This window comes from Chiroxiphia lanceolata, chromosome 11 (genome assembly GCF_009829145.1).
Source record: "Chiroxiphia lanceolata isolate bChiLan1 chromosome 11, bChiLan1.pri, whole genome shotgun sequence".
Lineage (NCBI taxonomy): Eukaryota > Metazoa > Chordata > Aves > Passeriformes > Pipridae > Chiroxiphia > Chiroxiphia lanceolata.
Genome location: NC_045647.1, coordinates 1833078 through 1905166, shown reverse-complemented (window position 1 = coordinate 1905166; position 72089 = coordinate 1833078). Strand labels below are relative to the sequence as shown.

General features: G+C 47.3%; 1 protein-coding gene across 1 annotated transcript; it reads left to right on the top strand.

Moving 5' to 3' along the window:
- Window positions 1–38895: 38895 nt before the first annotated feature.
- Window positions 38896–58214, top strand: LRRN1 (leucine rich repeat neuronal 1). The gene is made up of 2 exons (XM_032699262.1): window positions 38896–39045; window positions 54362–58214. Exon 2 carries the CDS (start codon window positions 54593–54595, stop codon window positions 56741–56743), a length of 2151 nt encoding a protein of 716 aa, XP_032555153.1. The 5' UTR covers window positions 38896–39045; window positions 54362–54592; the 3' UTR covers window positions 56744–58214.
- The last annotated feature ends 13875 nt before the right edge of the window (window positions 58215–72089 follow it).

The following is a 72089-nucleotide window of genomic DNA, read 5'->3' as shown; positions in this document are numbered from 1 at the left end:
ATATAATATAGTTTCTGCAGTCAGGTGCTTTCTGGAGCTGCACAAGTTTGACTCAGTGTCGTAATTAAAATGTTCTGTAACAGTGGTAATTATCCCATCAGGTAAAGCACAATGGATGGCAGCACAAGCCTCCAATATAATCATTATTTTAAAGCTTCATTTCAATTTTTGTGGCTTTTTAAGCACCTCCCTCCTGCCTGGGAACAAGGATTTTTACTGTGGTCCAAGCCCCTGCGTGGGACAGAGTGGGATTTTTGTTACCTTTTTCTCTCCCTCCACTCCACACCAACTGTAATTGTTATCAACTTCAGCCTTTTGAAGAGAATTAATTCTAATAAAATTAGATTAAATTAAAATGAGATTAGTTAAATTAAAATCCAATTAACCTGGGCGCACCTTGACAGCTCAGAGTGAGGTGAGAGGCACAGCCCTCCCACACCACAGAGCATCTCTGCCCTCAGGAACACATACGCCCTGGAAACTTCTGGAACCAAACCCAAGACACCCCAAAACACCACAGGAATGACAAAACCCCTTCCCTTTGCCAACAGTTCTGAGGGATAGTGACCTGAGGGGTGCTAAAATTCAGCTTTTTGGGAGACAAGTGAGGTTTTAAGATCTATATTGAACCAAAATAACAAAGCACCAGCTGATTGCTGCAGTTCTGTGCTTTGGAGCCTTTGCAGGGCATTGCCAGTGCCACAGGAGGATGAGTTATCTCCCCTTTCTTCTCTGAAACCCTGATGCCATGGGTGGAAAAGCACTAAACCCCCTCAATTATCTCCATCTTCCCAGCTTCTCTCAGACCTTTGCAAACTCTTCCAGCGACAAAATAGCCCCTTTCACTTTGGAAAGGGGCAGTAAAGATGATGGATGCTTTTTGGAGTTTATTTTTGCTGTGTCCATAAACATTCCCCTAATAGCTCATCACAGCTGACGAGGAGCCTGGCAAAGCCAACTGCTGTTGACTGAAAATATCTGACAATTTTTTTCCTGGGCAAGCTGTACAGCAGGAATTATTTAGATTTGAAGAGCACTCTCCTGTGATCATCAAATATACATATTTGTCATAGTTAAGGCAGCCACACAGGCTCTGTTAATGAGCTTTTATTAAGAAATCCTATTTTAGTCCCTCTCACTCCAGTCCCTTCCTCCAGAGAGGTCGTGGGGAGTCCAAGATATTTATCTGGCACATTTTATTTTCCCTTATACACCAAGATAATTAAATCATGGAACCAAATTCAAGGCAGGAACTGAGGCATCATTCCCTGGATTTCCTTTTTTACCCCGAGGATGTTGGAAAGGCAAAATAAAATCACAGAATCCCAGCAGAGTTTGGGTTGGAAGGGACCTTAAAGCTCATCCTTGGGCAGGGTCGCCTTCCACTAGCCCAGGTTTTTCAGCCCTGAATTCCTCCTCTCCTTGCCAGAGGAGCACAGGAATGATGCCAAATGGTTTGAACAAGGGTCTACTTGGAAACCTGCTTTTAGATAAGTTTCTTTTTAATTATTATATGTTTTAAATGTGCATTGATATCTTTCTACCCCTAAGGAAAATCACACTAGAGAAAGAAGATGAGACCTACCCAAATTTTGGTGTTCATGAGACACTTTAGAGGGAGGAACAAGTGCAGCATTTTAAAATGCCTTCATTTCTAGGGATACCTGGATTTCTGGGAGCGAAGCAAAAGGGGAAACCAGCAGTAGGACACAGAAAAGTATCTTGGAGCAACTTCCACCACAAGCTACATATCCAGAGGGAACAGAAGGGCACAGAGTGATAAAAGTGGGATGTCCCAGCTCTCCTCTCTGGAACATCCCCCATTGGAAGGGCCTGTCAGCACATGGAGCTCTGAAGGGCTCCACCTCCCCTTCCTCCCTCGATGCTCTCTGTTCTTTAGATGAGCCAAAACGTGCATTTATTTCTCACAAGAATGATGTAGTTAATTCCTGGCCCCCTGGTCGTTATCCTGACTTTAACAATCCCTTGCCTTGCTCTTGGAGCTGGGTGAGGTAAGGAATGCACAAGGCAAGCCCAGTGCTGTCACTTAGCAACCTGGAACGGGCTTTGGAACAAAGATCTTTATTTCTGGAGCCATTTACCAGCGGTGGCTGAGCAGGGCTGGGTGTTTGGGAGGGCACAGGCACAGCCCCTCCTGCTGCTGCTCCTCTCCCAGGGCTGTCACTGGCTGCAGCTTTTTACCCTCGCCTGAACATCCTCAACTTTAAGACAATTTTAATGAAGAAATGACACTTGGCATTATGTTGTGACTGTTTTAGCCAGTTCACACCAGTCTGCTCAGAGAGCAGCTCACCTCAGACACAAAGCCATTACAGACACACAGGTCCCAGCAGCTGCTCTGCCTTCCCAGAATATCCTGCAGCCTCCCCAGCTCTCTACTCTTGTGGCAGTGCCAAGCACAGAGCAGAAGATCCTGCAGCCTCCCCAGGTCTCTGCTCTCGTGGCAGTGACAAGCGCAGAGCAGAAGATCCTGCTGAGCACCTGGAGGTGGAGGAGCCTGCAGCCCTACCTGAGGCTGCCAGGGGCAGGATTTTGGGGGACCTCCTGCTTCATATTCCAACTCCTGGATGAAAACCAAACACAGCCAGGACAAAAGCAACTGAGTGGTGTGACAGCTGAGTGCTCTGAGGCAGAAGGGCAGTTCCATGACCCTGCACTGAGGCAGGAATCAGCTCCCACCAGGTCCCACCCCACCCACCAAGGGGGGAGAGCCCAGAGCTCTGCTGATGGCACTGGATTTCCTCTTGCCTCAGCTAATTACTGCCAGCTTTAATTACTGTCCCAGCTTCCCAAAGGGCTCTCAACCTCTTGCTTCTCTCATCTTACCCCTCCCAGTTCCCTGTTGCTGCAGGAGCTCCTGGACACCTCTGGGATGGAACAGAAAGAACTGGGAATTCCCATTAAAGGGAATGAAGATGAACCTCTTTAACCTGGAGATTTGGGTGTGCTGCCTGCTCAGTACCACAGATAAAACTGCTTTAACAGGCACTATAAAATCAAGCATCCACCAGCAATTTGTTGTTGATCATGTACTAGAAACAAATGGTGACACACACTGCTCACCTTTGCTGTTTGAATCCTCACCACATAATGGGGTGAACTTGTTCAGGCTCTGGTATGTCCCTGGTAAAAAATTAACATAGGCAAGAGTATGAAACACAGAGAGAAAAGTGAAAGGGGAACTTAAAGAATCTACAACAATTTAACACCTAAAAAATCAGATTTACCTCCTGAATATTCCTCTTCAAGGAGGAATATTGTCAAGATGACTTAACCATTAAATCCCATTAACCAAACTCAAAGAGCAAGGAGAGAATGTAAAATAAATGCCATGATGTGGTAGAGCAGACACTGTGAGTCCTTACTGCAAGGTACTGCCTCTAATCAAAGCCTAATATTCTAATTCAAACTATTATTATTTCAGCCAAATTCCTCCTGCTGTCTTGGAAAAACAATTTCTGTGAGGGACAATCAAAGAAATGTCACATGTGATCAATATTTACCAAAAATGAGCTTAAATTTAGGAGCTTGTACTTAAAATCATGTCACTAGTAAACATTAGTTCACTGCATTTTGTCAAGTCACAATAAAGGTGAATTTTAAGATAAAGTTTCCCCACACATATCTAGATACACTTCACAGGGAATAAAAGAAATATTGATTGTTGGCCTCATTTTATAATGAAACAGTCAGAAATGAGCTCCCCAAAACACAGAGCTCTGACAGCAATTTATAGGCTTTATATGCAAGTCTAGTTAATCCTCTAAGGAGACTCCAATTCCTGCAGGAGACGGGAATTAGGTGGCATTTGAGTTCATGTGAGAAATTCAGAGCTGTCTGGCTTCACCATGAGTAAAGGCAGGAAGTTTTAGGGCGAGACAGATGAAGTGCATTAACCATCTCCTGGACAAATCCAGCTGGGACACGACATCCAGCAGCTTTGGTGGTGGCTGAATCATGGCAGTGTCATCCTGGGAACAGACAGGATTTCATCAGCCACAATGGAAAAACCTGCCTGATTATCAGCTCCACCAAACCACTTTGTAGCCCAAGTGTTAATGTTCATTTTTGGCAGCCAAGACCTACAGAGAACAACCCCTCTTGGAAGATCTCCACTATCAACCTGTCAAGGTTTCAGCTTTGCCTCCAGTCCAGTGGGACTGGAAATGGCACTTGTGAAACTCAGGATTCAGAAGTTTCAATCTAAAAGCCAAACAGGAAAAAGGTTCTGAGTGAAGTGCTTGGAGCAGAACCTGCAAAGAGGCACCAAAGCAGGACAAGGCAACCACCACCCAACCCTGGAGCACAACACTACTGAGCAAAGGTTACTGCCAGAAACGTTAACACTCCAATCACAAATGTCATTTTGTTTTTGGAACCACATGACTGATTAGTGGAGGGTCAGATGGACAGAGGGTTTGGCCACCCCTGGAGCTGAGGTGCTCTGCCACACGTACAGGTGACCTCGTGCAAGGAGAGCTTTCCTGGGAATCAGCATTAATCACGGAGCAGAGCCATTTTTAAATGCACAGCAGGAAGCAGTTTCCCCTAGAACAACATCAGTCAGGCCATGGGCGAGTTGTCTTCAGTAAAGTTTTCATTAAATTAGATTCCAGCGTTCTGGAAATCAATAGGAGCCCTTGCATTGACTTTGGAGGGTGTGGGATGAAGCTGGTGCTGCTGCCACACCGAAACCCAGGGCAAAGGGAGCTTCATGGAGCCAATTTATAGTGCTTAAATTAATTTAACACACCACAAGTGAAGATCTGCAGAGAACTCCACTCCTTCCTGTCCTCTTTAAATCCTGTACACATCTTCCTGGGTTAAAACGTGTAAAACACTTCCCAGGCTCAGCCAAACCCCAGGCTGGCGACACCCTGCAAGTTCACTGATGGTCTCCTGGCACCACTGTTCAAAAACTCCCTGAACATAATGTGGGAAAGAAATCACAGGTCAGAACTTAGACAGCTCACAATTTATCCTCACCTCCTATTCACTTTTGCCCTTCAAAAGAACTCAGCCCTGGGGAGCTGACAAATAAAGATAAATTACCCCTCTGCAGCGTTCTCTCTAACTAAGCCATTGGAGTGATTAAATGAACCTTAGAAGCCAAATTCAGCTTTGATAGCTGGAATTGGGGGGGAATTTTTTGCCTTTTTACAAATACAAAGCTCACAGCTTCCTGAGAAAAACAGGCTGAACTTCAGAAGTTTTCCTGGCTTAGCATTTTGGGGCAGTTACATGTTCATCTTCAGGGACTCAGGTGTAGGAGGTGTCTAGATAATTTATGGGTGCATCTCTAAATATCATCAAGGATACATGGAAGTGCCCAAGGCCAGGTTGGACAATAGGTGATTATACACATATAATATACAACATAATATTGTACAGACACACAATATAATATATAGGAAGGAGAATTAAAAATTGACATCTGTATGCTTTATTTAGAAGAAAATGCAGTGAAGGTTTAAGAGCTGTGCAAGTAAAACATGGGGGTTCTTGTATTCCAGAAAATCAGAATTTTAGCCAAGCAGCGAGAAATAGGTGCTGCACTTGCAGTCTGAGGTTTGATAAAAGTCTGACTATCCTCCTTTTTAGCCTGAATTCTGTTGTGCTCAAGAGATCAAGGTACATAGCAAAAAATGTATATTAAAAAAAAGGATATTAAATCCCCCCACGCTCACTTTTGCCCATTCCAGTAACTCCTGTAACTCATTAGGGAAGCTCTGCTGCACTAGTAATTAGGTTCCAAGCTGGTGTCACTATTGTAATGGGTTATTGATCACTGAAGTTCTCAAAGAACTTCATGGTTCTGGGAGTTTGGGAAAAAAAAACCCTCCAAACCCCATGAATTGAGTGCTGGCCTTGCTAAATTTGATTTTCATTACATATTACAAGTCTTGTTCCACTTCCCAACCCGGAGCTTTCATTTCTCCCCAGCAACAGCTTTATTTCCAGCTTTCCCTGCCCAGACATCCCTGTTGGACATTTGGGTTGGGGATTAGATTGTTCCCCTGTCCCAGGATTACTGGGAAGAGCTATTTTTTATTTTCTCAGGGTTTTTTAAGAGAGAGAGCACATGCCTGGGGATGCAAAAATAGGCTGTGGGATGATGACTCTGCCAGAGCAGCTCTGGTGGTCTGCAGACAGGGGGACCACCCTGTTTATGCCATGTATATAGGTCTGATATATATATATATATGTGTAGCCATATATATGTTAATGCCATATGTCTGCTCCTCTCATGGCTTTGCTTTATTGACACTGATTTCAGGCCTGTGCAGGATTCCAGCAGCAGGAATTGTGTTTCTGTCTGCAGGACTCACAGCACTGACCAGCACAAGCACAACTGTGCCACAAGGCCACCACTGACCATGTCCCCAAGTGCCACATCCACACAGGTGTTAAACCCCTCCAGGGATGGGGACCCCAAACCTCCCTGGGCAGACCCTTCCAGTGCCTGACCACCCTTTCCAGGGAGAAATTCCTCCTGATGTCCCACCTGACCCTCCCCTTGGGGCCATTCCCTCTCCTCCTGTCCCTTGTTTCCTGGGAGCAGAGCCTGACCCCCCCCCCAGCTCCCCCCTCCTGTCAGGGGGTTGCAGAGCCAGAAGGTCCCCCCTGAGCCTCCTTTGCTCCAGGCTGAGCCCCCCCAGCTCCCTCAGCTGCTCCTGCTCCTCCAGCCCCTTCCCAGCTCCGTTCCCTTCCCTGGACATGCTCCAGCCCCTCAATGTGTCCTTCTTGTCATGAGGGGCCCAGCCCTGACCCCAGGATTGAAGGGGAGGCCCCACCAGTGCCCAGCACAGGGGGACCCCCCATGTCTCACCAGCCCCAGTCTCACCATTGCTCTTTAAAATGAGACATCCCAGTGACCTCATTCCCCAGGAATGGGCTGTGGACCCTCCACAGGGACCACCAATCCCTGCCCACCACAGCACACAGGTATTACTGCAGATTGCACTGGGGGGAAATGATCCCTATGTCTAATTCATGTATTAGAAACTGTCAATTAATTGTTCTTTGCATTTATCAAGCCACAGTTCTGCCACTGTGGAAACCCTACCAGGGCTTGATCCGGGCAATGGAAGAGGGCAAGACACCACCCTGATGCCCTTCAGGCCTGGAAGATGTTGTTGGAAGATGCAGTAATCAATTAAATGCTGAAGGAAGACCAGAATAAGCCCAATTAAGGAGAAAAAAAAAAACAATCCTCCACAAGATTCCTGAGCTGTTCCTTGCTCCCTGGCAAGCTGTAGGGGACACCTCACATCCAGGCTGGCATATGAGGGTGAGAGGAGCTGCTCCCCCTCAAGTGGAAGATTTTGGTTTCCCACTACAACAATTTAATATTGCTTTATTCTAATTGCATTCAAGTGTTCCTGCCAAAGCTGGGAGCTGCCAATGGAGTAACAACAGGAGGGAAGAGGAAGCTGTTTGTCATCAGATCCTGCCCGGCCGGGGAGCGCCAGCCCCGGGTAGGGGGAAGCTGTGCATTAAGCAAATTGGAATCTGTTATTTTTTGGGAGCTTAATGGAAAAGCCAAAGGGCTCTTTGCTCTTTAACACTGCTATGGCTGTTGCTGTATTTTGAAATGCTGTGTAATTCCATCAGTGAGCACATTTAATCTCTCACTTTGAACTGGGCCCAAGCTGGCGGGAAATTCTTCTGGTTTGTTCCCTTCATTTTAAACTAAAACAGCAGAGTTTTAGCTCAGATATCAGAAGGAATTCTTCCCAGTGAGGGTGGGGAGGCCCTGGCACAGGTCGCCCAGAGCAGCTGTGGCTGCCCCTGGATCCCTGGGAGTGTCCAAGGCCAGGTTGGACGGGGCTTGGAGCAACCTGGGCTAGTGGAAGGTGTCCCTGCCCATGGCAGGGGGTGGCACTGGATGGGCTTTGAAGTCCCTCCCAACCCAAACCACTCTGACTCTATTTTATTTCAAACAGAAGATTTTATGCATTTCCTGCAATGCTAAAAAGATCCTGAAGTTGTGGATCTTCTCTAGAAATATCTAATTGCAAGAAGTCAGAATTCACTTCTCTGAAGTTATCTAGGTAAGTATTTAAGAAGTGTGATTTAAAACACTCATTTACATTTGTTAATTCAAGGTTGTTCAAACTATTATAAAAATTTCAAAGAGGAATAAGAATTGAATAGCTTAAGAGCATCCTTTGAAAGCTGAGCTATTACTTGCCTGCAGGATTTTCTTCCCCTAATCAGCCCACATGGAAGAGTTGTCATTTCTATCTAGTTCACGAGCAGATATACTTTAGTTATTAAATATTAAACCAGAGAGAACAGAGATTCAATTCAGAAAAATATAGTTCAACCTGCCAAATTGCTGCTTTCATGAATTATGTTGTGAACATATTTTGATAAAAAGGGGGTTATTTAAAGATGCAACCAAGTGTGATGATAAATGAGACCCTGTTTCTGTTCACATCTGCAAGTTTTAACTCTATAAATATAAAAGAAATGAACCTTCACGGTGCCTTTTGCTTTCCTCTAATTTTTTTAAATTTTTATTTTTGCCTTATAGATAAATGTCTGCAATAAGGAATTGTGTTTACTGTACTTGCAGATTTTAATATAATAACCACAGAGGAAGCAACTCTCAGGCTGATTAGAGGAACACAGAAAAAGAGAAGATGTTATTGTAAATCTGTTCCTAACTAGGACTGAGTAAATAACTCTGTGAATAATTCAGTCAAGAAACAGAACCTCTTTTTTATGCTCACAAGCTAATTACAAACAATTTATAAACAAACTGTGATTTCCTTATTTCCTTTATAGTTATTTGACTCATGGACACCCCCGGGGCACCCCCAGGGACTGGCTGGAGGGAACCTGCACCTGCTTTCCTGCAGGATGTCACAGTTCTCTCCACAGAACTAACAGCCCTCACCCCAATAAAAGGGCACTTAACTTTCAGGTTTATGGGGGCTTTTTATGTGCATTATTGCAATCAAATTTAATTCACTCCCTGCTAGTTGAGCTGGCACTCATTTCAGGTTGAAGTGATATCAGATAATAGCCCCTTTCAGCTGAATTGCTGAATAGAAGCCCAAATGAGCTCCTGTCAAAGCAGCTTCCCTTGGACAGCACTCCATGGCCAGGGGAGGCCATCACACTCAGCCCTTGACAACACCATTAAACCTCAAATTGGTGGATTCATTTCACAATTTCATCACCAGAATGGAAGTGTCCATTTCTCATAATATTGTTTTAACTATCATTGCTGCCCCGTGACTTGGAGCCACACAGCAAACTTCAACTGCAAATGTCCTCCCTTAACTGGCCACTGCACTGATCATTTCATTTGCCTTTCAAGCCACAAGATAAGAGAGGCATCTCTAATGATTCCAGTTTATGTCAATAAACTGCATCAAAATGGTCTTGGCAAGACAAAAATAAATCTCTGCTTTGAGCCTATTTGCTATAATACATAAATGAAATCTTAATTTAACATTAATGGCAAAATTAATTAATTCTGTTTTAACTGCACATTTACCAAAAGCTTGGTGTCCAAAGCTCCAAAGCTTGAGATTACAACATTTCTACTATGCTTTGCAGAAAGGAAAGGGGCAGAGAAAGGGCTGCAAGAATAAATCCAGTGGGGATGGAAGATGAAAAGTGATGAGGAACTGGCAGAGAGACGAACAGACACAGATCCCACAAAGATGAGATGGTAACAGAGCTCATGCCATGACTGCACAGGAGGTGTGCTCTGCTTTCCTCCTTGAATGGCTTAGCAACCACCAAGTTATCATGGTCTTAAAGAAAAAAGTTTTTATTAAAAAAAAACCAAGTTATGAGTGATTATTACTCCAATTGCAGTGCAACAGCAGCAATGACATATTTCACTGTCCATTTGCCTCCAACCTCTCTCTCCTTCCTCTCCAGCACTGGGCAGAGCCCTGACCTGCAGCTGCCTCTTTCCTCTTTTTAAGAGGGAAGTATTCCCTGTGTCAGTCTCCAGTTACAGGGCAGCACCTCCAACAGATGTGGGTTCATTAACAATCCCCAGAATTGCACTTAAAATTCATAGGACAACTTTCAATAATCCACAGCAGGATTGCCTGGGCAAACAAAGTGGCCTATTAAGCACTCAAGGCCCTTCTCTTGCCTTGGGTGTCCTAATTCCCACAGCCCTGTGCTCATTTCCATGGAGCAGCTGATCATCCTCCTCATGCACAGCTTCATCCTCCTTAAGGAGCTCAGACAGTGTCCTCACTCCCCATGGAGGAGCACGGATAAGGAAAGATTGGGATTGTTCACCTGGAGCAGAGAAGGCTCCAGGGAGACCTGAGAGCCCCTTCCAGGGCCTAAAGGGGCTCCAGAAGAGCTGGAGAGGGACTGGGGACAAGGGATGGAGGGACAGGACACAGGGAATGGCTTCCCACTGCCAGAGAGCAGGAATAGATGGGATATTGGGAAGAAATGCTTCCCTGGGAGGGTGGGGAGGCCCTGGTACAGGTCACCCAGAGCAGCTGTGGCTGCCCCTGGATCTCTGGAAGTGTCCAAGGCCAGGTTGGACAGGGCTTGGAGCAACCTGGGCTAGTGGAAGGTGTCCCTGCCCATGGCAGGGGGTGGAACGAAATGCATTCCATCATTCTATGATATAGAGACAGGACAGCCATTAATATTGCACAACAGTCTAACTTGGCTTTCAAATTCAAGTGCAAACACGTGTGGGGAAGAAAGGGAACACAAACATCCAGACACCAAGTAACAGGGGGAACCCACCCCACAACCCCAGGGACAGCAGGAGCTTCCACTTGCTGCACCCACCAGCCACACATGGAATCTGCTGGTCCCCTGTTCCCATTGATCCCACACTGCAAATCATCTGTACTTGGAAAAACAAAGCAAAGGCTGAATTTCACACTTGAGAGTCCTTGAGCTGCTTCCCTGACAGAGCCAAATGAATAGAACCATATCAGCTGCAACCCCAGTGAACAACCAGACACGTGTGCAGGAAAATCTGGAAAACTCTTGACTTAACGATGCCACAGGTCAAAAACAAGTGCTATTTAATGTGCCTACTTTGAGACCATTTCTCACTGAAGCATTAACTTATCACATAAAACCCACGAGCAAAGAGGATTTGCAAAGGTCATAAAATGGAATATTTCTGACCTGAGCCATTATTCGATTTTCTGTGTTACTAAGGCAAGTCTGAGTGTTCAGCTACGAAAAAAAAAAAGTGGAAGTCAGCACAACAGCTGATAGCTGCAGAGAAAAGAGAGAAACAGTCAATAAAAATATTCCCTGGAGTCAAAACAACGTTGGCAAAAGCCCCACAGTGAGATCCCTGCACCTTTAAGCAGTTTCTCGAGGACGTGGCTGTGGAGGAAGCACCATATGGTGGGAATTCAGCTGGTAAAACCCGGCAAAGCCTGGACCAGAGTCATGGGTGAGGTCAGCTAAGGTAAGGCAGGCTTAGAGGGCAACCTGGGGGGCACAAATTGGGGGGTTGGAAGTGCTGCTTGGAGATCACAGGAGGGAGGGATTTAGAGGAGTTAATCTGCTGCAGATGGCTCGGGAGCCACAGGCATGGGCAGGACCATCAGGGAATAGCCTGAGCTGGGAGGACCCACAAGGATCAGTCCAACCCTTCAGTGAATGGCCCACACAGGGGGTTGAACTGTGCCCTTGGTGTTATTGGCACCAAGTTTAACTGAGTTGGTCTCAGCCCCAGAGCTGCAGCACTGTGACATCTCCACGGGGTGGGGTCCTGATGGGAAGTTCACTTGGAAGCAGCCAGTGCTGGGGAGCCCATCCAGCACCTGGAATGGGGCAGGACAGGCCCACAGTCCTGGGTTAATTGGGGAAATCATCTGATGCCCAGGGAAAAATCCATGCCAGCAGCACCAGGCCTGCCAGGGTACTGGTACTGGCTTCTCCACTTCTCTAACTGTTTGCAAAGGAACCAGACTGGGCTCATTCTTAGCACATCAAATGTTTCCCATTCCAGGCCCTTCCCCTCTCCCTACAGGGCCTGTGTTTTTACAGAACTGGAAGCACCAGGGGACGGGAATATCAACCCCCACATCTCAAGGGGATGCTCACACTGGTCCCAGCCCCTCTGTTTGCACAGACTAAAGAATTCCCATTCTCCCCATTCCCACAGCTGAGAACTGTGTGCACATCCACAAACTGCTGAATATTCATCCTCAGCCTCCAATATTCCACCCGAAAAACAACACCCAGGGCTGCACTGGGCATCCAAAGGTAAACAGCCAGGCTAAGCACAGGGAAGAGGGTTTTTTTAATTTCGATTTCTTCACTTCTAAATATTTCAACTGCATTCCTGCTGCCTGAAATGCAGATCTCCGTAAGTATTGACATCAGGTCTTATTTGGAGAGCTGGTATCAAAGGGCAGCTGGCGTGCCCTGGAAGCACTGGGAGCAGCTTATGGGATTTGAGTGGTTCCAAAGCAGCAGAAAGCACGAAAAAGATGTAGAAAACATGATCAAGACATTGGGAATTTAAACAACTCAGCACAGCCTTGGAGAGAGTGAAAAAAATCATTAAAAAAAAATCTTAACAGGAGAAATATTAAGTAATGGTCACTAAATTCCATAACTTCAATGTTTCCAGCTTTAATTAGGACCCAGGGAAATGAAATGTTAGAAGCCCATCTGCTTACAGGTTCCAGGAAGATGAAAACCTTCAAAAACTGACATAAATAATAAATCCCCAGGCTGGCAGTGTTTCCTTGAGCTCCTCCCCACAGATTCCAGCACATGCCAGGATCACAGGAATATGTTTGCAAACACTCTCTGCAGAAAGTTGGGTCAATTCATTTAATGATTTAGCACATTAGGGAAGGCTGATTATTTATTAAGAAAGGCACTGCCTGTTCTCATAAACAGAGATGGAACTATGATGGTACCACAGGGCCAGGAACAGGGTTTATTCAGAGTTGTCCTAAAACTGAGCATCCCTGGGAGTGTCCAAGGCCAGGTTGGACGGGCCTTGGAGCACCCTGGGCTGGTGGAAGGTGTCCCTGCCATGGCAGGGGGTGGCACTGGATGGGCTTTAAGATCCCTCCCAGCCCAAACCATTTGGGAATTCTATAAAAAACCACCCATTTAAAGCTTTTTGCCGTGGAAGAAAGAAGTTTCAAAGCACTACACCTGGGAATACCCCAGAGGCTGTTCCCACCGTTTCCTGAAACAAAATTTAATTAAATTCTAAAATATTGAGACTTAAGTTAATCCAGTGTTTTGTTAAGTCCCAACATGATTTTTCAAAGGACTCAACACTGGGGATATTTCTTCCTTTTTTTTATTAATTCTATTTTAATTCATTACTTTCACTTGAAAAGAAGAATGAGAAAGAGAAACCACCCACTTTCATTCAATATTATACCTCATTATATATATCATTGTTTAAACACTCCCAGAAATACATTGTGATCTGATAAAACTGACATTTCACTTCTTTTTCCATTCTGTGTTCACTCCACCACAAAAAGACTGACCTTATTTATTTGGGGTGAAGCTCAGCCTGCAATGGAAGGCATTTATTCCAAGCCTTTTACAGCTGCTCTTTCCCTCTCCACAGCCCCTCCCAGCATTCCCAGAGTGTCACTGGGATCATCCATTGGGAGACACTGAGTGTTCCACCTTGGTGCTGCCTTCTGCTCTGTGTGGGAATTGTCTTGGTTGGTGTTCCCTTACAGACCCAGAGGGTGGTTTGGGTTGGAGGGACCTTGAAGACCATCTCATTCCACCCCCTGCCATGGGCAGACACCAAATGACCATCCCATCTCTGTCCCTCTGGAATACAAGCTCTGCTTCCAAGGACAAAGGTCTGGTGGAGAGTGATCTCCAGAGTCAGATCCTGCTGCAAACAGGAACATTTCTCCTCCATGTATGGGGCTCTTGGCTTCTGCTTTCCAAGGAAGGCCCTGGGAAGAAGGTACATGTGGGAATTGTGTCCCCATGGACCCCGGTACAACCCCCCACACAGGTCAAAGCAGAGGGTGGCAAGTGCCAAACTTCCTGGCAGGAGTGCACATCCCATTATTTAACTTTCCCCTCAATACAGTCCACCTGCTGAAGGTTCATTGGAATTCTGCATTCCCTCCAGACCAGCCCTTCTTCAACCTGCACTCCAAAAAAATTAAAGGAAAACTTAAGGTGACTCCCAGCTCCAGCATGAGTTATGCTTTCAGATTTCCCTTCAAACACAAGAAAAATCACCTTTTCCTTCCTTCTGAAAGACTCTTGTGTTCAGCAAATATCTTGCTGAGAGAGGCTGGTGCCTCCCAGCCATCCAAGGGAATTCCCAGAGGCAGGAATGACTCATCCCTCGCGTGCCAAGTGCCAGCCCCCGGACCCAGGGCTGTGCAGGGATAACGAGCACTTGCCACCAGAGCAAGGTCAGATCCAGGTTTGGGCACTTAAACAACACAATTTCATGGAACAGAGAAAGGATTTTTTTTAAGAAAATTAAGATTCTTTAGTGACAGTTCCTAAATATTGACACATTCCCTGACCACCTTCCCTACCAGCCTGTGTTATCCAAATCCACAGAGCATCCTTGAGCAAACTGCTCTGCTGCTGCTAAACCAGCTGCACTTCGAAGTTCCTTATCCCTCATACATCACTGGGAGTTTTTCTCTGGTCTTTTTAACTGGATTTAATTAAATATTGAGTAAAGTGCCCCAGCAATTCATCCTGTGCTTTCGAAGGAGGAACCGGGTGATGCACAATTATTTTGTTCGCTGAGAAAAGGAAGAGTCAATATTTAATGTGCCATGAAGGATTTATAAAGAATATATCTCACAGGAGAAATAAATACAAGTAGACATCTTTATCTCTCTGGGTTGATTCACTGTCCATCTCTGCACATTTCAACTTCTTTAATTATGTAGAGAGAACAGAAGAGCTGAAAGAATGTCAGGGCTCTGTAGGAATATGCCGTGCCAGGACAAATTCCAAGTGTCTCCAAAACTCTCACAGGAACCACAATGGAAGCAAAGGAGTTAAGGCAGAGGGATGGTAAATCTGGTGTGAACTCTATTCCTGGTTTTAAATGGAAATATCACAGGAGAATCAGGAGTGGGAAAGGAAGGGTAGGATTTCTCAGTGCAAGTGAAATCAGATCCACCCAGAACCACGAGCAGAATGGAGGTTCATTAGTACCATTTAATTATATATCTAATAAATGAGTTTTTGTAATGAAACAGAATCAACAACCGTGTGCTTATAAAGGAAATTATAGGGAATTAATGTAAATCTGTTATTTGCTCAAGGGGTCTAAATACATCACAAGTTTGGAGAGAACAATTCCAGAGATTTAAGGGCAGCTCAAAGCCTCATGAGGGAGGTTCACTGTGGGTTCCCCAGTCACCCCTGGTGCTCATAGTTTACACAATAAACTAAGATTAATGAGTAATTCCATGGGTGGCAAGGAAACATGCTCACTTTGGGGTTTCTAATGATTTTCCCTCCCTTTGAACACATAGAAATGAGTGTGAGGAAATACCCTTTATGTTTTCAGAGCAGCTCCCAGGGGTTTGGCAGGGCTGGCAAAGCTCTCTGGGAATCCATTCCAGACCAGAAACAGCCTTTGTCCCTCAACAACTTCCCAATATCCCGATGAGCAGAGCTGCTCTGGACAAAGACAGCTGTCTCCAGACTAAAGAGCTGAATCAGCACCATTACACTGCCAGGAGAAGAGCCCTGTGCTAATAAATATATTGCATTTCAAAGCTGCAAACTGCAAATTAATGGTACCTGATGCTCAAAGGGACGCCCTGAGCCTGCAGTGGGACAGACTCAGGGTCACAAAGCTGCTTCCACATGACCATGTGCTGGAATAAACCTGCAGGGACACCTTCCACCAGGTTGCTCCAAGCCCCATCCAACCCAGCCTTGGACACTTCCAGGGATGGGGCAGCCACAGCTTCTCTGGGCAACCTGTGCCAGGGCCTCCCCACCCTCACAGGGAAGGATTCCTTCCCAGTATTCCATCTATTCCTATCCTCTGTCCCTCCATCCCTTGTCCCAAGTCCCTCTCCAGCTCTCCTGGAGCCCCTTTAGGCCCTGCAAGGGGCTCTCAGCTCTCCCTGGAGCCTTCTCTTCTCCAGGTGAACCCCCCAGGCTCTCCCAGCCTGGCTCCAGCCCTGGGAGCATCTCCATGGCCTCCTCTGGACTCCTCCAGCAGCCCCACATCCTTGTGCTCTTGGAGACCTCAGATCTGAACTCCAGTCAGCTGGTTTTGAACCATCAGCAGCTTTCAGCTGCCTGAGCATGACATGATCACCAAAGACACTCACTATGGACTTGTGGTTTATAAATTGGGTCCTGCAGCTCTATCCAGGATGGAAAAATAGGAGAGATGGGTTGTGGGGACAGCTCAGAGGCAACAAACAAACAGCAACGCCAGGATTTTAACAGCTACTATTTTTCTTTTTCTCAGTCTTTTTGAAAATTATCGTTATTTTTGCTGTGAGAAAAGTCAGCCCAGCTCTTAGACTTGGCATGGCACAGACATGCATTTGCAGGGCATCACCCAGAGGAGCTGATCTGCACCCTCACAGAGGCAGGAAGGCTGCTGGGCTGGATTCTGCACTCCAGGCTCATTGTCTAGTAAAAAATGGGATTTTTTTGTCCTGACTAAGCCTAGAAACACTAAACCTCCAGCATGTAACAATAATAACTTGGACCATATCTTTATATAGGTCACGTTCCAAAGGCAGCACAGCTCCCTGTGCGGTGAAAAATAGCACTTTTTGACACATTGCAACAACTTCTGAAGGCAAGAACAGAACATCCCCCTCCCCGCTCCCTCAGCCTGAGGCACCAATCCCAGAGCAGCTGCCACAGGGAAATCCCATTCCTTAAAAGCAACACTGCTTTTCTGTACTATTTCTGGAGGTAACCACCCCCAACAAGCAGGTTTGCAAAACTGTAACCAAACCCACCAGTCCGAGCACAGAAACCCTTCACTGGGTTACAGAACATGCTGGGATTGCATTTTATTTCTGCTCCTTCCTCTCAGCAACTCAAAATAATAAAAGTTATCTGTCCTTGTCTCCAATCAAAATCAAAGCGAGCTCACTCTACCCAGACCAAACTGGAAGGAAGAGCACAAAACTCAACAAAAAAATCAGCTCTTTAGGCTGAAGCTGCAACACCTGAGCACTCCCTGGGAAAGCAGAGCTCCCTGAGCCACAGGGGCCCCTCAATCCCAGGGAATTCCTCCTGCACACTCAGCACTGCTGAGAAGGGGATCTATTTTCACATCTTGGGAGAATATCAATATCTGTCCTTCCCCCCCCCAAAAAAGTGAGTGATAGCTCTTTGCCTGATGCCTGTGTGATGAATTTGTAACAAAAAGCCCTTCAAGGAGAAGGATTGGCCCCAAGTGGGTCATTAATATCAGAGCTGTGTCAGATGTTACAACATTTAAATGAATAGAATATCACTTTCTCCTCTTAACCCAAGTGATTATGTACACACAGAGCATGGAAGGTGCTGCACAGGGAGATCCCACACGTGGGCACAGCCCAGCCTGCCAGGACATGACCCCACTGCTCCCCAGGGCACTGTGCTGCCCAGGGGGGACACCCAGACCAAGGCACAGGCACCTGCAACACAGAGCTTTCCCCTAAAATTCAACCTGGGATCTTCAAACCCCTTCGAGGAGTTATTAAAGCAGAAAATTGTAATGATCTGACAATGTTACAGCAGAATAACCCTTCATTTGCATGAAACCCTTGGTAATAATGTACTTATCTTCCAGCCTAGCAGTGCACAGGTCCCTACAAGGTTCTGCACGGCAGCACAGATTTGATAACACTGGGCTATCTGTGGCTCCCTGACATCCTCTGGAGGGAGGGGAGGGAGCTCTGGGGATGTCTGGAGCACGTTATTAATAGTACAACAATTGAGAAGCTGCAAGGAGCACAGCAGATTCCCTGCAGCTATTTTTAATGTCTTTCCAGGCATCCCCTTCACCTCCAGCAAAAAGACAAACTCGGTTTGCTTATTATCAGCAGGATCACACAGTGGAATCACAGTGACCTTCAGCTGCTCCAAGCCTTACCTGAACTGCAGCAGCAGCTCCTGAAGGTCCAGCACCGAGCACACCAGGGCAAGGACAAAGGGGTTCGAGGTGCCTCTCAACAGATATTTAAGCCAAGCCCCCTCCAGACCCAGCTGAAGCTGCTGCTGAAGAAGTTTCAGGGGTTATAACGTCCCCCAGCTGGGCTCTGCTCTTCCAGGCAGTGGGGGAGTGGGGCTTTGCTTAATGCCAGCCAGGTGGGAGAAATAAAGAATCAGCCCAGCCCTCAGATCCTTTGGGGTTTCAGGATAAAAAACCCCTGGACTGTAATTGGAGCACCTGAGGAACCTCAGAGGCAGCAGCAAAGCAGGTGCCAGCAGGACCAGGTTTAAATTGCATTTAAACACACATGGGCTTATTAGAATCTAAAAGTCACTTGGAAACAGTCAGAAATAAGTTAATTTTCACAAGACACACGGCCATTGAAACTGCCTGAGAATCCTACATGTCTGACTCCCTCAGGGCTGGCCCTGCATTCCCAGGCAGGCACTGCCACGTCCTTGCTGCTCCTGAGCTGTTCCCAGGTGCACCCCAGGAGAGGCAGTGCCAGGGCAGCAGGGGATGCCCCTGGCTGGGTTGGTGGACACTCCCCCTGCAGAGCTGCCTCGCAGAGGCTCAGACACGTCTCAGAACTAAATCCATAATCCCTTTTGCTATGGACTGGGGCAGTGCCAGTGCCAGCTGGGACATTGCCATGGGGGTGTTTGGGGACAAACACGGACATGTGCAGTGTCACTGACCACTGGACACCTCACCTGTCCAGCACAGGGACACCCTCAGTGCCCCTCAGCCCAAGGGGACATTGGGGCAGGAGGTGGGGCTGGTCCCTCAGGAACACAGACACTGCCTGGGCTGGAGAGCACGATCTGGGCCAGGCTTCCAACAGACTGCTGGCACTTAATTCCATGCTAAAAGGACACCCTGGCACGTGCACAGGGCATTCCACCCCATCACCACAGGCACGGGATGTGTGCAGGTGTGGCAGTGTGTCCGTGGGGATGGCAGGGTGAGCCTGGATAACATCCACATCAGTGATGCTCCTGCTCATGATGGGGAAGTGTTTAATGACCCGTCACAGAATCATTTCTTGGAAAACTCTGAAGCATCAAATAGCCCATTCTGAGCTGCACAGCAAGAGCTGTGAGGCTTTATTTATTCCCTAAAAGGGAGGGGGGAGGTTAATGGGCTGGTAATCTTTCAAGCCTTTTGTTTAAAGGACAGAATATGAGAGATATTTTGCAGCTCTCCAATAATCACGGTTATTAACCACCCCATAAAGGACAGTGATATAAAATCCATGATTGCTCACGATGTTTTCCTCTGGAGCAGAACTCAGGAGATGAACTCAGCTCCGTTCCAGCCCTGCCAGTGGAGTGCATATTTTAATTAAGCCCAGTGCCACGTTGTGCCTGATAAAAGGAGCCTGCAAAGCAACCTTGAGCAAATGTCCTGGTCCTTGGGAAGCTGGGACAGGCTGTCATGGAGGGAGACACAGGACTGCCTGAGGAGTCACTGGAATTTTATTAGAATGCAAGTTTTACATCTTAAAATAAGGACACAAGAAACGTTCTGCTGGATTATTCCAGTGGCCCTCCCAGCACATTGCCCTGCCTTCAACAGTGGTGACAGGAGAGGCTGTTTTAGGGCAGCACGTGAGCCAGGCCCTTTATGAGAGACTCATGGAATTCCTGAGGTTGGAAGCAATTCCTTGAGACCATCGAGTCCAGGTGTTCCCCCAGCACAGCCAAGCCCAGCACTGACCCCTGTCCCCAAGTGCCACATCCACACGTGCTTTAAACACCCCCAGGAAGGGGGACTCCACCACCTCCTGACACACAAACCAACTCTCCAGATCATTAAAATATCAATCCCCCCAAGCCCCCAAGAGTATTTTGCTTTGAATCAAATCAAACTCGGGATAAACCAAATGAATGGAAGTTAGAGCTTGCTGGGTAAAAAAATCCCATTTACTTGAAAAGATGCTTTCAAAGCATGACCCCCCCCCAGCCACCCTGGCTGTGCCTCACCCCAGGCACCATCCCTGTCAGGGGTTTTCATGGTTGGTTCCCAGTGAAAGGGAATGGATATGCCATATTTGATATTCCTGAAGACGTAGATATTCAAGGAAAAATTGTAACAACAACTTATAACTCAGTAAAGAGACCTGGGGTCAAGGAAGCAACACAAAAATGCAATAAAATAGAGTGAGAATTAAATTACTGAAAGCAATTTCTACATCTCAAGAACTGATGTAATGACAAAATCATAGGCATGTACCAATATTACACGGAAGTTAAGGCTCTGATAATACATCTTCATCTTTAATTTCTCTTAGATTTACTCATCTAAATGAGTAAATGCTTGGAATTTGGCCCAGATCAGAATTTCAAGCCAAGAAAACCTCAGGCTGTGCAGATCAGTGGCTCTCAGCTGTGCATTTTGCATCCTTGAGGAGACCTGGAGGTTGGGAAAGATGAGAACACCCTGAAATTCCTTCTAGCCTTTGTTACCACCCAGCTTCCAGAAGCAGAAAAGGTAGGGGGTGAACTCTAAGGAGAAAACAGGCTTAAAATTGGGTTTGGGGCTTCAAGAAGAAAGAGTGGACGAGCTGGTTTTATTGGGTTTTATTGGGTAATATCTGAAAGCCTGCAGGGCTGTAGGGCTAAAATATGTGCTGCTCCTTTCCTTTCCTTGACAAATGGCTCATATTTTCTTCTATGTTGAGTTTCTGCCAACAGTTCCTGTACCAGAGGGTTAAACTTCAAAACAAAGAGCTGGGAAAAATGGTTTTCTGGTGGTTCCTTGAAGACCTATAAAACATGGGCCAAACTCTACCCATGAATCAAGTTCTTGAGCACTTTGTTCCTCTGAAAATTCATGTAATATCTGCACCAAACCTGGGCTTAAAAACAGCCCAGGGAGCCATGGCTATCATTTGATAACTGATGATAAGCCTTTTATCCCAGCAGGCATTTAGAGGATCAAGAGTAAAATGGGTTCCTGAGGATGTTAGTCTGAACCCTGACCCAAAACCTCACCTCAGCCCCGAGGAGAGCCCGGTGATTTACAGCTCACATAACACTCAGTGCAAGCCTTTTGTCTTTGAAGAGAAGAGATTTAATCTTAACTGAAGGTTCCATGAAACTGCTGCCTGAGCCCGGAGCTGTGCTGAGCACATCATCCCCCACAGCCACCCCCCAGAACAAGTGTGCCCCACATGGGAACCACCCCCTGCAGAAACTCCCAAATGAACCCCTGTGGCCCTGGAAAGAAGCACAGGGAACATCACCCATCCACAAGGGATCTCTCCAGAATGAAATGCATGGAAGTCACAGACGACTCTTCAACAAATGCTTTTGTGGTATTTTTATAACCTGCATCTCGAGTGCCTTTCTAGTGCATCATCCCATGTGGAATGAAGGAGTACCAGACAAGGATGTAACATTGGAACAGATGCTTCTACCACCCAAATGAATAATTTCAACGTTAATTCCAAAATCTCCCGAGCAGTCAGATGCCAACATGCAGGGGATTGTCAGCCAAGGGAAGAGAAATGTAACGTGTGCAGGTAAAGGCAGATTTGTTTTTCATGAGCACCACAGGCTAAACTGAGTTCCTACAGGTCTGATCTATAGCAGGTATTTCTCATTACGGGCATGTTAGGGGTTCTATGTCATGCATAGGTTTTGACATTTAAAGCTAAATCCTGTAAATGCCATTTAGTGCCTTAACCAAAGTAATCTGAGTTCAAATTCAGTAATCAAACCTTTTTAGTCAGATGCTGAGAGCTAAATAGGTAATCAAGTGTCATAGCTGAGCTGACTCAGAGGGATGTGAAACCATGAAGGATGGAGCCCCTGCAGACAAGCTGGTGCCTCTCGGAGGAGCTCCCCTGGCTGAGCTGGAAATCTCTCAGCCAACACATCCAGGAAGGCCAGGACTGATCCCCTTCCAGACTTCCAGACGGCTGCTTCTGCCTCACTCTGATTTCCAAGGAGATTATCACACTCAGATTTCCCTGCACTCATCTCCTGTTCATTCCCCAGATCAGATAAACAGCCCAGACAGCGATCCAGGGAACGGATGTGCTGCTTCCAAAGGATGCAATCTTTCTTCTCCTTCTCACCCTTCCCCAGACAAGTACAAACTATTAATTGCCCTTTATCCCAGTAGAAATTCAGGGAAAGAATTACTGCCAGGTGCTTCAATGTGCTCACATTGGACCCCAGGGAGAAAGGGTTCATTCAACCAAAGGGATGGATTTTGGTTGCACTGGTGGTGTTTTGGCCAAAGGTGCAGCCCTTCCATTGCCATCCCAGCTCTTCCCCCCAGTGCCAGCTTTCCTCATCCCAGCAAACTGGCACTCTGAGGAATGGCCCAAGTGCCAGAGAGGAGTGTGAAGCACAAGGACACTCCCTGTCCTTGGGGTTTGATGGGATCAGAACTACAAACCTGCTTTTGATTACTGGTTGCTGTCAGTCAACGACAGCCCCAATTATAACGACACCAAAGACAGCACGTGGCCACTAATAAAAATTACAAGGATTGATTTTTACACACCAGCACAGCAATAACTGCAATACACAGCTCCTATTCAAGGAGACCTTATTAACCAGGTAGTCTATGCAGCACTAAAACATGAAATTGCACTGAACAGGAATGTAATCCCCACGGACCTTCTCCTTCCCCACAAAATTCTAGTTCAACATCGATTTTTTTATGTTGAACAAACACATCATGAGGCTGAAATGAGATAGGTGGATTCATTTTGAGCCTTTTTCTGCTAAAAAAATTGTCTAGGAACAAGGTGAGAGAGCCCTGTAATTACTGCTCCGGGATTCATTTCATTCATTTGCAATGCAGCTCCCTCCTGACCTTCCCTCAACATCAGCGTTCACAGACACCCTGGGGATGGGCTTTGGTTGCACCATCTCTGATGGGGCAGCAAGTTTCAGCCCCAGCACGAACTGGAACCTGAGAACATGCATCCTTCCTACCTGGTGTTCCCTGTGAGCCACCACGAGCACGTGAGGACGTGGTTTTGCTCAGCACCTCTTGCTTCCCACCTCTCCTCACCATCACCCCGTCACCACGGCACAGGGAACAGCTCTTGGGACAGCGGGAGCTGGGTGAAGAAACAGGCCCTGGTTTCCAGCCCCAAAATCCTGGGCAAAAGCTGTAACAGCACATTTGGCAGCAGTTTTACACCATCCTGCTGCAGCACCGAGGATGTGCGAGCGATGGGACCTCACGGGCTCTGTTGAGGGGAGAGGAGGAGACACCTCTGGGAGGGTGAGCAGAGCTGTTTCTCAGTGACAACAAAATGCACTCAGTCCCCCTCACTGCTTGGCACCCATTTGGGTTTAAAACTGCCCAGAGAGCAGCAGCTACTGAGGAAGAAGAAGGGGAGAGTGAGGCCCAAGCAGTGCCGTGTCCCAGCACTGCAGCTCCAGCTGCTGCACATCTTCCCCCACCAGCAGCAACCACAGACTGATTTCAGAGACAGGTCCCCAGGCTTTTGTTATTATGTTTTATACTCCAGTGAGTAAATTCATCAGGGAAAAAAAAAGCAGCAAGTCCTAGAAAGCACCAGCCATTTCTAAGCTGAGGAGGGCAATGCATTGAGCTCTGCGAGCGCTGGAACACGAGCAGTGAGAAAAGGGCCCAGGGACAAAGCACAGAGGAGCTGGTGGCCCTGCAGCAGCCTCAGAGTCCCTGAAGGGTCATCCTGCTGGATCAGACACTGGCTGGGTTTCAAACCATGTTTATAGTTCCCATTACTGCAAATTCTAGAGCAGGCAAAGCCTTCTTATTATTCCTGCCCAAACACACCCCCCCCAGCTCCCGATCCACTGGCTGCCAGTTGGACCAACAGAACCAGCTGGGGAGGAAACGCTGCCAGGACGTGGCTCTCGCCCTCCCAGCCACATTTCCACCACTGACCAGGACACAAATGGTCCCATCCTGCCTGGACCAGCCCCAGCAGAGCCATCTCCACAGGCTCAGTGGGTATTCGTGGGCACAGTCAGGGGGTTTTCCACCTCTCAAGAAAACCACCTGCAGAATTCAGCCAGGCCATGGATCCCTCAGACCACACATCCCTCTGTTCCAAAGTGAACAGGCTTTACTCTAAGTAGAGCAATCCTTTCTTTTGTCATTGAAGTGGAGTTTTAAAATGTCTCTCTTGTAAATGTGCCAAAAATAAGGGCATAATTTATTCATTTTCTCTATGTGCATTCTGTTCCCAGTTATCTTCCTGACTATTTGACTGCTGTGAAAAGGTAAAAAAAGGAAAAAAAAAAAAGGCAACTCTAAAGGTTAAAACTTTGAGCCAATTTCAACTTCAACATACATTAGAGCAGTGCATTTTTCATTCATTCCTCCTGGTGACATTTCAAGCTTTGTTACAAATCAATCAGCATTTCCAAAAGCATTTGGAGAAGCAGGAAACTATCGTGGCTACAAATCCTACAACATCTATTATTCTTGCTGTTTCACTCATTGTGATGAAAAACATTTCAAAGGTTATTTTAAAAGGAGCAAAGATTTGTTTGAAGTTTCAGGACAGACAGAGGATTTCTGTGCAATGTTTCACAGCACAATAAACTTTAGCAATATACACAGAATTTATTTCATCATGAATTTGGTCAAGCATTCAAAAGGCTGGAGCCTGGAAGAGATGGAAGAGATACATATAACAGCAGGAATATAACAGCGCAATAGGTAAGGTACCTAAGATGTCCTTCCCAAGGAATGTCAGGACTATGAAGTATTATATGTGAGTTAAACAAACATACAATGCCTTCCAAACCTTCCTGCAGGGCCAGAGAGCAGCATTTCTAACCAGATACTGCAGATATTTTTCTTCCAGCCAAGCATGCCTGCTGATTCCATAGAATCCCAGCATCATCAAGGTTGGAAAAGACCTTTGAGATCCTCAAGTCCAATCTTCACCTGAGTACCCCCATGCCCACTGAACCACATCCCCAAGTGTTGTTTGGACACCTCCAGGGATGGTGACTCCATCACCACCCTGGGCAGCCTGTGCCAAAGCTCAACCACTCTTTCAGTGGAGACATTTTTCCTGATATCCAATCTGGCACAACTGTAACACAAATTCATTTTAGTGCCCAAGGAAGGAGCTCTTCCATGTGGACAGCCCAGCAGTGCTGTGTCAGGGGTGCTCCCCTTGAAATCACACACTGACATCTGCTTTACCTTTCCAGGGAGACCAGGAGCAGTGTCCTATGGGATGGGACACCGGGATGGGTTAGGGTGAGGGTTAGGTTGGTTAAATGTGAAGCTGGACAGTGCTCAGAGAGCAGAGCTCCCTCAGGCTGTCCCTGCTCACCCCACAGGAGCAAATTGTGTGCAGGGGAAGGACCAGCCCTCCCTCCCCATCGTGTGCAGGGGAGGGACCAGCCCTCCCTCCCCGTGCCCTCCTGTCTCCCTCAGCACATCGGCCACCCCTTCCCTGCTCCCTTGTCCCGCCCCTCCATCCCAGCAGGAGCAGCTCCTGTGCAGCCGGAGGATGCTGAGCCAGGCAGGGATGAGCTGGGATAGAGGGTTATCCTGATGTGCACAGCTGGGATAGAGGGTTATCCTGATGTGCACAGCTGGGCTGCCAGGGTGTTATCCCAGACCTCACTGCTCCTCTTTGTTCAGGAACCTCACAGGGATCAACCATCACTCACGCTCAGGGAGGGCCCCGTGCCCAGGAGATGATAAGAAGGACAAAGAATCCTCAAACCTGCACAAGGCCAGCCTGGCAAAGCCAGCCTTAGTGCCACCTTCCCCCCAGGGACCTGCCAGGGCTAATGTCAGCTGGGCAGGGCAAACCCAACAGTCCCAGAGAACGGGCAGAGCCCTTCCCAAAGTGACATATCTCCTGGTTTCCCCACCTCAGTGCAAGCAGAGACCAGCTGGAATCACGTCGTGCCCAGACTGGCCAGTGGGGCACTGGGAGGAGGACGGAGGTGCCACATGATGGGTAATTCCCAGCTCTCAGCCTGTCACTCCTGGTTCCCATCCGTCCAAAGGAGGAGGAATATAAGGGCCTCTGAGTGACACTGTTCTCTGTCTGGGCTCACACGTGGAATCTGGGGAGCACCAGGGAGGAGCCAGAAAAGAGCCTTTCCATGAGTGACAAGCAGCCCTTCCTCATCTCCCATTTCTGCCTTGCTTCCCAACCCAGGCTTGGACAGAGCTTCCCTCAGCCCACAGAAGGGGATGGATAATGAGGCATAAAGTGACATGAAGTCACAGATAAGGATGCTTTAACTTGGAAAATGGGAATACTGTATATTACTGTCTGTGGCCTCCCTAACCCTGGGGCAGCTCCTGCAACCACTGCCCTGGGAATGCCTTTAACACATTCCATGAGGGGGGGATGCAGAGATATTGCTCTGAAAATCAAAAGGGTCCAGTTCTGCTTTAAGCTTTCTTTAACCTGTCCAAATGGATGCTCTCATGTCCCAGCCTGTCTTTTCCCCTTATCCAAACACAAATGAGAAAGAAATTCTACCCTGCACCTCAAGACTCAACAGGAGGGTTTCCCTGACCCTTCTGGCTCTTCAGTCTCTGTGTAAATCATTCCAAATCAATTCTAATTCCATTTCCCTTTGCAGGTTTCATCCATGCAGTAAATGATAGACTAAAACTTGCCATCAAACTTTGTTAAATCACACTTTACAAACTCAAATTAAATCTCCTTTTGCCAATACCTTTGTCAGGGATTCTTTAAGGGACGTAAATCACTCATCTGTGACACAAGGCAGAGCTGGAGCAGCTCCACTACCATCAAAGGGTAAAATAATAATAATTCATGGTTAGGAGAAAAGCAGATTCTAAGTCTCTTTGCTAGGAGTGGACCCAAATTTAAAAACCCTGCACAGATGCCTCTAGCAGGTTCCTGCTTGTCTTCGTGGTTTCATCAGAGCTATTTCTGTTCCAGGATGTTATGCACGTAATAATTTTTTTATTAGGTAGGAAACAGCTTTTATTTGATCAATTTGCCCTATTTTTCTGTTCATGGATTTAGTGAGAGGTTTATCATTTCCCTGGCTTTACTAGAAATTACCTGCCAGATATAATTGCAGTAAATAAAACTTGCTCCGGAGCTCAGGCTCGTGCGGCTCGAAACAAATGCCTGCAATTACTGCATTTGTGGAGCATGAGCTCAGGAGAGCAGGAACACAAGCAAGGAAATTAGTCTGGGGTCTTAAAAAGCACCTCAGGACTGTAAGTGCCTGTTCCCTGGCAGCTGGTCACCAATTCCCTGAGGACATTTGGATAAACGCTGCCCTACTGCCCTGGAGAGGAGGCAGTGGCCGTGGTGTGTAGGGGCATCTCGGTGTCCTGTGCCTCCTCCCTGCAGATCCCAGGCTGCTGCTGGGAGCAGGGATGTCATTCCAGGGCTCTGTGAAGTCCTGGCAGCTGCTCAATTGCTCGATGCCCCTCCATCCTTCCCCCACACAGCAAAACTCTGCTGCTTCCCCTCAATTCACCGTTTTCTGTAACAGCTCTAACTGTCGCTGCCACGTTGATAACTCAGAGCCTTCTCCTGCAGGTGCCTTTGCCACCTGTTGACAGCTCTGGCTCAGACACACAGGCCTGAAAAATATTCCAGTTGTGCACAGACCTTGTGTGTGACCAGAGCCTCCCTGGCATCCAGAAATCACAGGAGCAAGTTGGATTTGTGCTTTCAGCCCTTGCTTTCCCATGGGACCTCGAGCCCGGCTCTGGTGCGTGGGGGCAGGAGGGGACAACCAGGAATTTTTGCTTATTAAGAAAAAGATTTATTTTGGTAACGTGCCCCTGCATTTCTCTCTATGCTGTACAGTGAAATGCACACACAAGGAGGGCAATTTCCTACAAGTCCTGGTCTGCAATTAAATAAAAAATCCCCTTTAGTGCTATTTCTAATAAACACTGCTTTTAGATGCTGAGCAGAATGACTGGGAAATCCTGTGTGCTCTTTACTGGCTTCCTAAAGCAAAAGCCTCCAAATCCATCCCCCAGCAAGCCCCAGCTCTGAGGTTACATATCCCTGCACTCACATTGCAATAATCCCTTTCACATTAAAAAATAATGAGCTTCATCTCATTTGCAGATTCTTAAAAGCACTGGGTCCTGTGGTCACTTGGCAATCTGAATGCACATCTCATAAATAGTAAATGAAAACAGAGCTCTCTTACCTTCCCCCAGAAGCAGGGCTGAAAGCTGGGCAGTCCCACAGGGAAATAGATTCCTTTCAGGAAGCTTTCATTCCAGAATGGCTGCAAATCCTGCCCAGGGAGGCTTGTTTGGGGGAAGACAGAGGATTACACCGGGCATTTCAAATGTTTGTTCCACTATTCCCATCTTGATAAACCTCTCTATAAATGTAATTCTTTCTTGTACTGGAGCAGTTCCAGAGCTCTTGGTAAAACCCAAATCAGTCATTTTTATGGGGAACCTGCACAAGTGCCTGTTTCACCAAAGAGCATCTCCAGCTCAGCAGAACAGAGCAGCTCGCTGGAATGGGAGCCTCAAGGCAGCTGCAACCAGAGAAATGAGATCTGTAATACAAAGCTTGGCCAAAAAAATAGTCTTCTCTGTTTTCCCCCTTTCTTCTTAATATACTTGTCCACTTCTTTTGTAATAAAACCTCCCCAGAACACGCAGTTCCTCATTATGGATGTGTGTGTTCTGCCAAAGCTGTGGTCCAAGGATGAGGTTACTGCAATAATGTGCTCAAGACATCAAGAACAAATCTATTACTTGATTTTTAAAAAAAAAACAACAAACCACAACTCTAAAGAAAGGCCTTTAGAATTTAAAAGATATGAAATCAATTAGATTTTATAGGAGCAGGATCTATAGAAGGTGCTCTTGCAGGCATCTGATCACTGCTTACCAAGGGAGATAATGCTCTCTTAAGTTCTAGTAAATGCTTTAAAAATGCACAGGAAGCTCAGATTTTTCACTGATATTTTCCTCTTCTGCTGGGTTTACCCTCAGCCTGTGCTCTGACATTCCACACAGGCAACCAGGTGTCCAGGAGGTCACTGGTGTCCTTGTGTGGATTCCCAGATCAAAGAGTTTGGGTGTAGGACTCGGCTGGAATTTGATCCAAGTGCCTGGTACTCAGTGGTCCTCCTGGGATGATGGACATCCCCCCACAGCACAGCACATAAATACAGAGGTGGCCTTGCCCAGTAGCCTCTCCCCTGGGATTGGAAGATTCCCATGAGGAAGGCACAGCCAGTGTAGCAGGAGGCAGCTTTGCTCATCCACCCCCACAAGCACCACCAGCAGGTTCCCTTCCAACCCAAACCATCCTGTGATCCAATATCCCAACCTCTGTCAGTGGGATGCTGAAATGCAACATGGAGTGCAAACTGTCTGTATCCCTTTGGATCAAACTCCCAGCAGTGCAGGAGCTGGAGGGGCTGCAGGAAATCCAGGAGTCGTGGCTGGCAGGGGGCAGAGGGAGATCTGGGGCCGTTGCAGCAGTGGGGGCTCAGGGGCTCCTCTGCTCTGGGATTCAGTATCCCAGCTCCTCAGCTCTGCTCTCTGCATTCACCCCTGGAACATTATCTAAAAGCAGCACATTCCCTTTGACTGAATTTACCTTATGGAAAAATACCTTCCGAGAGTCGCAGCTGTTTCTACAGAATACTCATATTTATTTAGTAAAATAATTGGAAAACTGCTCGTTGTTTAGGTACAAAGTCATTTCCTAAGGCCCATGTTTTAAAGTCAGATAGAACAGCCTGAGAACCTGTCACTCTCCCACAATTTCTCCTGAATGTCAGGAACAGCACAGAAATGAGCCATTGTTTTAAATTATTCTGGCTGAAAGAACCCATATTTTTGTTGTCAAACCCCTGAACTGGCTCTGCCCCGATGCTCCATGTGTTCTCTTGCCCCAGATTAACAGATCAGATAAATTCTAATTTATCCAGGGTTGTGTCCTGGATAATTTATCCAGGTGGGGTTGTGTCCCCTTTGGAAGAGCTGGGCTCCAGCCTGGGAGCTCTGGCAGAGCTGCCAGGAAATCACAGGGAGCGAACAGAGAGAGGAAGAGGGGACTCCGAGGCTTTGTCCTCGTGGTTAATGACACAGGGAGGAGGTTGTGCTCACATTAATTGGCTCCAACCTGCAGCCCTGAACTGCAGAAACAGCAGCCAGCCCCCCTGGCTGCTACAGGAGGAGATGGGGGCAGCAGGGATGGGGTCACTCCGTGCCCGGGTCCTGCACGGACAGGATGGACACGGGGAATGCTGGGGGGGTGTGCAAGGACAGGCTGTCCCACTGCTGGGAGGCACCAGGGTGAGCAAAGATCAGGCCTCGCTGCACTTCTATTTCCAGGACAATGAAACTTCTGATTCCAACAGGAATTGTGTTCCACTCAGCATGTCGGAAGAGCCATCAGTCCAATCTCCTCCCTGGAGAGCAGGAGAATCATGGAATCATAAAATCCCACAATGATTTGGGTTTGAAGGGACTTCAAAGCCCACCCAGTCCCACCTCTTGCCATGGGCAGGGACACCTTCCACTATCCCAGGTTGCTCCAACCTGGCCTTGGACACTTGCAGGGATGGGGCAGCCACAGCTCCTCTGGGCAACAAGAGAGAAACACACGATTTTTGATGTTTTTGATTGAACACTTTCTAACCCAAAGGATTGGGGGTGCCCTGATGCCACCCTGAAGCAAAGACCAGTTTGGTGCTGGGCACAGGCTCTGTCCTCGCTCGGCACCAGCGGGGTGGGATGACCTGGAATAGCTGGGATTCCCTTTGGGAGGGAACTGTTGCTGCTGCTGCTCACGTAAATCCCTCACACACAGCTCTGCTCTCACAGCCACGTGCATCCTCAAACATTCCCTTGCAAAATATACATGTAAGGAAAAGAAATTCCCATGAACCGCGCCCTTCCCAAACCCCTGGCACATCGTGGTGTCCCACCGTCCCCAGCACTGCCCCGAGCCCTCCTTGAGTGCTTCAACTGCAGCCACTGCCACAGACACCTCCAACTGTGCCCTGACCAGCCATGTTCCAGGGCTCCAGGAGGCAGTTCAGCTGATTAAATTTGTACTACAGCCTGGAGGAGGCTTTAATGGGAAGATCAGGGAAGCAATCACACACCTGGATATTTCTAGATGCCCTCCGGACATTCCAGCTCAATCCCACTGCCTAAGCGTGTTTGCAGTGTTTATGCAGGGAAGAAATAATGCAAAGGAAATTAAAAATTAAAGGTGTAAGATCAGGTGTTATACTCCATGAAGCACACAGTTCAGTTTTTACAGCCCACTTGGGTGGTACCTGCTCTTCATATCAACTAGTCCAGCTCAACTTTCCTGGTTAGCTCCAGTTATCAGAGAGAATGGGGTGGGTTGGAAAGGACCTTAAAGACCACTTCATCCCAAGCCCCCTGCCAGGAGCAGGGACATCTTCCACTACCCTGCTTAGAAGATTAGTCACTGATATCAAGGCAGCACATGCCACAAGGTTATCCCAAAGGTGTGGAACACAGGGCTGAGTACTGATAATTTATTTTTATTTATGTAGGACACGGCACTAACACTGACATTTCTAATGTGTTTGGAGCATTACACAAACAGAAGGATTCTTGCCTGCTTAGCATTACACATTATGCATCTGTCCTACACTGTGCCAGCTTTCCCTGCCGCTGGATTTTCACAGTGGTAGGAAATAACAGGGATAAAGGGATTAAAAAGCAATGATTTCCAGTAAAGCCTTATAGGACATGTCTGCTATGATCTCAGCTTACTTGTCTCCTCTACACCAGTAAAACACTCTCATAGTAGACAGATTTATGGATTAAATGCAGACGAGTGTGTAAAATAAATATTTTGCTTATAGCTTCTACACACTTTCCGACATTCCCCGTGATTATAATGGCTTCTGAAGGCTCTTTCCAACGGGGTGATTTGCAGTTCAGAAGTTAAAGTCAGGGCCCTCCTCTGGCTCTGGTGCCAGCGAAAGGTCAGGATTGGAGTGCAGTGTTTAGCAATTCCAAATAATTGTATCCAGACTTCAAACATGCCATGCTTTGTCCCAGCTGCCACTTAAGGTCAAATTGAATTTAAATTATGTTTATCTTTGTATTAATAGAGCTACAGTTCAGGCTAAAGCCACGAGGAACCCAGTTCTCAGAGCAGTCTCTGCTTCCTCCCAGGGAGGAAGAGCACAGGGACTGAGGGCACTGAGGGCACTGAGGGTCTACAACCACAACAGGCAGGGGAGGGAAATTCAAAGGCTGTGAACCCTCGTTTACAGAGGAGGAGCAGTTCAACAGCTCAGCCAAGGCCATGCCTGTGTCTGTAACAGACCCAGGGACTGAACCACACCCCTGAACCACAACTGCAGAGAAAAACCCCAGGTGACTCCTGGGACAGCTCCCTGTGCTCAGCCTTGGCCCAGGTGCCCATCCCAGGAGCCCAGGACCCCAGACACTGCTTTGCCTGGCATGGGGGGCAGCCAGGTGTGACCCCAGGAGCTCCAGAACTGCCACCCATCCCTACACGCACGGGAGAAGCTTAAAATGAACATTATTTCCATTAAAAACAGAACTGTCACCGTATTGCTACCAAACAATGCTGCCCAGCCCCCAGCACATGCACACACAATATATGCATTAATATAGAGTTCCCCAAATTCCCACTGTATCCATTGACCTTGAGCACAAGATTTTTGTTGTGGATCGCTGATCCCTGGAGTAAAATAGATTTCCAGCAGCCTCAGATCCTTCCCCACATGTGGGGAGGGTGAAGTGACCTCCTTTACCTCCTTTACTCGCTTTACCTTCACGCTGCTTTTCCCTCAACACAAACCTTTGACCTTCACGCTGCTCTTTCCTGAACACAAACCTTTGTCTCAGAGGTAGAATGAAAGCAATAAAGGATGGGTTTGGTGTGTTTGTTGCTTTTGCTAAACATGCCACTATGCAGCAAACATACAGCCAAAATTTTAAATACAGAAGTTTACATGCTGCACAGTAATTTCATTTATTTCATATAGAATCGGGGAAAAAATCCTCAAACTGCAATCCTTCAGATGCTCTATTCTAATACACAGAATTATTGAGTAAAAAGATCTTAGTCTGAGCAAGGAACATCCCACTGGGGATTCCCCTCTAACAGAGCAGGTCTGTAGAGCTACAGATGTCAACTCAATTCCTCCTCAGGTCCAGGAGCTCCGAAGCTAATTTCACACCAAGAAGGCTTCAACAAGCAAGACACAGGAAAAAAAAATACCCTGAAAAAGAAATATTGAATCCTCTGACATGGCCAAAATATTCATGGTAGAGAAGCAGGGGGGAGGACAGGGGGGCAGGAGATGGTTTTTGAGCTGGACATGCTGAAAGCAGCAGCTGAATTAAGTGGAAAGGAATAACTCTGCCCAGAGAAGCTCCTTCACATCCTGCTCATAAGGAATTGCAAATTCAGCTCTTAAGACGTGAGTTAAGCCCAGCTCTCTGAGAGCTGCATGCTCAGCCCTGTCTGTGCGTAACCTGTGCTGCAGGATGGTTGAGAACAGCAGGTTTTTGACTGGCTGGACCCAGGGCATCACTTCTTGTATCAGGAGATGCAAGGGAATGTTTCCACGGCTGTTCATCCATTAGCACATGACAGGAATTGAGCGGACAGGAGCTTCATGCCCTGTGTGTTCTCAGTCTTACTCTTGGAGTAAATACAAAAGATGTGCTTGCAATGAAGCTCCTCAATTGTCTTTAAGGAGCTTTGGCTTTCTAAGAAGCTTTGGGGGGTTCCTTGCGAAGTGATGAAATGAGATTAGAGTCCCTCCTCATGAAACATTCACACGACAGATCATTCGGGGAAAGAAACATCAACCAAAAGAAAAAGCTTCCCAATTAATAAAACATAAGAGAAGTGAGATGGAATAGCATGTGAAAGGAATGACCTGCTTTAAAAGCACTGCTGGGTGTCATCTTAGCTCCTTCTTGCAGAATTCCCCACATAAACCCATCCAGCTGTTCCCATCTGCCTCCCTACTGCCGCTACCAGGACGGGGAACCACGACAACCCTGCTGCTGGAGAGCTGCTTCACTTCTCCTGGAAAAAACGTGCAATTCCAGGGAGTGATCCAGGCAGAAGGATCTTCCCAGGACCAAACTGGGTGTGCATCATCCCCTGGTGCTGGTGCACTGCTGCTCCCACCCAGGTGCTCTCTGTGGGCCCAGCACACGTGATCATATCCCCACTCTGCACCTGCAATCACTCACCCCATTTGTGCATGCAATTATTATATCTGCATGCATAATTGGGAATGCATTATGCAAATCACCAGTTATTGAGGTAATTGGTCATTGGCTTACACAGTTACTGGTGGGTGATTTGCATGTGCTGTGCTGGTACCTTTCTGAATAAATCCAGCACACTCAGGCAATTCTGAAAATAAACGTCCACATCCAAACCCTGGGTGAAGAGAAAACCTTGCTGGGTTCACAAAAAGTGTCACCCACACTAAGAAACCTGTAACAACACTCAAACTGTAATATCTCTTTCTCTGCTTAACCCACAAACAAGTCTTCGGCAAGAATACTTCTCCAAAAATTCCACCTACCTGTTGTAAACTGTGTTCACAGACTTATTTCCATCTCCCATCCCTCAGGAGCTGCTGCTGTTGGGACACAGCAAGATTCTCACGTGCCCAGTAGCAAGTCTCTTTTTTATTTTTTTTTTGTTTTATTCATATTTACTATATTTTATATATATATATATATTAATTTTTTTATTTTATTTTATTTATTTTTTTCTCTTATATTTTTATTTTTGACGGTGCCCCTTCTACCTGTCAGTCCCGCTGGCTCCCTCTTCCCAGCTGATATTTCAGTACAAAAAGGCACTTTAGGATCCCGTGGCACAGTTCAGGGGATGGATTATGCACACACTGGGACGTTAAGCAGCTTAATGGCAGGATGTCTGCTCAGAGAGAAAAGGCAGCAACGTGCGTGACAGGTCACCCAGAGCTCCATTGTCTTATTATTATCCAGCCTAAGTTGTTTAGATCCTTCCAAAGCTTTAAAGGCCTGGTCCCCAAAATGCCAGGCACTGTGAAGACACAAACCAGCAGACAAGTCTGCAAACAGGTTTGAGGCAGGAAGGAGGAGTGGACACGGGGATGGAGTGGACACAGCAAATGTCACACTCCCTGCACAGCACTGTTAGGGATGAAGATGAACCAGGAAAGCAGCTGAATGCAAAGACAATGGAGGAATAAGGGGATGAAGTCAGAGGGTACAGAAGGAGAGAAGATGAAAACAAAGAAGCAACCAAAAAGGGCAATGTGCAGACCAAATAGTCATAAATCTCGTATTTTCCTGGGATCTTCTTTTTCAAGACCCCTTGAGCAGGAGTGTTTGGGAGAGCACTTAGTTCTGACTGATACTGATGACAGGAAAATATTTTTGGAGATTGTACCTCGATCAGCTCATGGGAGGTAACATGGAGAGGAAAATCCACTGCCCTTCTCCCTGAGTGCAAACCTTCCCCTTAGTCCAAGAGGTCCTGCAGCAGCTACTCCTGAGCTGTTGATACCTCACAGCCTGGGAGAGAAACAACTTCCACTGCTCTTTAGTGCACAAAAATACTCATTTGCATCCTGTAGGAATGAAAGATTTTTTAATTTCCATCTCAACATTATTCTCATTCCCAGTGTTTCAATGTTGTGAAAACTGCCTAGAAACGAAGACACTGGCTCAAGATTGTAAAATTTTAACGCTCACTGTATTTCTCCTCCTCTTTGTTTGCAGGTAGGTTTTAGGTCCACCAGATTTGTGCCTTGCAGGATTTTTCTCCAGCATTGGCAGGGGCTGCCCAGGGAGGTGGTGGAGTCCCCATCCCTGGAGGTGTTCAGGGAATGACTGGTTGTGGCACTCAGGGCTCTGCACCCAATGGCTCAGCAGGGACACCCCAAATCTCCTGTCCCATGAAGGAAGGTTTCCATTCTGTGGTCCTGAGGAGTTTGGAGAGCTTGGGGAGCTGCTCTGCAGCTTCCAACCATCCCTGATTGCTCTGGGGTTTGGAGGTGTGAGCTCTGCTTTGGAACCTTATTTGTGATCGTTGCAAAGCCCCTCATGGATCTCGGAAGAGGAGGGGACTGTTGTGTGTGTAATTTAAAACAGGGAAAGCCTGGAGTGGAGACAGCACCGCTGCAATGACAGACAAGTGTTCAGCTGCTCATGAAAATTAAAGACAGAGAACACTGTCCCCAGGGAAGTTACAGACCCCTGGCTCTCCCTGGGCTGTACAGACACAGGACAGGCCCAGGAGCCTCCCGAGGAACCAGAGCAGCCTCACACCAACACCAACATCAGTGTGTGTGAGAAACAAGGCTCAGACAGTTCCCTCAAACCCCAGAGCCCGTCAGGAGACAAGGAGGACACGGCTGTGGGGGCTGCAGATCCCACTGCTCTCCCTGGGGTTAGAGGAATTGTGCAGAGAGCTGCAGGAGGACCCCATGGAACTGGAACCGTGTGAAAGGATGGGTCTACTCTGCTGAGAAAGTGAAAATAAATTCCCTGCCCTGAAACAAAGAACTGAAGCCATTTAAAACACTGGTTTTTCCAAGATGCATCCTCTACTGAATTGCTTCCACATCAGGAATAAGTGATAGAAGGGAAGGGAACATCCAGATGGATGAGAACAGGCCCTGTGGAAGGAAAAGCGGCTTTTTGGACATTGATGAGCTCCTTTTGAAAATTCAATTTCCTTATGTATGAAAAACTTCACTTTTACTGTGACTCAAATGACCTTTTGGGCTCCCAGAAAAAAATTCATTGCCTTGGGAGGAAATCTGAAGCATTAAGTGCAGACTGTATTTGCCACGTGTTTAACTTATTGTTAACTCATATTAAAAACTGTTTAACCAATCTTTAAAATAATTTCCTGGGAAGGTGCCACTCTGGGCCGTGCCTGGAGGAGGTGCTGAGCTCAGCCTGATGAGGAACCAGCACCTTTTCATCCAGGCTGTGCTCAGGTGATTGCAACACTTTGTGCAGGGTTGGAGGGTGAACAATATCCCCAACAATTACCTGTCAATAAAAGCACCAGTGCCTGTTGAGGAACACAGAATTCCCATTATTTTAATAGAGGGCATGAGGGATGAGGCAGCACAGCATCATCCTGCCACAGTTTTGACTTCTGTTGGTTAAGTGAGTAATAAAAAAAAGTAGGAAATAAAGGTTTTAAGGTATGAAGAAAAGCTGGTTTTTATATCAGTGCCAAAACTTCAGCCAGAAACTCCTCGTCTAACACAGACTAATTGTTCTTAAGGTCCAACGTGAGGCTCCAGCCAGTGCACCCAGGGAGCTGGGCCAGAGAAGTGGGTGAGGAGCGAGGTCAGGACAAGAAAAGGTGCAGAAATGTGCAAGTCAATAACTCTGAACTAAGGTAAGTGAAAACAGAGTCAGTAAACCAGGAGGGAACGGGTAGTGGAACATATCCAAGGGCTTACCCAGACAGCTCTAAATCCGCGAATTTCAGGCTCAAATGACTCCCACGGTTCACAGAACCACAGAGGTATGGAATATCCTGAGCTGGGAGGGACCCACAAGGACCATCCAAGTCCAACTCTTGGCCTTGCCCAGGACACCCCAAATCCCACCCTGTCCCTGAGAGCGTTGTCCAAACCCTCCTGGAGCTCTGGCAGCCTTGGGGCTGTGCCCACTGCCCTGGGGAGCCTGGTCAGTGCCAACCACCCTCTGGGGGAAGAACCTTTTCCTGAGGTCCAACCTGACCCTGCCCTGGCACAGCTCCAGCCCTTCCCTGGATCCCGTCCCTGGTCATGGGGAGCAGAGATCAGACCTGCCCCTCTGCTGCCCCTCGGGAGAAGCTGTAAAGAGCTGTGAGATCTCCCTTCAGCCTCCTCTTCTCCAGGCTGAAACCAAGTGGACATTGTAACCTATTTTTCTCCTGGCTAACTCATCAATCCCTCACTGAGCAGCCCTGAAGGACACACAAATTCAATCTCAGTCATGGGGCACAGCAAGTTCCCATCTCCATGGCTCGAGGTTTTCCTCTCTACACAGCACAGAAACCCCAATGTTGGAATCCTGGCAGGCCACAGCACTTTGTCACTACCCCTCTGTGTCACTTCTAATGAAGTCCGAAAAAATTTAGAAGCAGGGTCCAAAGGGCAGGTGGAAAGATTCCTGGCGGGTCCACGGTCTGCCTCAGACACAGGTTAGGGTTTGTGATGGTGACATTGTCATGGTCAGGTCATCCCAAACAACTGCACAGTGTGTCAGTGACATGGCACGTTCTGCAGGGCACCACTGACACTGCCCAGGCACGGGCAGGGGCTGTTCACTCTGAACCCAGTGATGGACAACTGGAGATCTGGGCACCCCAGGGGCTGTGTTCACTCTGAACCCAGTGATGGACAATTGGAGACCTGGGCACCCCAGGGACTGTTCACTCTGAACCCAGTGATGGACAATTGGAGACCTGGGCACCCCAGGGACTGTTCCCCTTGAACCCAGTGATGGACAACCGGAGATTTGGGCACCGCAGGATCACCCGCCGGTCCGAGGGGGCGGGGCCATGCCCTGTGGGCGTGGTTTTTGGGCGGGGCCATACCGAGCCCCGCCCCTCGCAGCCGGTGGCGGCGCGCGGCGCAGCCAATGGGAGCGCGGCCTGTCACGTGACCCGCGGCGCCTTCCCAGGTGCGCGCGGCAGCGGCTCCAGAGCGGGCGGGACCGGGGACCGGAGAGCTCCGGCCGGGCGGGGTGGGGGACGGGGCGGGGGACGGGAGCCGGCCAGCCGCCCACCCACCCACCCACCCATCCATCCATCCATCCACACACCCACCCAACCCGCCGCCCCTCTCCGCATCCCGGCGCGGCGGGAGCGCGGCGGCAGCGGCGGATGTACAGCCCCGGGGAAGCCCCGCGGGAGCGCCCGGCCGGCGGTGAGTGCGGAGCGGCTCGGGGCAGGGAGCGGGACCCCCGGGAGCTGCGCGGGTGCGGGCGCTCCGCTGGGATGCGGGATGTGCGCTGGGATGCGGTGCGCTCCGCTGGAATGCGGGGATGTGCGCTGGGATGCGGGGATGCGCGCTGGGATGCGGGGATGTGCAGCGCACATCGCCCGGGGAGATCCCGCGGAGGGAGCAAAGTTTGCGGCGGCGGACGCGCCCCCCGGTGCCCCCCGGGGCTGCCGCGGGAGTCCCCGCGGGCTGCGGGGTTTCGGCCGCTCGGCACCGCGCCGGGACCGCCCCGGGGCTGCGGTCGCTCCGCACCGCCGGGGCTGCGGGGTTCGGCTGCAGCATCGCCCGCCTCCTCCCCGCGGGCGCTCCGCTGTCCCCCGGGCCAGTCTGGCAGTAGATCGCGGGTTTTGGGGGCGGATCGGTGCCCGGGTGCCGGCGGTGGGCGCGGGGCTGGCGGTGCGGCAGCGCTGCCCGCGTCCCTATTTGCATGCGAATGGGAGCGGATCCCGGCAGATGTCCTGCCTCATCCATTCACCCGCAGGAATGCGAGCAGACAAGGAGCCTTCAGTGTGACAATGGCCCTTCAGAAAGCGGCATAAAGGCGCAGTGTGAGCGCGGCCGCGGCTCCGCCGCCTCCTCCCGCGGCCGCGGCTTTGTGAGCGGGGCGCTGCGGGCGGAGCGGCCGCCCCGCACCTGGGGCTGCGGGACCGGGAGCGGACAGCGCGGGGCACGGCAGGGATGCTCCAGCGGGGCACGGCAGGGATGCTCCAGCGGGGCCCGGCCGCACTGCACCTGCGGGCTGGGGGGGCATTTGGGGAGTCGGGTACCGGAAAGGTGCGGGGAGAAGCGCGGGGCAGCGGCGCGGCGGCCGCGGATCGTCACCCCTGCTCTGGTGGTCCCCTGCCCCCGGGGCTGCCTGTCCCTCTCCCTCCGAGTTTGGGGGTCTCTAGCTCGGGGTCTAGCGGTCCCCTCGGTCCCCGGGGTTGGGGGTCTCTCGCCCCCGCTCCCTCCCCGCGCAGCCGCGGGCGGACAAAGGGACCGACCCCGCTGCCGCCCCTTTGTCGCCCCTGTCAAAGGGCCCTTTGAGCGCGGGGCCGGCCCCTCTCCCCTGCAGGAGGAGGGAGAGGACGAGGCGCTTTGTGCCGCGGGCTCAGCATCACCGGGGCCGCACAACAGATGTTGGCCTGCGATTTTAGCTCTCCCCCAAGTTACTCGGGGCGCCTTTCCCACCAGGCGATGAAAGGCAAAGTAACAGAATTAAACTCAAAGTAGACAGTAATGTTGTCCAGAGGTGAGAGATCACGCACAGGGAGCTTCTATTTTTATCCTGGAGCTGCGTGTTAGCTCCCTGGTAATGAAGAGCATGATAGCCCTTCAATAAAAACTAATTTGTGAACCTTTAAGTCTTTTCCTTACGGACTTAAAGGGTCGCTATAAAAGGAACATGATCTTTCTAAAGGAGATCATAAACCTTTTCTGGTGAACAGCTCAGATGTACCCACGGGAGCTCCCAGAGGCTTCCAATGACCCAAGTCACATAGGGCATCAGTCCCAGTGTTGTCCAAGTACGTCCCAAAGTCTTGCAAGTTGGAATTTACAGTAATTTAAAAGACAGACATGCTGAGAGGGAGACAAACCAATGCCTGGAGTTTCCCAGATAGCAGGAGTGAAGAGGGCAGGACTGTTCTGTCCCTCAGCCCATGGCTCCCACCCCCTGGGCAGGGCACAGCTGGTGCCCCCGGTGCCCCCTGTCCCTCTGCTCTGCAGCCACGTGTGTCACTGCCCCGCAACAAAAGCTCCACTTTAACTTCTGCCTCGACAGCTAAAAGTTACCTGCACAACATTTGATGTAGTCCCTGCAAAATGATCTCTCCCAGAAGGCGTTTTGGACTTGAACAGACCAGTTGCTGGGATGACTGTAAAGTCGTTTCCATTCACCTGGAACAGACACAAGTAACAGTGCTGGGTGTTAAAGGAAGGAGGATCTTGCATCAAGTTGTACAGTTATAAAAGGATAATCAACTTTTACTGCCATAAATAATGCTGAGCATGTCCAAACTTGGGCTGCAGAAAGAAACTTCTTTTGAAGTTTCAGGGGTCTGACCAGGGCTCAGACAACCTCGGAGGTGACAGAGCCCGGGCTTAAAACCAGTTGTCCAGAGAAGCTGTGGCTGCCCCACCCCTGGAAGTGTCCAAGGCCAGGTTGGACGGGGCTTGGAGCAACCTGGGCTAGTGGAAGGTGTCCCTGCCCATGGCAGGGGGTGGCACTGGGTGGGCTTTAAGGTCCCTTCCAGCCCAGCCATTCTGTGATTCCATGGTTCTGTCTGTGCATTTGGTTCCAGCTCGTGGAGCAAACGGGGTCCTTTAAATAAGCCCCGTGTGAAGCTCTGCCATCATCCCTTGGCCGAGCCTGTGCCCGGAGCTGTGCTGGGGGTGCAGGAGGCACAGCCCACGCCCAGGGGATGCCGCAGCCCTTTGTTTCCCTGCGATACAGTGTCGGGGCACTGCAGAAGCCAGGGAAAACTTTTCCTAATGGGAGGGCTGTGCTCCTGCTCTATTCCTGCTGCACCCAGCTGGCTGCTGCTGCCAAGGCGGGCGGCAAATTCCCTCTCCATGATTTCATTTGTAGGGACACTTAAAGCACCTTGGATGAATCATAACCCGGGTCAAGTGTTGCTGCTGCTGCAGCTCCCACGGCTTCGTATTTGCTGGAAAGGGGATTTATTTGCATCACTGAGCCTGCAGGTTTTTTTCTGTTGTTGTCAGGGATGATATAAACTCCCCAAGTTCATTTAAACAATATTTTAAGATTTTTTTTTTTTTTTTAGTTTTTTTGTATGAATTATTTTGAAGCTCTTATTTCTGCTAATGATATCAATGAGTGAAAACAGAGGTTTTGTTTGCAGAGTTCTGTGCCACGTTAGTTCTGCCTCTTCGGGAGCTGCTCCTTCCCCAGGCCTTGGAGCACATGCCTGGTCCCAGGCTGGGCTTTATGTCAGGCTCAGACCAGGCTCAGGCACCAGAAAGAGACAAAACCAAAGCAAAAGAGTTAAGTGGCGTTTGTAGAAGAGTGCTGGTTGTTAACAGCATTTATTTGACTTTATTTTTTCAACTAGCAAAGTAGCAAGATGCTGAAAATATTTACGGAGGAGCCAAAGATTTCCAGAAATAAACTCCCCCCTCTCTCCCCAGGCACTTTGTCGCCTTGGAGGTGCCTGTTCTTTGAAGCCCTGATTAATATAGATGAGTTGTAATTTTGTGACCAAGCCATCCTAGTTCACATATATTATTCCATTGGCAGACATGTGGTCCCCACAGCTGTCCCCTCATTTGTGTATGAAATGGAAACACTGGTGGCATTTGTAGGTTACCATAGTTACACGAACAATACACGTGTGAGGCTTCATCCTGCCAAGCTCCAGATTTTTTTCCTGGCAGACATTTTGTAGACACGGAACTGAAGAAAATCTATGTAAAGTTTTTGGAAGCGCAGAAATCCCTCCCTCCTCCTCCTCTCTGCTGGCATAAGGCTGATGGGCAGGGAACCTGCCTTTCTGCTGCCTCTCCACGCCTGGTTCCTGCATCTTCTCCCAGTTGGAATTGCCATTGTGGAGATGCAGGATGCTCCCAGGAATTGTGAGAGCAGTTAAGTCATTAGCAGGGTCATGCCTTAAACACATCTTTCTTAAAAATAAGTTGTGAGCTCTCCACAAAAGGGAACTTTGGAGCTGGGATAGCTTTCCTGTGTTACGGGGGCCAGCAATGCCTGTGGGGCTCCTGGGGGAGCAGAGAGGTGGGAAGGAGAGGAGCCAGACCCCACATCTGCTCTACCAGGACAGAAATCCAAGCAAGGTCACTGCAAAAACACCCATACTCTGTTCTGTCTCTACAATTAACATGTGCCCACCACGGGAAGAAAGATGGGCAAAAGTAAAGGAAATCATGGAGTTGGCTTAGGAATGGGTTTGTTGGTGGAACTAATGGTGCTTCCCTGAGGCTGGGAGGGTGTAAATTCTGCACAGAGACACCACGGACAGCTTCGCTAAGAACCAGTCCCTGCAGATGTGCTGAGTTATTCAAAGACCTCCCCAGTCTCACTCTTTTCCTTTAGCTGAGTAATTAAATCCCTCACTAATGGGCTCCATAAGGTCAGAGTGGAACACTCTTCCATGCAGGGCTGAGAGGTCCCCACGTGAAAGTCCTGAACCCCGTTCTCTTATTCTTTGCTGCTTCAAACCCTGCAACTTTATTCGAATTTGGTTTGGCTCTTTAGATGTCCTATTTCATATTTCTACATATGACACCGAAGGAAAAGACTGGACTGGCCTATTTTGGTTTGGCCTAATTCTCCTCCTGAGGAAGGCAGGACGAGTCTGTGGCATCAGTGGGAACAAAATTAGTCCCTGCCCTTAAATTCTACTGCAAAATGTTTTTATAGCTTCACCCTCTATTCATAAGACCTTAATTTGGTGATCCAAGCCAGCGTTTTCACGATGTTCCATCTGGCTGAATTATTAACAGAACAGGCCCTGGTTTCTACCTGGAGCACAGTTTCTAAAGATCAAGTATTTGCAGTGGAGTGTTACCTTTTTCTTTTCTTTTTAACTAACAGAACAAGGCAAAGCAGTTGCAAGTAATGGGCTTGAAAAATTTAACAGGGTGCAGTACTGAGAATGCACACAAGTTATAAAAGTGCCAGGGAGAAACAGCTCTTTCCCTTATTTTATTGGGCACAACAGCCTTGCTCCATAATTCTCTGTCCTGAGGTGCTGCCCTTTAGTCCCCAGAGCTCACCCAGGGCAGTATTTCCCAGGCCATTCCTCAACCTGAAGTGATTTAACACGGAGGCAAACCTTACTTTGGGGTTTTTAGTTGGAAATTTTAGAGGTTGTCGGCCAGCAACTCATTTCCAGGTATTTAATGTAACTAACTCTGGTGATTCCAGCAATTTATGCATCTGTCAGCTTTGATTAGAGCAGGAAAACCGAGTGCTTTTGGAAGCCAAGCCCCCTCCAGGTCCCTGGCAGGGTTTGCCTGGTGTTTAGTCCAGCGTGAGCCAGCACGGGGGTGACTGTCCCCACCAGTGCCTGGGGAGCTCTGGAAGACAATATTCCTGGCCTGGAGAAGCCATGGGGCTGCTTGAATCCATGGCAGATGCTCCCTGGGCTCCTCCTCCACGCTGGAGCCTGGAGGACACTCCTCAATGCCTGCTTTTATCTGATTTATACCTACTTTTGTACACTCCCTGAAACTTAATTCATCAAGCAAAATGCCACACTTGGATCTGTCTGTGCCAGAATTGGATCCACACAGCTGCATCCAGGACATGCCCCGTGATGCCAGCCCAGCTCCTGGGCTTTGGATGTCTGGGAACAGCTCCGGCATTCCCACATATCCCAAAGACTTGGTGCACCTGGAGCAAGCCCAGCTTTTCTGGAGTTCTCAGGGGTTGGGCAGCAACACAGGGAAGAATCAGACTAAGCAGCACGTAAAAATTATTCAGAGAGAATTCCTGAGCTTGTCCAAAATTTGGTAGAATCACATTTTACATTTTTTTATAAAATATCAATCAAAGCTTGGATTGTCTTTTTTGTAATTTGAAATTGTTTATCATTGACATAATGGATCCTACATTTTCTGTTATTTCGTGCATCACATCATTTATTTGATTAAGCAAGTCCAGAAGTACCAAGGAAATTCATACCTTGCTAATGTGCTGCATATAATTACTGGGATGCAGATGAGCCACTGATTGGCCTTGCTACATTTTTAAATTACAAATGATCCATCATTGTAATAGAAACAGAGTAAATATTGATAATTCCAGAGCTCCACCACTCTAATGGGCATTGCGGTGCCTTGTAAATGCATTGAAAAATAACTTATTTCACCCACAGAGGAACAACCAGTTGCAAAAAAGAAAGGTTTTAAAATTGCTTCTTGAAAACAGGTCTTTAAAATGGTTTCATGATAGTTTTTAAGCACTGAGTAAAACCAGGTCAGCAACCTGGGCTAGTGGAAGGTGTCCCTGCCCATGGCAGGGGTGGAACTGGATGAGCTTTAAGGTCCCTTCCAACCCAAACCATCCCAGAATTCTTTGTAAGTTCACTGGCAAATAAGTTTTCCTTTCTCTTTCTGCCCCCTTTAAGTGCAACAAGTCTGGTTTATATAAATTAAACCTTACTGTGCCCAAAAGAATCGCTGTAATTAGGTAAAGATTTCGTCTATAAAGCATCAATGACTTGAACTTTTACGAGGAAAAACCTCTCCTGTGTTTCCTGCACCAGGCCACTGATGGAATAACCCATCCATGGCAATGAGGAGACTGAGGGCTAAAGCTGAAGGCACAGTTTATAGGGCTGTTCTTAAACATCCAGTACATTAAATATGAGGTATTTTCCCTCTTTCTTAATCTCATGAACTTCCCAAAGTAAGACTGACATCTGTTTTCTGCATGAAACAGAGTTAGTATGGAAATTTCAGTGAGAATTGAGATAAAGAGAAATAACTAAATCAGGGCTGGGAACATTCCCACCATTCCAGCTGACTGAGCTCTCCTCTCCTGATGACATGGCAATGCCACTTAGATGATTTTGGAATGAAACAGTGATGGAAAACACATATTTCAGGTAGAAGCCTATTCAAAAGTGCAAAAAGACTTGTGGGAAGGGGTCATGTGTTCATCTGTCTGAGTGGAGAGAAACAACTTTTTCCTTAGGCCAGAGTAAAGCCTCAGTTCAGAGAACCCCAAACTTGTGGCCTCCTAATGGAATTAATTCTCTCCCTCCTTGACTTGGTTGAGTTCCAGATCTTTCTCTTGGTGCTGACAGCCTTTACATCAGATCTCAGCACCTCCCCTGCTAAATCCATTTACTTGGTTATGTTCACAGTCTTCCATATCAGATCTTTCAACTCAATAGAAGGGGTTATTAACATTTATATATAAATATAGCTCAAAAATAGAGAATTTGATTTTGTAAGCATAAAACCTCTTAGAAAAAAAAAATCAATAAAAGCCTGTTTTATTCTGAGGGCTGAAGTCTGTCAGCACACTACATGGAGAAACTATGTAGATATAGATCTGGGCTAATAGTAAAATACAGTTTAATACTTAATCACTAATAATTGAAAAGTTAACACAGCCACAGGAAACAGAATTATCAAAATAGAGTGTAACAAGGCCCAGAAAAAGAACTTTTTCTTGATTGAAGATAAGCAATTGAAGCTCTGTGCACATCTAATTTTTAATAACAGGCCTCATGCATTCCCTACAGCCACCAGTATTAAGTTGATTTTATAAATACCCACTGAGATCCTGACTCACTCTGGGTTTGATTTCTCAGCTCCTGTTTCTAGCAGAGGGTTTTTGGCATCCTTTGTGGTAGTAACAGCTCTGTACACACGGGGTCTTTCCCAACTGTGGGGGATCCTGAGTGACTCAGAAAACTGGAGTTTGATCTAGAACTGTGTGGGAAGCAAAATAATCACATGCTGCCAGAAGCCAGTCAGCAAAAAAGGGAGGAAGAGGATTTTCTGTAACTTCATGAAAATCCTGGGGAGTTCTGGCATCCCTCTTCCTCCTGCTTAAAAATATTCCTCATGTGCTCCTTATTTCCTTACCATTAACACTTCCCTTCCACTGGCCAAGCTCCCTGGCTCTCAAAACCCAAAAAGGGAATTCTACTCCAAAGTCCAACCCAATCTCTTTATGCCCTTGTTCCTCTTTCAGAGCTGTTTCACTTTTTTTTTTTTTTAATTTTCTTTGAATGGTGCTGATTTTGTAGGTGGTAGGAAGCAGAGATTGAGCTGTTCTGTGTGGAATCCTCGGGAGGTTGGTGCCCTCAGGATGTTCAAGATCCTTCCATGTGCTTATGACATCTCAAGCATGCCAAGATTTCATTCCACTTCTTGATTATGTGATTATTATTTTAGAAATATATTGATTATATGATCAGAAGCTGAAGCAGTATTTCCTAGTCTGGGTTCTCTTTCATTCTTCAACCAGCAGATACTAAATGCAAAAAAAATAGTTGGAATAGGTCTTCCAAAACTAGTTATACTCTGTAAATTTTAGATAATGTCCTAGTTAAAACCCATTGGGTTTAAATTCTCCCTCTCATTTAAAATCCACAGAAGGCTGTGGATGGGTCAGAGCACAGACAGGTGGGAAGGAAGGGAAGTTCTCCATCCCCTGCAGGTCAGAGCAGAAGGGAAGGGCTGCTGGGAAGGTCTCAGGAGACTGGGGTTTAACCTGGCAGTGGAATTGGTTGACTCTCAGGAATGGTGCTCCAGTCAAACAATTTGACCTGGTAATTCCATGGAATGAGGACAATAATCACAGATTGGATTCTTCTCCATGAATGAAATCAAAGCTTTGCTGCTGCCCTAATACTGAACAGGGCAGCCCCTCAGAGCAGGACATGAAACAAGCCACGGGCAACAGAACAGCCCAGATATTCCCCAAATTAAACTACTTTATGAGGATAAACATAGTAAGGAAGTGGATAATGAGTTGGGTTCCTAATGTCAGAATATTCCTACTGTACAAACACTTCTCTCCTTTCAGGTTCTCAGGGCTTTGAAACGGCTTTAGGAGTTCTTTTCTCTCCTAAAGCAAGAACCAAGCAGCCTCTCTAATTTGACAGCCCCCAGGTTGGCAGGCACCTCTTATCCCTGAGGTTTCTGTGTGACTGGTTAATGGCAATCAGGCAGATTTTCAGGCAGAGGACAGAAGCTGGGTTGCAGTTCTGAGGGGCATCTGACGGGCCATCAATCCCCCTGCAGGGGATCCAGCCCCTGGTGCTCCACAGCAGTCTGTGAATCAAAACCTTTTCTTCCCTCCCCTGCAAATTTACTTCAGTATTTTAATGAAAAACATTGTATCAGATGCAAGTCTGAAGAATAAAGCCCAATAAATTACACATTTTCAGGATTTAATATGCTGTGTCTGCGGGGCAGGCATTATGAATAGGATGCTCTTTGCAGTTCTTTGGGGGAGATAAGAGTAGTATTTTTCAAAAGAACACAGATAAAGCAGTCTGAGGTTGTCTTGGGATACAGCAAATCACCTTCTCACCAGAGCTTTCCCTAAAATTAAACACTGACTTTGTTTTGATGGAATATGTGTACAGACCAGAAGAAAAAGGAGGCATTATTTGCAGGTAAAAAAACCCCAAAGCTTAAATATTATAAATCCCTGAGGATGTGTTTTGAGGCTTTATACCATTATTACATGTCCTACAGGCCCTTGTTTTTGTATTTCCTTTTAATACCAAACTCCCACGTCCAGATTTTGGAAGCTCTTTCAACTGACATCATTTGCAGCTTGATTTGTCTGTATTTTACACAATTCAGACCTGGAAATAGCTTATTTCCTGATGACATCGGAGGCTTTAAAAACTTCAGTAGAAAAGGCTTCCTATCAAGCACAATTCCACAATATTTGTCTAAATAGACAGGATTGCACTTGGAAATTTAATCCCTGGGAAAGGAGCCCATTCCATAGGTTTGCTGTAAGTATCCTGGGTTTTAAACTCCCAAGTCCCCTTTCTCTAGGATGTCCAAGGTCACTGATGCTCTTGGAGTGAGGCTGATTTTAGAACACAGCATTTTACACCAGGTTTAGTGTTGTGCTCACCCGTGTGATTTGGTGGTGCCTCTCCCTCCTAAAGCCCTAAAGGTGATTTGCTCACCTGGAGCACGGCACCAATCCCTGCTTTCTCCACACAAAACGGGGGGATACGGAACTATATACTAGAACTAAATACCAGTTATTCTAAATACTAGTTATTCTATATATTAGAACTAAAGTCTCTCCCGAAGCTCAAAGCAAAGCAGGTTCTGTTTTACCACAACATACACGCAGCATCCTGTCCTTGAGCTTGTCCAGCTGCCTTCCCCTGCCTGCAGTGATCCCAACTTTCACTGCCTGCAGTGATCCCACCCTTCCCCTGCCTGCAGTGATCCCAGTTCCCTTGCCTGCAGTGATCCCAGATCCCCTGCCTGCAGTGATCCCAGCTTCCCCTGCCTGCAGTGATCCCAGTTCCCCTGCCTGCAGTGATCCCAGTTCCCCTGCCTGCAGTGATCCCAGTTCCCCTGCCTGCAGTGATCCCAACTTTCACTGCCTGCAGTGATCCCAGCCTGGGCTCCTGATGGTCCAGTCCATCTCCAGAGTTGCTCCCAGTGTACTCAGACCTTCAGCCCAGATCCTTCCCAGCCATTCCCAGTGTCCCCTCTCTAAGAGGCCCTTCCACAGAACCACAGGATGGGTTGGGCTGGAAGGGATCACAGTGTTCCACCTGCTCCCACCTCCCTGCTCCAGCAGGGCCATCCCAGAGCACACAGCTCCAGATTGTGTCCAGATGGTTCTGGAATATCCCCAGTGAGGAGACTCCACACACTTTGGGCAACCTGTTCCTGCACGGCAAAGAAGTTCTTCCTCATGTTCAGGTGGAACTTCCTGGGCATCACTTTGTGCCCGTGGCCTCCTGAACCATTGCTGGGCCCCCCCGAGCAAAGCCTGGAACAGCACCTTGTGTTGATCCCAGTGTGAATTTGGGTTTCCTGGTTCTCCCTGAAGCTCCAGCAGTTCTCACCCCTGGCACAAGCCCTGGGTGCTGCCAGGCTGTCTAACCTGCATTCCCCCAAGGACCCACCTGGATCCAGGCTGCAGCAGCCCAGAACAGGTTTTCCCAAGCTGATGGATGGGGGGTGTTGGTGTGGCAGCAGTTCCCAAAGGCTGGGGATGGGAATGCACAACCTGCACGAGTCATTAGCAGAACATTAGCACAGACAATTTTCCAACAGACTAGCTCCAATGGAGGCTCAATCTGGGAGAATGTTTCTGTGGAGAGATGGGAGGAACTGGGATCAGTGTGTGCTCCTGGCTCACAGCAACTGCAGAATAAATTGCTTGTCTTAGCCTGAGGTAATTTTCTTTGTGGATCTGATCCCTCCAACTTTTCCCTCAGCACATCCAGTTCAGATGGCTCCTGACCAAAACCTGGGTGATGCTGCTGCAATAGAAAAGAAATCTTGCAAGAATGAACCACTTCAGGGAGGAGAGGGAAGGTTTCTGTGGCAGCATCACTGTTCCAGAGCAGACACCCAGATATCCAAGTGCAAACACTATTGTTTCTCTTTTCAGTGATGTTTAATAGTGACCATTAATATCCACTTGTCAGGGAAGTGACCACACTTTGTCTTCCTATTACCAAGCAAAAATGCTTCATATCTGTTCTTTTTAGTTGGCAGGTTAACTCTGAACACTTCTAATGAACAGTTTATTTCATGCTTGTCCCTTCACATTCTCCTCTCACTGCTCTGGGGGCTTGGGAATGTACTTTTTCTTTGGATCACCCACCCAACCAGACAGACCCTCCCAGAGCCACCAGCAAGGCTGTGGCTGGAGTATACACCTCTTCCCAGCACACCCCTCTTCCCAAGGGAAGCTGCAAGGAAGGACCTTCTCCTCCATCACCAGACACCCAGGCTCGTAATCCTGGGCCAAACAAATTCTCAACCAGTTTTCACAACCTTGCTGGAGAGGGAATGCTTGGACAAACCTCCCCATGGCATTTCCAGGATGAGAGACAGGGATGGTGCTCATTTCTGTCCCCAAGGAACAGGAACAAGCCACTGTCCCAGTCAGCTGCTGTGGGTTTGCTGGTGACAGAAATGTGGTTTCTGACTGCCCTGGGTCCTGGGAGGTGCCATGGAAAATGCATTTATTGAGCTCTGAGTAAAATAATTTCCTCTGTATCTCTCACATAAAATTAGCCATTATTTCTGCTGCTATCAAGTTACCAGCTGTTACAACTGCTGTTGTGGGCTGGAACACTAGAAAATAGGAATTTAACAAATGAGAGGGAAGGCAAAGAATGCTAAAACATTTCCTTCACACACTCAGTCTCTCCTGAAAGGAGCTCTAACACCCCCTTCCTGTTCAGGGGAAGTTTCCTCACCCACCATTTTTAAAAGACATTTTTAAGACAGAATTAAAAGAAGTGCCATCAGCCACGTGTTAATATTAAATACCATTTTCAGAAAAAAACCAACCAAATGTGTGCCAGGACTGTGCTGAGGGAGGACATTTAGAGGACAGATATTTGCCTTTAATCCAGAAAGCCCAGAGCTGCTGCTCTGCCCCTTCTGGTGTTTCTTTAGGAAATATTCCCTGGCCTTCAACGTTCCTTTTGTTCTCCATTCACCCTCACCAATTCCAGTGGGAGCTGGGCATTTTCCCAGGAGCCACCCCTGGTTTATCCAGATGGGTTGGTGATTATTCCCTGGTGCCTGTTTGGAACTGCTCACTGTCAGATGTTGTTTTCAAAGCCTGGTTGTCCTCCAGCTTATCCACACACACAAAAAATATTCCTACAGATGTAACTTGTCTAGGTTTTATTTGAAAAGATGTGATAATCATGGAATCAGTAAGGTTGGAAAAGACCTCTCAGATCACCCAGTCCAACCATCAACCAGCACCACCTTGCTCTCCACTAACCCATGTCCTCCAGTGCCACATCCCCATGTGTTTTGGTGACTCCACCACCTCCCTGGGCAGCTGTGCCAGGGCTGGACAACGTTTTCAGTGAAGAAATTTTCCTGATATCCAATCTAACCCTCCCCTGGCACAACCCGAGGCTGTTTCCTGTCATCATTATAATTCCAGACAGGACTTCAGAACCTGAGAGGAGTCCAACATTCCAGCACCACAGTCTCCCAGCAAAAAACCCTGTGCTGTTTTATTCCCTCAGACATCAAACACGCAGAGGTGTCTGGGACCAGTTCTGCCAGTGCTGGCAAGACTGGAAAGCTGAGAATCCAGGGGCAGAGGGACAGCTTTTGGTGACCTCTCTGCTGCCTCTTTAGCTCTGATCAGAGCGAGGGATAAGGTTTTACACATCAGAAGGAGCTAAAGCAAAGGTCCAGGACTGGGGTTGTCCCTCTTGCTGTGGCCCCTGGGCTGCCCCTCACACCAGCACAGCAGTGCTGGAGCTGGTTGGAATTTACTGTCATTACCCTGGATTTTCATTTACAGGCTCGTCCCAGCTGCCCTGGGCTGGGGGAGGCTGGAGACAGCAACGTGCAGGTCATTCTAAACAACATTTGCAGGTAAAGAAAATTAAATCCATTTGCAGGAGAAAATAGCTCAAGAAGAGAGTTGCTATAACTTGTAAAATCATATATTTGCAGTGGTCATAAACCCAGAGCTCTGTTCAGTAAACCCAGAAATGCCTTCTTACCAAGGATGAACAATAACTGCAACGTGCAAGTAAGAGGATATAAATATTCAACAAAGAAAGGATCGAATTTGATTTTTTTTTTTGCACCATCTAGACATGCTCTGACATATTTTAAAAGAACCTTTGAAGTCTTTTTCAGGCAGTTTGATTTTTAGAGTATTATATGATTCATATAGATACAGCAGGGCTAAATCAGTAGGAAAGCATCATTAGGGCCCTCAGCTGCGTAAGGCACAGACTTGCCTCTCCTCTCCCACTGAGAAACCAGGTCCAGGAGAGACTCTGGGGGCACCTCCTGGACCTGCCCAAGATCCTCATGCAGTGAAAGCTCTGCATTATTAACTGGAAAATGCTGCCATTTGAAAAGTCTTGCAATTAAATCAATTCAACTCCAGATTTCATCAATTTTCCTAGAACTGCCTGGGTCGGGTCAGCTACAAATGTGTGGCTGTCGAGGGAAACATCCCTCAGAGTCAGCACAGCTCCGTTGATTCCAGGCTCCACCACCCCATGGTAACACATTCCCTACTGTTCCCATCCCATTAGGATTTGATTTTTTAATGCAGTCAATGTCTCAGTCAATTCTTCCATCAGTTGGAATTTACTAGAGAAGGAATGTTGGTTCTACAACTTGTTTTCCCCTCTCCAGCAAAGCCCTCTCAGCTCTCATTCAAGTCTCAGAAAAGCTGATTCCACAGGGTCAGTGCCTCCTATTCCTCCCTCCCTTCTCCCAAAGCCCAACCACAGAATAACAGCACAAAAATAAATGTGCAGATGCTGTTTGCTACCTACAGCACTGTATCATAATCTGAAATAAAACACTCTCATTATTTAATATGCAGATCAGATGTGGAAGAGTATAGTATAAATGGCATTCCTGTCACCTCTATCCAGATGAGTATTTCAAACCTATTTTTAAAAGCTGTATTTAGTTTTATTTTTTTTTTGTAGTACTGCTTTTTGTGGGCTGTGACTCAGTTGAGGCTTCACTGCATTTTAATTGACAAAAGATGCATTTTTCTGCTTTCTGCCGTTATTGTTTCTCACTGTTGTGTTCTCTCAGGTATCCCAGAATCACAGGGTGCTTTGGGTTGGAAGGGACCTTCAGGATCATCTTGTTTCACCCCATGGGCAGGGACACCTTCCAGGAGACCAGGTTGCTCCGAGCCCTGTGCAGCCTGGCCTTGGACACTTCCAGGGATGGGGAATCCCTGTTTGTTCTATCTATATAAAAAGACAAAACTTTATTTTGAGAAGCCTCAATTGCAACCACCAGAGCAATTTCTCAGTAAAGTGAGATTGAGGGAGATTTTACTGGGAGATTTTCCTGGAATATGTGTTTAAAGCCCCTCGACACTCCAGATGTTCTGAGGTACCTGGACACCGGTGGGTTAATTTAAATGGACTCTTGCATGAAGAACCTCAGGCTAAGCAGATATTAAAGTGTGGTTTACACAGCAATCAGGAATTGTGGTGAACAGTCCATATGATCCCAATGCAGTACAAACAGCTCGAATAAGGGCACTACATTCATTTAATCACATTTACTGTTATTGTTTGGTGCTGAGCTGGATTAAATCTAAGCTGTTATCTGGAACTGATTTGATTAACTGGGATGAATTTTGGCAAAGTTCATGTGCATTTAGCTTCAAACTTATAAACCAACAGCTTCCTGAGCCTTAATTCCTGAAATCCGAGCTCGGGGCCAGCCCTGGCACTGACTCCCATGGGATTGTGCTCCAGCACTCCTTCAGAGCCAGCACACCCTCCTCCCTCAGCACTTCCCAAGCCACTCAAACAACTGATGCAGAGTAAAACAGGAAGGTATCCCAGAGTTTTAGGTTTAGATAATTCACTGAGATATTTCTCACACAACACCAAGTAGGAGGGAGTTCCAAACCCTGCATAACTTACTGATACCAAACTGGGATTTGTGTAAGAGATTAGTGTTGAAATAATGATTGTTTTCAGGTATTTCTCTTCAAAGCTCGAAGAAACTAAATAATAGATGAACTGTGTGTGAGCTGAGCATAACATATACCCTAATCTGTTTTCAGGAACATCTTCAGACACTGATTTGCAGAAAATTCTGGAGCACAGAGGAGCAGCTGAGGGTCTTCAGTGTGTTTCTCCTCTTCTCTAAACTCAGCAAGTCATCTTTAACCTTCTGGATGTCCAAGCCTTTCACCTTAAACTTCAAGCTTTACATTTTCTGCCTGATAAGGGATCAGCCTCTCCCCCGTTGGGATTTTAGGGAGCTGGGGAGCTGAACTCCCTCTCTGGCCAGCATGGCAAAGGTTAGAGCCCTTTTAACTGTGTGCCACTTGGTGCTAGAATTGTTACTGAATTCATTGACTGAGTCTTCCATGCAGAGCAGTGAATGTCCCCAGCTCTGTGTCTGTGAAATCAGGCCCTGGTTCACACCACAGTCCACGTACAGGGAAGCCACGACAGTCGACTGCAACGACCTTCGACTAACAAAGATCCCCAGCAACCTCTCCAGCGACACCCAAGTCCTGCTGCTACAGAGCAACAACATTGCAAAGACCACAGACGAGCTCCAGCAGCTCTTTAATTTAACAGAGTTGGATTTTTCACAAAATAACTTCACAAGCATCAAAGACGTGGGACTCTCAAATCTCACCCAACTCACCACTTTGCACCTGGAGGAGAACCAGATCACGGAGATGACCGACTACTGCCTGCAGGACCTCTGCAACCTCCAGGAGCTCTACATAAATCACAACCAGATCAGCAGCATCTCTGCAAATGCATTCTCTGGCCTGAAGAATCTGCTGAGATTACACCTCAACTCCAACAAATTAAAGGTCATTGACAGCCGTTGGTTTGATTCGACTCCCAACTTAGAGATTCTCATGATTGGAGAGAACCCAGTGATTGGAATACTGGATATGAATTTCAAGCCACTCTCAAATTTAAGGAGTCTGGTTCTGGCAGGGATGTACCTCACAGACATTCCTGGCAATGCCTTGGTAGGTTTGGATAGTCTTGAAAGTCTTTCTTTCTATGACAACAAACTGGTAAAAGTTCCTCAGCTTGCACTTGAGAAAGTTCCTAATTTAAAATTCCTGGATCTCAACAAAAACCCGATTCATAAAATTCAAGAAGGGGATTTTAAAAACATGCTCAGGTTGAAAGAGCTTGGGATCAACAACATGGGAGAACTGGTTTCTGTCGACAGGTACGCGCTGGACAACCTGCCCGAGCTCACAAAGCTGGAGGCCACCAACAACCCCAAGCTGTCCTACATCCACCGCTCGGCATTCCGCAACGTGCCCGCCCTGGAGAGCCTCATGCTCAACAACAATGCCTTGAACGCAGTCTACCAAAAGACCGTGGAGTCCCTCCCAAACCTGCGCGAGATCAGCATCCACAGCAACCCCCTCCGGTGCGACTGCGTCATCCACTGGATCAACTCCAACAAAACCAACATCCGCTTCATGGAGCCCCTCTCCATGTTCTGTGCCATGCCCCCGGAATACCGGGGCCAGCAGGTGAAGGAAGTGCTAATACAGGATTCCAACGAACAGTGTCTTCCAATGATCTCCCACGAGACCTTCCCCAATCACCTCAACCTGGACATCGGCATGACGGTGTTCTTGGATTGTCGGGCCATGGCAGAACCGGAGCCAGAAATTTACTGGGTCACTCCTCTGGGCAATAAAGTCACCGTGGAAAGCCTCTCTGACAAATACAAGCTGAGCAGTGAGGGCACCTTGGAAATCTCCAACATCCAGGTGGAAGACTCCGGGAGATACACCTGTGTTGCTCAGAACATAGAAGGGGCTGACACGAGGGTCGCCACCATCCGGGTGAACGGGACGCTCCTGGATGGGACCCAGGTCCTGAAAATCTACGTCAAACAAGCCGAGTCACATTCCATCCTGGTCTCCTGGAAGGTCAATTCCAACGTCATGACTTCCAATTTGAAATGGTCGTCGGCCACGATGAAGATTGACAACCCCCACATCACGTACACCGCCAGGGTGCCGGTGGACGTCCACGAGTACAACCTCACACATCTGCAGCCCTCCACGGACTACGAGGTGTGTCTGACCGTGTCCAACATCCACCAGCAGACACAGAGATCCTGCGTCAACGTCACGACGAAGAACGCGGCCTTTGCGCTGGACATCTCTGACCAGGAGACCAGCACGGCCCTGGCGGCCGTCATGGGCTCCATGTTCGCCGTCATCAGCCTCGCCTCCGTCTCCGTTTATGTTGCAAAAAGGTTCAAGAGAAAAAACTACCACCACTCATTGAAAAAATATATGCAAAAGACCTCCTCAATCCCCCTGAACGAGCTCTACCCTCCCCTTATTAACCTCTGGGAAGGGGACAGCGAAAAGGACAAGGACGGCTCTGCAGAGACCAAGCCGACCCAAGTGGACACATCCAGAAGCTATTACATGTGGTAACTCAGAGGATATTTTGCTTCTGGTAGTAAGGAGCACAAAGACTTTTTTGCTTTATTCTGCAAAAACGACGAGTCAAAGACTTTTGTATTTTTGCCTTTGCTGGTGCGTGGCAGAGCGGAGGGACAGGTGGATATTTCAGGAGTTTTTCGTACAGCGTATCGCAGCGGTCGGACCCAAATGGCAGCTTCACCCGCCTTCCAATTCTCCGGTATTTTATATTATTTTCCTTTTTTTTTTTTTTTTTTTTTTTTTTCAGTTCTTGTGCTCAACTTACTGCTGTTCTAACTCCAGTGCTGACAGAGGAATGAGAGGCTGTCCCGGAGCCATCCCGAGGTGCAGGAGCTCCCGAGCCAACCCCAGTTTGGGACCTGCGGTGAACTGGGATTGTGAGCCCAGTCTGAGGACTTGGACCCTGAGAGAAGGAGACCCTGAAGGATGTTAGTTGACTGTACTGTAATGTTGTATCAACTGATTTGAATGTTTTTGACTTTGAACAATGAGTTCCCTTTTTTATCATTATTATTATTATTATTATTTTTGTAGTAGTTGAAGGCTTAGGCAAAGCTAACAGGCAATAGGAATATGTACATCCAATTTTCTAATGTAACAGACTAAATGGTATTTGTTCTCTTCTTCTTTTTATTCTATTTAGTAGACACTTTTGAAGAATTACTAGAGTTTTGTTGTGTTTAAATCACCAACACACGGTGTTTAATGAAGGCAGAGCTATAATAAATTTAGTTTGGTTCTGATTTTTTTTATTTTAGAAGTCACAATAATGTATTGGGTTTAGCTGTCACTAGTTTGACTGGTGATCATGTTTTGACATAAAATATATCCAAAATGTTATATAAAAATATTGTGGGGGTTTTTCTTGATGGAATTACGTTTCAACAAAGCTCCAGGTTTTGGTTTTTTATGCATTTATGTTATAGCAGTGTTTTTTCTGCGTTAGATGCACAATACTGAAAGTAATTTAATGAGAGCCATGTCTTGGTATGGCTTTTGGACTGAGAGTCACATGCAGAATCCAAACTGTTTGGCATCAGGAACACAGCAAAAATAATTGAGAAGAGAGTGTACCAGGCCCTTTTCCTTTTTTTCTACTTTTCTGTTTATATTCTGAGCTAAGATCAAAATGAAGCTGACATTTAGCTGTCATTACCATCAGTCAGGACAAAAAAACAACTCAGTGCTACCAAACAGAAACTAACCAGTTGGCATATACTTTAAAAAAAAAAAAAGTTAATTGGATTCATGTTCCTTTAAAAGCAGAAATTAAGATTAAAATTAACAAGAAAGTTATGTTTGGGTCCAACACGGAACTGTATTTTTTACACGCTGAAAATTAACCAGTATTCTGAGTACTTGACTGAATTCCTGTGGTAAAAGTGCAAACCTCAGAGAGCAGGGGTGTGATGTGTGCACTGGGTACAACATAAAGGCATCATTTACAGCTGAACCCACGGAATTGTTGTCCGTTGTCTTTTCTGAATCCAGGGAGGTTCTGCACAGGGACTGCACGCAGGTCGTGGCAGGGTGGGAGCTGGTGAACACGTGGTTACACTCACACCAGACCCCTGAGCCACAAGCACAGCATTTTCTACACTTTATAACCACTGTCAGCGTGCAATTTTTACATGTTTTACAGACCAAATACATTCCTGGTGAGTCAAAGTTAATTGTTCAAACCGTGGATGTGCCTGGGGTTTGGGGATCTTTGAAGTTTTTAACTCACTGGCTTCTCAGATATATCCAAGATCCCCCAAAAAATTTACAGAAAAGTTCAAACTTCTTCTCCCTTGTCTAAAAGTGAAAAATTATCAGCAGAGTTTCACTAGTAAGTTGCTTTGGTGCAAAAACTCGAGTCCATCCCTTGGCCCCCTGCCTTGCTTATCTTGTGTTTCAACAGTGAAGCTGCTAATCCTGCATTTAAATCAAGTCCTTGTGCTGCTCTACACAGTCCTTTCTATGTTCATGAGATCTTATACATTTTTAATCATGTGACAATTAGATGCTGGGATCAGACAAGTGTCTTTTGATCATGGAGAAGTCACAGGGTGGAAGGATTTATTCATCACCTCCTCCTGTATTTGTTTGCAATGTTAATGGGAAATTTCCTCCTGGCGTTTTCTCCAGCAGAGCTGCAGAGCAATAATTACCATCTTGTCTGTGTGTTGTTCTAACCTGAAAACTGCAGGCACGGGGAATTCAGTAAAGATTCACTCTACTTTTGCCAGAGAAAAGGACACTGAGGACAAGGTTGGCCACAAAACGTTGGCTTCCAGCTTGCCTGACACTGTAACATTGTCTTTGGGAAACAACCACTGAACAGGTGTCAGAAGGTGCAGAGCAAGGCCCCTCTTCCATCCTCTCCTCAGCTTCCTGCAGCACTTGCACAGGATCACAGAGCCCATGGCTCTGCCTGGATCCTGCTGAGTTTGGGGGTCCAAGGGGTTGGTTCCTCAGTGACCCTGAGTTGACCTACACCCAGGGCTGCCCCCAGAACAGCCACCCTGCTCTTCCCATCCCTGTCCCCACTGCCCATCCTTGGCTCCAAACCACTTGGGGAGGTACCTGCCCGCTGAGCACCCTCATAGGACCTGTCCCTGCTGGTGGGCACAGCCCACACCAGCTCTGCCCTGGGGGATCCTCATCCAGCCCACACCAGCTCTGCCCTGGGGGATTCTCACCAGGCTCTTCTGCACATCTGGGCAGCTGCAGAAGCAGTGCCTGGCAAACAGGACTGTGGTGGGGACACATGGCTGTGGAGGAGGACAGAGCAGCACTCCAGCAGCTCACAGGGGAAGGAAAGCCATGTTTAACATATTCCTTTCCACCAGGGAATAATGGGCCTTGTGTTCCCTGCAGCCCTGTTTGGCACTTTGCTGTCATTTGTTATCTTTTTAGAGCGGTGCTGCCGGAGAACTGCAGGGGAAAATGGCTTTAAACAGCTGCACTCTTCCCTGGGATGTGCTGACCTGCAGGATTCCAGGGAAGCTGCTGTTGCTGGGAATCCTGGAGGGAGATGCAGTTACCTGAGAGCAGCCAGAAGCACCTAGTTCAGGCAGTGTGTTCTGCACACACAGCCACCCATGAGCAGCGTTTTCAGCCTTTTAATCTGACCCCACAGAATTCTGTAGAGATCCCCTGGATATTTAACATTTTGCCAATAAAAGACTAAAAAGTGGGGGAGAGATTAATCACATGTGGCATATAATCTTAGCAAATAACCTTCAACCTCGCGCCAGCAATTCTATTGTGCTTGCAGTTTATTGTGAGCAAAAATAAAAACACTCTAATTGCCTTCAAAACATATTTGCATCCACTCACTGAAGACAAAAAACACCCCCAGTTTGCTCAGAATCAGGGATTGAGACTGGCCACTTGGAAAACAGTAGGGGAAGGCCATTGTTAGCTTTCATTTGGGTAACAGTTCAACAATGCTGTGTAAGAGGAGACATTTCATACCCAACTAAACTTCTGCACTGTTACTTCCCCTTGGCTGCCCAACAGTAAAATATTTCAGTCCCCTGAAGAGTAAATAACTCGCTCAACTGTGGGATGCAGTATTCCCACTAAATCCACTTTTCATTCCTCACCTAAATCAGAATATTCTATTGGATTTAAGGGTATTTTCATCTATGAACCAACACTGGACATGGTGGTGGGATGAAGAGCACAGACCCACAACCTGCCCTCCAGCCCTGCCCCAGGAGGACTCACTGAGTTCCTGAAGGAAGGCTGTGAAGAGAAAAGACCAACAGTTTGGGCCACCGGTTTCCTGAAAGGGTTAAAACTGGAAGTAGGTCAGGGAATCTGGGACCAGAGAGAAGGGCATGAACTCACCCTATTGCCACTGACAATCTGGGACATCAGTGATAAAGGAGCATCTTTTTTGAGTTCAAATCAGGCAACTCCTTTTGCTTTGTGCAGCAACCTTGGAGACTGAGGACAAAGCACAGGGAAATTCCTGAAATTACTGGGATAAGCAGCTGAGGGCTAGTTCTGTAACATCTCCACACAGCTGATGGCCCCTGGTGGGAACAGGAGGAGTCACTTGGGCACATCTCTGTGACCATCTCACCATCCTACAAAGTATCGCAATGGATGTGCACAAGGGGCACTTCGGTGGGAAAGCACACAGGGATGTGGGACTGGAGCTGGAAGGAGCCCTTTTCCAACCTGCCCAACGCTCCAGGGGTGGCTGTTTGTTACCCTGGGATCCTGTTTCATGGCAGGGAATGCCATGGATCTCTGCTGCAGTTGGAATTGGCCTCCTCCCGCTCCCCATGCTGAGCACAAGCACTGCAGCCCAGTGCCCACAGCCACAGACCCCCACAGCTGAGGGACAAGGGAACTTCTGTCCTCAGGAGAACCCAGAGTGCCTGAGCTGGGATGGGTACCCAGCCTGTGCTAAAGCACAGCCCTGTATCCCTGCAGGAGAAGATCCTCTGCTCCCAGCCCCCTGATAATGTGTCTTTGCTGTGTCACACAGAGGGGATGTTTTCTGCTTCCCCTCAACTGTCACCCTTGTCATCTGCTCCTTCCAACTACTGCAATGTTTTTTGTTGGAGAACTTTTACCTCTCACCTGCTCTCCTGCATCAGCCTCCCCTGGTCTCACCCTGCTCCCCAACAACCTTGCTCCTCACAAGACCTCAAGAGCTCCCATCCAAGGACTTTATTTGTGTGGAATGTCACCTGTTTTCTCCACCAGCCTTTTCCCCTTCCCCTAAATCTCCCATTTTGGAGCCCTCAGTGCTGCTGGCAGTGACAGATCCCAGCCGGGGCACCTCCCACCCAGTCCCTGCTCACACCCAACACCCCCTTCCCCTGCCCAAACCCCTTCCCGGGTCTCCCTGCTCCAGTTCTCCACCCACCCTTATTCCTCAGCACATCATGACCATCTGTTGTGTTTTCCACCTGTATGGAAGCAACAAATGACTCATTTTTCTTTTTAGTGACATAAAGGAGATTTCCCATGAAATTTGTACTATTGTATACTTATGTCAAGTAGACCAAAGGAATGCTGGGGCACAATAACAGCATCAGATCAACAGCTTTTTAAGATACATGAAAATAAATACTTTGGAAAATCTAGAATTGATCACTAAGTAAAATTTTCGAGTGACTTAAGAGCTTACAGCTCATTAACTTCAGTGGTGCAGCAGGTTCAAAATCAGGTAAATGAGATTTTTCTCAGGTGCATCTGGAAGTATTAACTATCCTTAAATTCTGACTAGCTGTGAAACATTTTCTGTGGAATTTTATAGTACAGACTTTTCAAAAATCACTTGAAACCATAATTTTTATCTCAGTTACGGGGGTGGGGAGATGGGATTAAAATCATATAATCCTCAGCGGAGTCACTGATTTGCAGTGATTAAAAGTGGTAAAAAAAAAAAAGTTTAAAAACTGCAGCTCCCGGTTGCTGCTCACAACTGGAATAAAAGTTCCTGGCAGGTTTTTTAAATGGGAGCTTTTCCTACTGGGGCATATTCTGCTGGACTGCATTCCAAAAATGAATGGATGTATCAGAAAAGCTCAGGGTGGGGAACAACAAAGAAAGATCCCTGAGGATTGCCTGCTTTCAGCTGGAACAGGATCATTTCCCTGTGCAGTGTGGAAGGGCTGTGTGACCTCCCAGTGCAGGTCACTCACAAACCCACTGCTCTGAACATCAACAAGAGAAAGTGTTCCTTAATTGTTTTGTTCCAGGTATGAAATTACCCTTTTATCCTTCATATTCCAGTTGAAGAGTTCTCTATAATAATAATATTTAAAAAAGGGTTCTACACCCTCGACTCAATGACATGTTTGTGTTTCCCTGTAAATCAAGGCACACTCAGGATGCAGGTGCCCAGCAGCTGCTGCAGCCTGGCAGGAGTGTTTGCAGCCACACTGGGAAGAAACAACTTCAATCCACACGTTTGAGCTTTAAATAGTGACCTGTCACTCCATGTCCTGAGGCTGCCACGACACCCACCCAGAGTCACAGTGCCAACCAGGAATGGATCATGGATGGACATCACCCTTGTGCTGACAAACAGAATCATGGAATCCCAGAATCCCAGAGTAGTTTGGGTTGGAAGGGACTTTAAAGCCCATCCAGGTCCCCCCCATGCCACGGGCAGGGACACCTTCCACTAGCCCAGGTTGCTCCAAGCCCTGTCCAGCCCAACCCATTCCACAGTTCCACAATAACAGATTTTACTGCCCCTCTCCTCTTTGGTGACACAAACCCGTGGCTGTTTGAACACGGCTCTGGAGACAAAGGCATCAATAAATGTGGTACTGACAGTACCACTGCCCTGGTTGGACTCACAGAATTTAGCAAAACCTCTGCCAGTTTTTCAGGGAGCAGAGTTGAACCCCAGTGCTGCTCCAGGAGACTGTGCCATAACCTACAAACACTGCAGAGTAAACCATGGCCTGATATTCTGCTAATCTAAATACACAAAGGAGGAGGGAAATCACGGCAGGAGCATCTGCACAGGCTCAAATTTGAGCAATTATGGAGCAAGGCTTAGTGTGAGAGCACAGCCCAGGGAGCATCTGGCTGCTCCTGCCCCTCCTCCTGTGCTGCCGAGGGGAAGCACAACCATCAGACACGGCAGCTCCTCAGGAGTGACCCCAACGTGTCCTGGAGAATGAGCAAAGGAAGGTGCAGATGTTTAAGTGCTCCACTGAAGAGCACTCAGGGAGCTCCTGCAATGGCAGCAGCTATTTGAGGCTGTTTGCAGGTCCCTAAGCAGCAGATTCCAATGGGTTTTGTGGAGAATGATGCCTTTAGCAGTTCCTGCACTGCTCCCCAGCCTCCCCTGGGAGCAGTTTGGCTGTCACACATCCCAGGGGACCAATGGCACACAAGTGGTTTCTGTGGCTTCCACATCCTGGCACATTAAGGTTGAAGCTGTGAATGTTCAAGGTTATCAACCACAGGGAGCTTTTCCTGAGCTGTTTATCAGAAAAGATTGGGAGAGTTATGCTGCAGCTTCGGTTATATTTTAATGGAGTCTGGACACCTCATTTCCTCTGGCCCAGTCTGAAAAGCCCAGCTCAGAAGAGCTCTCAGTTAGTTTGCTCTCCCCAGTGATTCATTCTCCTTCACATAATTGCATGAATTGAACTCACACAGGGGCTCTGATCCTTATCTTCCCAAAGTCAATCAGAGCTGTGCTCCTGCTGGAGGTAACAGTTCATTTCCACAGCCTTCCTGAACTGCCCCGGAGAGTTTATTTAGGAGAGTGCCTTGATAGACAGAGACAAGGAAAAAAGCAGCAGAAAACAGACCAAAAAAGATGTTACAAACCATGTACAAGGGCATGTTATTTCTTTCTAGTCCTTTGCTGTTCCTTTCTCCTCTTTTCACATTTTTAACACAACTTTATTTACTTTATTTTTCCCGAGATGAGCCCTTGACAATGTTTTGTTCTGTCAAGATCTCAGCTGGTCTTTGGCTAGCAGGCAGAACCAAAAAGCTAAATCCAAACATTATCCATAACCCATTCATACCTATAGCCTGTTTTTTTCAGGTAATTACACTAAAACCTCACACTCTGAGCAAAGAAATTCAGTGCACAGCTCTGCCCTCCCTCGCTCTGCTGAGCTGAGAAGGATGGGACCAGTCTCTGTTAAAGATCCACAGCAAGACAAACACTCCAGTTCTCCAGTGGAAGGGACAGGACCTGTGTCAACACAGCCAAGGAGCCTTTTCCTCCTCTCACACTGCAAACTGAGCAGCCTCACCAATCTCTCACTGGATTCCACCCTCACATTTATCCAGTCAGCAAACACAAGCCTGATAGCACAAGGTCAGACGATCAGCACAGATAAAATAGATACTTTGACTATTTTGCCTACAGCAAATCATTAAAAAGCTCTTCAATAATTCAAATAATATGCAAAACAAGACTGCTCTAGTATTTAATATCAAGTTTTCTTATCTCTAAGGGAAGTCTGCATAGAAACCATCAGCGTTGGGTGGCAGAAGCCACTGAATAAATTGCATTAAAGGTTTACCAATATTTCAGGTCTCCTCATTTGAAGAGCCCTAATGTTCTCTGACACCTTTCAGCCAGAACCTCCTTCTGCTGCATTTACTCTTCCACGATCCCAAAGGCCTTGTCCCTCTGAAGCTCCTAAACCACGACCATTTACAACCCTCTCAGCACAAGTTGCTTCAGACCCTCAGTCCTCCTGGAAACCATTTCCATTCCTCTTCTGAAGAGAGACAGGCAAGACCTCTGAGGTCTCATCTCCTCAAAGAGCTTCTTCATTTTGTTATCCCTTAATGTTCTGACTGAGGAAAACCAGTTTACACATAAAATCATTAATCTTAATATCTCCCCAATAGCCTGTGATTGTTCTAACCTCTGCCATGAAGGGAAGAAATTGCTGTCAAGGAATGAAAAGCCAAATAAATCCTCCCCAGTTCATCCCGGAGATGAAGTCTGGAAAACCTCCAGCCTCTCAATCAGCACATCCATGGCCCTGATTTACTCCAACTACTCTGAGCTAAACACATTTCTTATCATTTTATTTGAGAAGGTATCTCACTGATGGATGGGGGGCAGGAGCTGATGTTATTGATGATCCCAAGTTCTGCTGAAGAGCTCCCTCTTCATCCAGAGCCTTCCAACACAAGAGCTCAGTGGGGAGGAAAAGAGGAGTCAAACTGCCATGAGGGAGCAAAGCTGCATCTTCTTAGGAAAAAAGTGACAACTGAATCCAATTTTATTTGGATTAAACACGGCAAGGTCGTGCTCTGGGCTGCACTCTGCAGCAGAACCAATCAATACTGCCCCGGGTTGGGTGATGATCCCAAACTGGTCAATACCCAAGGAAAACAATCTCCTTGTTTATCTGCCAGTGAATATCCAACCAGGAGGGTGTTTCTGCCTGAACCACTGGCCATTCAGGAGCAATGTGGGTCCAGGTGAGACAAAAGAGTTTCCCGTAGCTCGTGCTGGAAGAGCAGAAACTGTATCTGCAAACAGCACAATTCTCCCACGATCCAGTAAATGCCACATCCCTTAGAGATGGGATCACAAGGAGAACTGAACACTGCCTCTGGCTCCAGTCTTTAGGCAGAGCACGAGGGCAGGAAGACACATTGCTGTGACTGAGGGAGGACAAAGAGCACTTGCACTGCTGGCTTGGCCTGGCACAGGCAGGGCTGGGGAGACAAATGAAACCCCAGAAAGCTCTGGAGTTACCAAAACTGTGTTTACTCATCCTGTGGTCCTGGAATGGATATTAGAACATACAAATGTGAAGGAGGAGGCAATACTAATGACATCAGAGAAGCAGGAGGAGCCCAGCTGCTGTCACCAGTCACTCCCAAGTGCTTGTGGAACTCCTGCCCTCCACGTGCTGCCCAAACCCCTCCGTTCCCAAAACTCTCGCTGACCACTAGAACAGACAGGATGGTGGATGGAGCAGGAGCCAGCTCTCCCACAGCAAACCATTTGTTCCCATCATCTCTGAAGCGTTTTAGAAATGCAGAGCACTGCATTTGTCTGGGAAGCCCTGACAGAACTATTTCTAGGGGCTCCATAACATTTTGGGAAGACATCCACTGACATTACCGACATATCTTCCATAACGTTTCTTTCCTTTTAAATGTCTCTCCAGAGGATAAAAAATAACCTTTGTCACAGCCTTTTTCTCAGCTACAAAGGTCTCTATTCCCAGCTAAATCCATGCAGGAGGAAAGCCCCTCTCTCCCTGGATACAATCCTGGTTGTTGTCTCCAGTCCACTGTCTGGTTTTATTCCATGTGATCGTATTCCCTGCAGGGTTTGAGGAGGCTGAGGCAGATTCCTGCTCAGAGCACTATTACCTGCATGTCTGGTCAGAGCGAGGAGGAGCAGGACATGCCTGAAGTTTATGGGATACAAAGAGCAGGACACAGGAACAGGGATGATACACACCTGGATTTTTTATACATTTATACACAGCTATATCTCAGCACTGTATACACACATTGTATAATTGCACTACACACAGAATCTACATCATCAAACACTCCAGAACTCACAAATATATTGCTGCAATCTTCTTGCTCAATATTTTTGTCAGACTTTCTATTATGTAACATCTCAAAATCAGAAAAAGAACTAAACGTTATATATTGAGTTGGTATTTTAAAAGAGAGCTGGAATGTATAAATATCAAGCTTCAGTGCCCCAGGTACAAAATGACTTTTTGGGGAAAAAAAATCCATTGCAATTACACAAGAAAACAGGGAATAAAAAGGAGCCAGCGCTGGAAGGGGGACACACAGACAGGATCTCACTTAACTGGAAATCCCATCACCAATTAACATTTCCTGGGGACAAAGAACCCATAAAGGCTTGGCTGGAATGTGCTAGAGAGTTCCCTTAAACCACTTACAAGACATTTAACTATACATAAATAGAAAATATTTATATTTTCTAGAAAATATTTATATTTATATATCTGTCCATACACAGATAAGTAAAAAAACCCTGGAGATTAATAAAAAACGTACAAAAATTCCTGCTAGGACCACTATTGGGAATCTCACACTTACAGACAGGGCTTGGCAGAGCTGCACAGTGCTGGGAACAGCCTAAATTGTGCTTTATGGACACGCTCTGCCTGCAGGGCTGTTCAGGTATGACACAGGACACCGTGGCTGTGACGGATCTCCAAGGAGAATTTCCTCAACAGATTTGCAATCTGCTGGATTTCTTGGGTTTATGGAAGTCAGCCAAACACTCAGCCTGCCTGGCTCCCAAAATCCCAGCCCTGATCCAAGGGCACCCTGTGCCTAAGGAGCCGGAGCTGTGACGTGTGGAGCTGGTGGCTGTCACAGCCACATCCGGCATGGATCAGCCCCTGCCATTTCCAAGGAAATGTCATTTTGGAGATGCAGAAAAAAACATTCTCTCAAGGCTGGGTTAGTGCCAGCACAGCCAGCACTGCCTGGAATGGCATTTCAGAGAACACGGAATCCCAGAAGGGTTTGGGCTGGAAGGGACCTTAAAGATCACCCAGTCCCACCCCCTGCCATGGGCAGGGACACCTTCCACTAGAAGGTTCCACTTCCACCCTCCAGTTGTCCCCAGATCTGTAGCCAAAGCAAAGCACTGTATCCAATGTGTTGGAGCAGATCCACTCGGATCTCCTCCACTCTCATTCCCACAGCATCCCCTTCTGTGGCACCTCCTTACATTCTCTTCTCATTGACAAGGGAAAAATCATCCTGCCTTGGGCTGCTACAATTATTAATGCTACAAGAAAGTGAATTAAAAATGTATCAGATGACAAATAACTCCTAATTCAGTAAGTGCAACCAGACAGGAGGAGAACAAGCAACCTGGCCCAGTGGAAGGTGTCCCTGCCCCTGGCAGGGCGTGGGGCTGGATGGGCTTTGAGGTCCCTTCCAGCCCAAACCATCCTGGGACTCTCAGTCTCACATGAACACAGCTGGGAGAAAGGGAGTGACTGAATGTTCAGTGCAGTCCAGTGACAGCCAGGATATCCCACACTGTCCTGGATCCCAGCTCCATGTGCCCACAGAGGGTGGGTCTTGCAGTGCCCAAGGCTCCTACTCTCTTGAACTGCTCCACATCCCAACCCTTTAAATCTTTATGTTTTCAATCCCATTTTTGATGATGTGCAATGCTCCTGCTCAGATATAAAGCATAAGTTTTCATTCTGCCTGCACTCCAGGCTGTCACAGGCACGAACACCCAAAATTAGCATGCAACCAGGAGCACATTTAAATGTATCCCAGATTGATATGAGAACCTCTGACAAACGTCTGTCAGCTCCCATGGGAGGAGGACAGGACCCAAATTCCGTGTGCTTTGGCATCTTGCCTTTCTACAGGTTATAGGTCACTTCAAGACAGAAACAGTCATTACCTTTTCAACATAAAACAATATAAAAGTTCTTAAGTGGTTCCAATACATCCAATTATTCACCCCCTGGCATCCCCTCCTGGGCAGAGCCTCAGTAACAAGTGTTTGCTGTCATTAGAGCCATCACTGCACCCGAGCAGTGACACTGTCAGGAACAGCCCAACAAAACACTCGCTGCTTTTTCATGGTGAACCACCTTGATTTTCTCTATAAATCAGATAAAAAGTATAAAGGCTGGGAGCATTAATTAGCAAAAGCAGTTGCTGTGTGTCTCCACTCAGCAGGAGGAAAGCTGGGGAGGAAAGCAAACAGCCCTTGCTGTAGGAGCTCGGGGACGATTTTTACCCTCTATCCCGTTTCCCGTGGCACTGGGTCAGCCCAGCTGACAGCAGGTTGTCATTCCTGCTCTGTGGAATGGGAGATAAAAGCTTTCCTCTGTGCCATGAGGAAAGCAGGTACAAACAGACATAAATAACCCAGGATGGGAGAGCAGGGCCCTGCAAGGTGGGACTGCCTCTGCTCCCACCACGCGGGTCCTGCAGAGACCCTCAGTGCCACGGCCACGATCCTGCAAGAAATCATGGAATGGTTGGGGCTGGAAGGCACCTAAAAGCCCATCCAGCCTCACCCCCTGCCATGAGCAGGGACACCTTCCACTAGCCCAGGTTGCTCCAAGCCCTGTCCAACCTGGCCTGGGACATTGCAGGGATAACTGGAGCTGATGTCAGTCACACCGGGATCTGAGCCCAAGGCTCAGGGACAGCACCTTCAGTGAGAACACAGCAACAGCCAAGGCCACTCAGCCCACTGTTCCCAGGAGAAAAAACACATACTCTACCTCTCTTAGTGTTTCTAAGCTTTCAAACAGAAAAGAAGGGGCAAAGAATCTTCCAGGTGCATCCAGCACCCAGCCCTGGATTTGGGAGCCCAGGGGGTCCCAGCTCTGCTGCAACTGCCAAGGGCTGACAGAATTCCTCCATCTTTTCCATGACTATAGAGTGCCCCCCTGGATCTGTGTGGGCAGGACAGATGGGAGGATGAAGGTTCCTTTGCTCCCCACTGGTGTTCCCGTGGAGGGTGGGACCCCACAGCACTCCCCAGCTGGCAGGGGAACACATAAGGGCTCAGTGTAATGCACTGAACACACAGATATGGAAATAATTCCTTCTGGAGGTGATTTTCCATGGTCGGGGGGGGGGGAGGCTTGGGACTCTTTTTGAGTACAGAGAAAGAAAAACCAGGGTGCAATTTGCAGCTCTTTCCTGAGCTGCTCTTGGGACAGCACAATAAACCCTGCTGCTCTCTGCAGTCACACCTTCAATCTCCCCTCAATCAACTTCTGAATATCTAAATGAAACTTTCTATTGAATATAAATGGGAAATAGTACTTGCTTAGCTCAAATACGTATTTTTCTTTAATCTTGGGAGTAGGGGTTGATAGGAGAAAAATGCTTTCAGGACAACAGGAATGGATAAGGTGGAATCCTGCAAACTGAGCTCTGCAAAACTGTCTCCAGACTTCAAACCACTCAAATTACTAACGAGCTTCAAACACAACCAGGAGAAGAAAACAGCACCGACTTTCCCTAATTGCTGTAAATAAGCAGGTAAGAGCCAGGCACTTACTGCTGCTGGGATGAGCCACAGAAGGGCACAAACACAGAGGCACCTTCACCAGGATCATTGTTCATCTGTCTCCAGCTAAATACGGCTCAGTCTACTGCAGCTCGTGGAGAACATAAAACATGCACTGTGGAATATAAAATATCCACTGTGCTCAGCACCACCAAGTCAATGCTGCTTCTGGTGTATATTTAATTTCCTAATTTCACGTGCTTTTCTCTGTAGGAACCCACTGTCAGATTCTCCTCAAAGCTCACAATGACCAGCTGAGCACTGAGACACCAAAGCTCTCTGGGCACTTCCACAAGACATGGATCGTAGTAACAGCCTGACCTTCAGTGGGACAACCTTTGTACGAGCCTGCTTTTGAAAACAGCACAGCCAAATGCCATTTGCTGCTGCTTTGGAGCTGCTCTGAGTGCAGGGAACACGCATTTGTTGGATTTGTGGAAATGCAGTTGACTGGAGGAGCAGCAGGCCCAGGGAATTCTCTCCCTCCAGGCACTAATTATCAGTGTCTCACTGTCCTCCTCCACTCTTTACATTCCCTGACGTTTCATCTCTTCCCTTGATTGGGAGCAACCACCCCATAAATAGATTTTTTTTGGCAGTAATTGGGAATAAAAGTGACTGGCGTGGATTGTAATCATTTGGAAAATTTAGCCTCCAACTGTAGAGTTTTTGTATCTTGATAGACTCCCTTCCTGCCTCTAAAGGTTATTGTGCATTTAATGAGTCTTCGTAGGTTTAAGGTAAGTGAAAATAAATAATAAAAAATAAAAAGTGCAAAAAGAAATAAAAAAAAAAAATTAAACAAACTTCATAACAGAGTATCAAGGTTTTGGCCAAGAGATGCTGATTTATGGGCCAGGATTCCAGAGCCTGTATGACTCCTACAGAGATGATCCAAGTGTTTAAGGGAGTAGGACAACCCACACACTTTGTATTTTAAGGTCCACTGTATTATTGTCTTGGGACTAGAACAGGATTATCTCCTTTTCAAGCCTGGTTTTAGAAGGAGTGGTGATTAATCTTTGAAAAATGGGATTTTTTGTAAATTCTTTAAAAAAAAAGATAAATACAACAGGAAAATCTATCAGGATTTCAATATTTCACCTCCCTCATCTGCACCAGTTATTCTGTACATTGCTCTTCATGAAACAAAAGGATTTACAGATATTATTTCCTTAGTGAAGTAATAATCCAAGCAGGAAAATTGTGCAAATCCCATCATATGTTGGCCTCAATTTTCCAGACGTTTTTAAAGCCAGGAGTAATCTTGCAGAAATCATCCAGACCCATCCCAGGAGACAAACAGCCCTTTGGAACTGGGGGCTTAATAAATATATTCATAAATACACACTATTACATACCATTCCTGAAGGGCCTCGATCCACCACGGGATGAAGGGTCGCAGGTTTGGAGCTCGGTGCTTTTCCTTGACCTGAAGAAGAGGGAAATCTTCCCACATCTCACCTGTTGTGGAAGGAAAACACAGGTTTTACAGCTCACAACCTACAGAAACAGCTGCCACAACACAGGTTTTAGAGCTCAAAGTGTGGGACATGGGAAAATAAACCCCAAATGCTCGAGCATTTAATATTTCACTTATTTATTTCAAATTTCAGCCTAGATATATTTTTAGTAAAATTTCTAGCAGTCACAATACACCCCCCCCCTTTTTGATTATCACAATGCACAGCTTCACTGCTGTGTCAGATTCCTGCAACATTTAACATTCAAATTAGTAACAAATTCTGGCTATTCATCCATTCTGTGGAGCCACACTGAGACATGATATTTCTTGCAGGTTGTATTTTGTGGGAA

Coding starts and splice junctions, on each gene's coding strand:
- LRRN1 (XM_032699262.1), top strand. CDS start 54,593: ATGGCAAAGGTTAGAGCCCTTTTAACTGTGTGCCACTTGGTGCTAGAA.